This window comes from Epinephelus lanceolatus, chromosome 16 (genome assembly GCF_041903045.1).
Source record: "Epinephelus lanceolatus isolate andai-2023 chromosome 16, ASM4190304v1, whole genome shotgun sequence".
Taxonomy (NCBI): domain Eukaryota; kingdom Metazoa; phylum Chordata; class Actinopteri; order Perciformes; family Serranidae; genus Epinephelus; species Epinephelus lanceolatus.
Genome location: NC_135749.1, coordinates 33,854,804 through 33,915,289, shown reverse-complemented (window position 1 = coordinate 33,915,289; position 60,486 = coordinate 33,854,804). Strand labels below are relative to the sequence as shown.

General features: G+C 40.2%; 4 protein-coding genes across 6 annotated transcripts; all 4 read right to left on the bottom strand.

Annotated features, from left to right (window-relative positions):
- Positions 1–3,910: 3,910 nt before the first annotated feature.
- Positions 3,911–13,100, bottom strand: LOC117263549 (major histocompatibility complex class I-related protein 1-like). 2 transcript variants are annotated; one of them, XM_033637048.2, is made up of 7 exons: positions 12,977–13,100; positions 12,486–12,755; positions 9,523–9,801; positions 8,471–8,773; positions 7,192–7,293; positions 5,414–5,431; positions 3,911–5,219 (listed from the first exon to the last, which is right to left on the bottom strand). In XM_033637048.2, exons 1-7 carry the CDS (start codon positions 13,023–13,025, stop codon positions 5,170–5,172), a joined length of 1,071 nt encoding a protein of 356 aa, XP_033492939.2. In that variant the 5' UTR covers positions 13,026–13,100; the 3' UTR covers positions 3,911–5,169. The 2 variants fall into 2 exon arrangements, with proteins under 2 accessions (XP_033492939.2, XP_078032083.1); XM_078175957.1 differs by lacking the exon at positions 5,414–5,431.
- Positions 13,101–20,411: 7,311 nt separating this feature from the next.
- Positions 20,412–29,601, bottom strand: LOC117263559 (major histocompatibility complex class I-related protein 1-like). Of its 2 annotated transcripts, XM_033637062.2 has the most exons (6): positions 28,793–29,598; positions 28,319–28,588; positions 27,044–27,322; positions 25,442–25,744; positions 22,341–22,436; positions 20,412–21,883 (listed from the first exon to the last, which is right to left on the bottom strand). In XM_033637062.2, the coding sequence occupies exons 1-6, from the start codon at positions 28,839–28,841 to the stop codon at positions 21,825–21,827; spliced, it is 1,056 nt and encodes a 351-aa protein (XP_033492953.2). In that variant the 5' UTR covers positions 28,842–29,598; the 3' UTR covers positions 20,412–21,824. The 2 variants fall into 2 exon arrangements, with proteins under 2 accessions (XP_033492953.2, XP_078032084.1); XM_078175958.1 differs by lacking the exons at positions 20,412–21,883; positions 22,341–22,436 and adding an exon at positions 24,109–24,893 and having other exon boundaries at positions 28,793–29,601.
- A 3,857-nt stretch (positions 29,602–33,458) lies between these two features.
- On the bottom strand, positions 33,459–43,092 carry LOC117263550 (major histocompatibility complex class I-related protein 1-like). The gene is made up of 7 exons (XM_033637049.2): positions 42,966–43,092; positions 40,352–40,618; positions 39,631–39,909; positions 36,377–36,706; positions 35,005–35,097; positions 34,756–34,773; positions 33,459–34,607 (listed from the first exon to the last, which is right to left on the bottom strand). Exons 1-7 carry the CDS (start codon positions 43,012–43,014, stop codon positions 34,558–34,560), a joined length of 1,086 nt encoding a protein of 361 aa, XP_033492940.2. The 5' UTR covers positions 43,015–43,092; the 3' UTR covers positions 33,459–34,557.
- A 1,191-nt stretch (positions 43,093–44,283) lies between these two features.
- Positions 44,284–49,585, bottom strand: LOC117263022 (major histocompatibility complex class I-related protein 1-like). Its single transcript, XM_078176012.1, has 6 exons — positions 49,561–49,585; positions 48,826–49,104; positions 47,943–48,272; positions 45,162–45,263; positions 44,898–44,915; positions 44,284–44,749 (listed from the first exon to the last, which is right to left on the bottom strand). Exons 1-6 carry the CDS (start codon positions 49,583–49,585, stop codon positions 44,694–44,696), a joined length of 810 nt encoding a protein of 269 aa, XP_078032138.1. The 3' UTR covers positions 44,284–44,693.
- Between the last annotated feature and the right edge of the window lie 10,901 nt (positions 49,586–60,486).

Below are 60,486 nucleotides of genomic sequence, written 5' to 3'. Positions count from 1 at the left end.
GGAGCAGGAACATCAGCTGGAGGAATATATAAAAAAAGCCTCCGACATCTATTTTGGCCTCTCTCCAACTGAAGTCCGCAAACTGGCGTACAACTTTGCAGTGCACAATGATATTGCTGTCTGCACTAACTGGGCAGAAAATGGTATGGCAGGGCCAGATTGGTTCTCTGGGTTTCTGAAGAGACACCCGTCACTTTCAATCAGGACCCCCGAGGCCACCAGCCTAGCACATGCCAGTGGTTTTAATAAGCACAACGTGGACCACTTCTTTGCTAACTTGGAGAAAGTTATGGCAAGATATAAGTTTGAGCCACAGTCCATTTGGAATATGGATGAAACAGGCATTACCACGGTCCATAAGCCAAATAAGGTGGGAGCCAGGAAAGGCTTCAAACAGGTGGGATCTTTGACCTCTGCTGAGACAGGAACCCTTGTAACTCTCTCCTGTGCCATCTCTGCCACTGGGAATAGCATACCCCCATTCTTCATCTTTCCCAGGGTGAACTTCCGCAGTCACTTTTTACTGTCGGCCCCCACCGGAATCCAAGTGGTTGGATAAAGGAGGAGCATTTTGCAGAATATCTGCAGCATTTTTTGGCGCATACAAGATGCAGCAGGGAGAAGCCATGCCTCCTGCTCCTTGATAATCATAGCTCCCACCTGTCTGTGGAGGGGCTGGAGTATGCCAAGAACAATGGAGTTGTGATGTTGTCCTTCTCTCCACATTGCTCCCATCGCTTGCAGCCCCTGGATGTGTCTGTCTATGGCCCATTGAAGAGGCAAATCAACTCCGCCTCCTCCGCCTGAATGCTGAACAACCCTGGGAAAACCATGAGTATCTATGAAATCCCCCAAATTGTGGCTACAGCCTTCCCTCTCACATTTACTCCAAGCAACATCCTGGCAGGTTTCCGGGCAACAGGAATATATCCATTTAACAGAGAGGTGTTCCCAGAGACAGAATTTGCACCAGCTACCACAACAGACCGTCCCACCCCAGCTGCCGAGACTTGTGCACCCCAGCCCAACCCAGCCACCGAGCCCTGTGCACCTCATCCCACCCCAGCTGCCGAGCCCAGTGCACCCCAGCCCATCCCTGCTGCTAATTCCAGTGCACCCCAGTCCACCCCACTACTCCTCCACAACCATCCACTAGCTCTGGACAGAGAGGAGTGACTCCAGAAGAGCTGAGGCTCCAGCCAGGAAAAGAGCCCAGAAGGAAAAACTCTGTCAAGCTCCATCCTCACTGACAGCCCAATGAAGCAACAAATAGAACAGGAAAAAGCAGAGAGAGCACAAAAGAAGAAGAAATGTCTATACCCAAAGGCAACAACATCAAGAAAGCAACAGAAGACAAAGAAGAAACGTGAAAAGGATTCTTCATCAGATGAAGAGGGATCTTTCTGTGTTGTTTGTGTGGAACCATTCTCCAACAGCTGTTCAAAGGAGGTCTGGGAGCAGTGTGTGATGTGCAAGCAGTGGGCACACGAGCTCTGCATATTTGGAGAGCGCAGACCCTTCATCTGTCATCACTGACAGATGAAACCCCACGATGGGGTTGGTTGTCACACACTATGGGGTTGGTTGTCACACACTATGGGGTTGGTTGTCACACACTATGGGGTTGGTTGTCACAATGTGTCAGAGTGTCTTTGATGATTAATAAATCACTGATAAAATAAGTTAAAAGAATGAAAGGGATACCCATTGCAACACAAGACTTTAAGCTTTCCTGCAATGTAGGAATGACTATTCTAAGATGTGTTGTTGAGGATATATTCACACAAGAGTAAAAATTGTGACAGCCAATCCCGTTCTCCCCTATAAGGTTTTCTTTTAAACTGAAAAGAAATAATGGTATGTATGAATAGTTGTTTTAATATGTGTTATTACTAAAATGATCCACCATCAGTGTTCATTTTGTTGATGAAAACAATGACAACAAATATTTGCCAACAACCTTTTTCTCATGACAAAGATGATACACTGAGGAGCTAAAAGAAAGATCTTTGATCAAATCTAGGACAAACTGTATGTGTTATTTTCACTGACGAAACGAGACGGTACACTAAAATGTTAGTGTTGAGCTATTGGAAGTTCAAAATAACAAAATGATAAATTATTTCATGGAATGTTTCTGACAAATATTTAAAACTAGTAAGCCAGGTCATGCTTGAAATCATTTTCTGATTCTGTATGAGTAGAACAAGATCAGAGCACATAAAGAGGGTAACTGCCAGTAAACAGTCAGCACCAGGATGTTTTGCAAATCTGCAAAACACTCACACCAGAGCAGTGTCAGCTGTTAGCACAAGATGTGAGCTGTAATTCATCAGTAAATAAGCAGCATGTGTGTCTGACTGTGGAGGGTGGAGTTGTTGAATAGATAATTGGAGTTTGTTGTACTGTATGTAGCGTTGGCTATTAGCAGCTAGCTCTGGTTGTTAGCCGCTGAACTGCAGCAGAGCGAGCAACCGCCAGCTGCCAGACTTCACATCTGTTGATCCCCACAGGACTCCACTCAGTCTGGACTGTCTGAAGCAGGTTTATGGTTTGATTCCTGTTTGACAGGCAGCTCGGAGGTTCAATTCTGTCAGTGTAGCTATGCTGTGTAAAAACAGTGTGAACTTTGGGTGGAGGACACAAAAGTTGGGAAATGGAGCAGGTGACAAATGAGGAAATCTCTTTATTTAACTCTATAAAAAGGCAACACCGTTCAGCATTATATTTTTCTTTGGACCCTCTTATGAAAAAACTGCAACACTCTCCCCTAATTTATGACAACAATCTATTTATAACAAACCAGACAAAATGGTGAAAATACAGCCACTCTATTTTTGAATAAAGAGCTGTTTGATAAATGGTTTTGAAAGTTTTGTGGCTAATAATGAACTTGTGCACCCCAGTATTTTCAAAATGACATCCATGTCATTAACTGACTCTGCTCCCACTGACTGCCCTCCCATCAGCAGATTCACTCCACCTGCTAATCATCACTCAGCTCTTCCTCATCCTCTCATTAGCTCCCTTCTATATTTACTGGGACACTTTCACTGTCAGTCTGCCAGATTGTCTTTGTACCATGTGCCTTAGCTTTCCACTGTTTGATATCTGTTTTGTGATTCTTATCTGGATTTTGACCTTGCCTGTATTCTTTCATATTCACCCTCATCCCAACCCCTTGATACTTTGCTGACTGCCTGGATTTTTGTATCCCTGTATTTTGCCTCGTAAAGTAGGCCTACCATGCTCATCTGCCTTCTGAGTCGTGCTGTTGGGATTTTGTCTTTGAACTGTGAAACATGGAGCATTTTACCTGCCTGATTTCGTAGACTGGAAAATACCATGATTTAGTCGTTTTTCCTTTCTGTTTGTGCTTTTACCACAAGGAAGTAGGCTGTATTGTTAAACGCTGATACTGTTCAAAGTCTAGTTATGAACGACATGGATCAAAGATTTCTGGCTGTGTTTAGTTATTAAAATCATTCATAATAATAAATTATCTTACCTATAATTCACACACAGTGCCTGTTGACAGGAGAAACCAAACTGCTCTGCCAAATACGCTGCAGCTCTGTCAACAACAGATGAAGAGTGTATTTTTATTAGCTTCTGAGAGCTTCTGAAACATGCTGCAACACATCTGCTGTCTACAGTGACCACAATCAGCTCAGGTGACCACCTGGTGGATATCTCCTACTGAGTGGACTTTTTTAGTTCACAGAGCTACTGGTGAGCTGTTTCCTCCTGACTCTGTGTTCATACTAAGCTAAGCTTGTCTGGGAGCTTCCTCTGCTCAGAGCTGACAATGATATCAGTCTTTTAATCCAACTCTTCTGTAAGAACACTGAATGTTCAGGTAATATTCATGTTACTGCAGCTACAGTCACAGATGAGTAGACTCAAGACATGTGAAAATTGGGGACTTTATTGAAAAGCAAAACATCAGCACCAAAAGAAAGAGCAATACATTTGATTTTCACATTCATTTATGGTTATCAGTACACAGGAAAATGTGCCAGAGGTTGTGTGGATTCCTATTGTTGGGAATAGAATGATGTTATGTGTTTTACTATAAGTTGTGTTTCACTATATAAGTTTTAGATGTGTGAACAATGAGAATACTGAGATGATTTCAGCTGATCTGAATGTGTTTGCTTTGCAGAAGTGGAGAAGTACAGGAGAGGAAGAGACATGAAGTCTGAGGAGCACATACCGCAATGCTTAGATAATTAGTTTCATATATGGTAAAAAGAATAGAAAGTGATATACAGATAGTAAGGTACAGCACGTGTAGGGAGTTGTGTTGTTCTCTTGTCTTTCAAAACAGGAACCACGCCCCCACCGCCAGCGGGAAGGAGTCAGATTAACACGAGGCAGGGGCGTGGTGTGGTGAAGGAGGAAGTGGAACTGCCAATGAGAAGAGGACAACGCCTTGCATGCACAATGACACTCTGTTACGCTCAAATATACTGGGTCAGGGAAAGGACAGGAGGTCAGACTTTATGAACTGACACACCTTTGTTGTTCGTCAGGGACGTGAAGTTGAGACCCAGAGCTCTGTAATTTTATTCCTTTACTGCTTAATAAACTACATTAACTGAGACCGAATATCTTCTCCTATTGCTTCATTAAAGAACACGCAGGACTGAGCTCACACATAGCACATTGGAGAGTAGGATGAGACTCTCAGTCCATCACTATAGAAGCTCATTATTCATGTTAAATCATGACTGACCTTTCATTAGGTCCTAGGTTAGCTGTGGCGTTATAAATCTGAGCCCTCTGACAGGCGACACCATTCTCTGACCCTGACCTAATGTATCTTTAAGCTTAAGCTTTTATCTTCTATTATATCTGTTCTATGTTATCTATCTTTATCTAATCCACCACAAGGGGTGATTTTCAGCACTGTTTTCAGTCTCCACATGTTTATGCATTTATTCTGAAGCCATAAAATATAACACAATATTAAAGAAAACATTAATTTAGAATGCTTTGTTGCATCATAGTATATTAAGTGAGAAAACAAAAATTCATGGAAAAATATGACATTAAACATACCATAGATATTATAAACCACTTTATACCACTTACCACTAAGCCATCCATAAGCCAACTGTCAAGCTATAATGTGACACATATCAAAGTGTTTATTATTTTTGTCAGTCAGGTTTCTGGATTGAGTTCCTCAGAGAGCTCAGAGCTGCTGTCAGGAGCTGTGAGGTCAGAAACAAACTGTTAGGGTGAAACTGTGAAGTCCACTCATCCTGCTCTGAACTTTTATAAACAGTAAATACAAGAAACATTCTTGAAAAAGTTCATGTGCACGATAATGTGAAACCTGTTTTAATCTGCAGCATTAAGTGTGAATCAGATCAGTAGAAATAGAATAAGAGTAAGTTTTACTTACGAGATGGGAGACATTGGGCTGAAATCAAAACAAAAGACAAATCATTTCAGTTGCAGTTGGAAATGCCAGAATATTTTTTGTCACCTTATCCCCAATGAGTATGACCTCTCCTGCTCACTACAACTGAAAAATCAATTAATCCCACTCTTCTGTTCAGTCTTTATTGTGCTATCTCTGCCAGGCATAAACCTAGAGGGGATCATGCATTTGGTTGTGTGTGGGTGTGTCTGTCTGTCCAGAGCCAAACTCACAAACTACTGAACCCATCAGCCTAATATTTTGTGAGCACATTTCTGACAGTATACTGAAGGACCTCTCATAGCTGTAGTGATTCACAGTTGTTGGAAAACTTATGTCTGTTATTGTCTGTTTCATACCATCACTGACTGCTGACTTCTAGTCATGGGGGAGTGAAGGGTGAAGTCGAACTGTAGAAAAGGCAATCTCACCATCTCAGTGGCTAATTATTTGACGTAACTAAGTGTGTTAATGTTGGCTTAAAAGATCTGTTGAATTCCTGTTGATTATCATCACTGGAGCATCTTTACTGCCAGAAAAGACACCTGTGTGCACACACGCAAACAAAACCCGTGCTTTTCCTTTTGTAGATTGTAGACATGCTGTTAACAAAAGTTTTATTCACTATAATATTTAACAATAGAAAGAGACTTATGGGGCGTCGGTAGCGTAGTGGATAGTGCCGGCGCCCCAAGTACAGAGGCATTGCCTCGCTGCAGCGGCCGCGAGTTCAAATCCGGCTTGCAGCCCTTTACTGTATGTCAGTCCCCACTCTCTCTGTCTGCCCATTTCACCTTCTGTCCTGTCATTAAAGGCAAAAAAAGCCAACAAAAATAATCTAAAAGAAAGAGACTTATTCTTGTGAACTGTGGGCATCTTTCAGTCTGATTGCCGATTATGTGACTGGCCACCGAAGCGTGACATCTGAATGCATTTCTCCAAAAGTTGATTCTATTTAAATTTTTTGCTGCAGGCCACTGCTTTTTTTTGTTTTTGGCATCCCCTGTGACCCCACCACCGCAGCCTAGACACACCACCCACATTCAAATGAATGGGAGGGCTGGTGCTTTCACTGCAACACCTGCTTTTATATGAATGCAGCCTAAAACAAATCAAGCTTTACTGTCTATTGCAGGTCACATTTTGGCTTTCGCTGTGACTCATAAACTGACATCCATAGAGAAGGTTGGTCTCATTTTGAACTGGAGCATCTATGGAATAATTCCATACCAGGCTTTGTTCCATCCACCGCATGGTGTTGTTTCCAACGCAGAGCATTTGCCTGCACAGATTTTCAGACTTTGAGATTTTGTTGATTTGATCACTTCCCTTGTTAATTATGCTTCTACAGTAAGAAAGTAGGTAGAAAGCTAAATGGTTTCCTTTTTGAGCTATTTTAATCGTTTATTATTTATTGTTGTTATTTCCTCCTTAGTTGTGCTGTAGCCAACAAACAAAGTAAAAACTATAAATAGTCTAGTTATGCACGACATGTAAAGATTTATGCTCTACTCTGTGCAACGCACCACACCTCAGCCAACAACGGACGAGGCATGTATTTATATTAGCTTCTGAGGCACAATGCAGTGCATCTGCTGGAATTATCAAAATTATCTAGAGTGGTCACAATCCCCTTGGGCAACTGCTTGGCTGATGCATGTTTCAATTTTGCAACCTGCATAAAAAACATCAACTCAGAGACTAAAATCAAAGTACCAGAAAGCCATTAAGTAGATTATCATTCCATTTTTAACTCTCACCTGTCTTCTTTTTGTAAATGACAAATCCAGTGGCAGCGATGAGGATGAGAGCAAGAACAATCACTGCAGCAGTGATGGGGACGGTCATGTCACTGGGCTTCTCTGTTGAACAACAACAACAACAAAACTTACGATCAGTACAGACAAACCAGGTCAGAACAAAAGCAGATCCATACATCCAGTGTTTCATTCTTACATACATGTGGGCTTGTTGCTGTGAACTAACTGAATTAGAGTCCAGTTAATACAGGATAATTGGCTGTTGTCTTAAAATTGTGTGTCTGTAAAACTATATTAAAACTCTCATGTGTTTGATTTAAAACTCAACACTGTGGTGTCTTCTGTGTGCAAATGTGGTTCAATTCAGTATCTGACCAAATGTCTCCCCTTCTGTTCCTGAGATATGCCGTTGAGTAATGGCCAGAAAAATGTTTTTGAATAACTTTATGATGTCACAGTGTAGCTGACCATTGACCTTTTGGATATAAAAGGTTATAACTTAATCATTTTATCCTATTAGACATTTGTGTGAAATTTGGTAAGAATCAGCATATGAATTATTAAGTTATGACCAAAAACATGTTTTTTTAAGTCACAGTGACCTTTGACCACCAAATGCTAATCAACTCATCTTTGAGCCCAGGTGGATGTTTTTGCCAAATATAAGAAAATTCCCTCAAGGCCTTCTTGGATGACTGCAATCATGAGAATGAGACAGACGCAAGGTCAAAGTGATTCAGTGTAGAAGGATTTCTTTTTTTCAGACAATGAGTTTTTAAGGAGATGTAGTTTACCTTGACATGTTTCGACTGTCACTGCAGTCTTCTTCAGAAGCGTCATCTGACGTGCGTCATGACATGTCTTTATTAGCTGGTAGTATCCCGGAGGTGTGACACCGGGCGGCGGGGGGCGTGACCAGCCTGGCAATCCGATTTGCCAGGCTGGTCACACCTCCGGGATACTACCAGCTAATAAAGACACATCATGACGCACGTCAGATGACGCTTCTGAAGAAGACTGCAGTGACAGTCGAAACATGTCAAGCTGCTGTTCTGCTTCCTTGCTAGCTGTCCCTTTTACACAGATGCTGCTTTGATGCTGTCACTACTTCCACTGCTGGCTTGAAGGCGTGACAACTCTGTCACCCCATTCCTCCATTATACCTTTCATACAAAACAGTGAGGCAGCATAATGGTGTAAAATTCTTGCCTTGAAAAGGCAGTGTAAAAGGAGCTATAGACATACAGTCCCTTTCAGCACCCTCTGATCTCACTCTTACCCATGTTGGTCCTGATCACTGCTTTGTCCAGTTTGGTGACGATGTGGTCCTTCACACCAGAGAGATGAAACACACAGTCGTACCTCCTCCAGTCTTCAGGTGGGACTGATGACAGGTTCAGGTCAACACTCATCTGGAAGGATCCATCGTGGTTGGGGAGGATCTCTCCGAGCTCCACGTCCTCATGAATCTCCTCTCCATCTTTCCTCCAGAACATCATGGCTCTGTCAGGGTAGAAACCTGTAGCGTGGCAGCTGAGTGGAGAGGAGGGAGACTTCTGGAGGAGAGACACTGAGGGAAGGTCTGCACAGAGAGAAGCAAATAAAGACATATGTGAGTTATACCTTTTTTTGCACAGTAAACCTGGATGCTTGTTCATACCAGTGGTAGATAATTGTTGCTGGTCAATCTAAAAGTGATCTCAATCAACAACAGAAGGTGTGAAAATTCTTCCGGGCAAAATAAATGAATAAGTAAGTTATAAGTTAATATAGGTAAGTAAATAAGTTTCCTTGTAAACAAACAACAGTTATATTTCCAGTGTTTCTCACCATAATGCATTGTGTGAATCTTTGAGTTCTAACAAATGTGTTGAATGCATTATTTATTACACCCATTGTTAATCCAGCAGCATGATGTGAATCACAACACCATCATGATACAGACAAACAGGAATCCACTTATAATAAGATTGCTCTACAGCACCACTAGAGGTCAAACACTCCATACGGTTCCTTTAAGTGAACTCAAGACACAACAGATAAGTCAGGCTGATAAAATGTAAACAACTTTTCTTTCAGGTAATTGCACATCATGTACAGGCCCATACAATCTTATGATCTTTAAAATATATGACTGTGCTACAACCCATCACCTACACCTACCTTAGCTACCTCCACACTGAGCTAAATCAAACTTTACCACCACAGAAAACAGTCAAACAGAAGTTAATGTCAGACAGTTTGGAGAGAAAATACAACAGCAGTTCATTCTGGGCAGGTTGTATGAACATTGTTATGTTAATGAAACTACATCAGGTCATGTGATTCTACCTTTTCTCTGCAGATAGCTCTTTCCAAAGGTCACATAAGTCTTCAGCCACTCAGGAAAAACATAAGTTAAGTAGTTTTCATGGTCTATTAGTCTGACTTCATCAGCATTCCATCTCAGTTTGGTGACGACAGCCTGTGGTTTCGGAGCGATCCATGTCAGTGTCTTCAGGTCCAACGCTAGGAGGTCTTCCCCATCATAACCATACTGCATAAAACCATTCATCTCTCCAGTTTCATCATCCCACCCACAGCCACTGATAATCTGGAAAATGTGGATACCTGAGAAACAGAGACTGTAATTAACAGTGATGTACAGATGATACCTCCAGTGGAAAGATGATCTTAAACATATTGTACATTGTGTGATGCTCAGTCTTTTGGTGTGTTTATGATTCAAGAGCAGATCATCAGTGCACTTTTTCTTTACATAAGTGATGAAACACAATTTCTATTTCACAGTAAAAAAAAAAAAAAGTTACAATAGTAACCATAAATTTTAAGATGATGTAGTTTTGCTGTTGTTTAATGTGTTCAATCAGTAAATCAATATGTTCACTGTTTTCCATGGAGACATGCGAGAACAATGAAGTTTCCTTCACAAATTCAAGATAACAGGGTGAGACTAACTGATTTACACATGGTCATTTTGTGGGTGAAACATTCCTTTAAGATGCCAAACATGAGCTGCAGTGTTACTGGTTGGTGTCCAGCTGACGACCTCATCTCTCTCCCCCTAATTTTCTAAGAGTTTCATTAACAGTATTTATTCCTTAGTGTTGAAACTTAATTAGCTGAGAGAGGCTGATAAAATTAATCAGCATGCAAGCAGATTTTTTAGTATTTGGATGCTTGTTTTTTATTCAATTGACATAAAGCAAAACTCATGACTACTTATTTTTATTAGCTTCTGAAAGGCGCTGCAGGACATCTGCTGAAACTACTAGAATTGTCCAGACTTGAAACCCAGGCAGCTGCTTGGTCGCCTGGTGGAGATCTGTACTCTACTGCAGTGATTCCTAACCTTTATCGTTAAGTGACTTTAAAAAATTCACACCATTTTTTTAAACGTTGTTTGAAGCTAAATGTAGCAAAATGTTGCTGTGCAAGCCACTTTACAAACAGCACCCCATACTGTACTGCGGTACTGGGTATGGTTAACATTACCATGTGCATTAGCCAATGTGGAAATTACTATGTCTTCATTGCTTAAAATTGCTGCCACTATGTCTCTCGCCAACTCACTCATATTCACTGTGTTCTTGCTGCAGCATCCAATACAGAGGAATACAGAGGAAACACAAGATGGTGCTAGTTCCTTGATGACGTCAGATTTCATTCCATATATTCTGACTTTCGTTTAATATATTCAAGGTTCATTTAATATATTTGGGCTTTCATTCCATATATTCAGACATTCATTCATCCATAACTTCATATTATATAATAAATTCCTGAACGACGTAGTATATATATATATATACATTTATATATATATGTATATATCCATATATGTATATATATATATATATATATATATATATATACACATACATATAAACACACACATATATATGTATATATACTTTTTTTCTTAGCAGACAGAGAGTTGAATGTTGTTGATAAGGTCAAATATCTTGGTCACGTCATGAGGGACGACCTTTGTGATGATGATATTCAAAGGCAATATTGTAAACTGTATGCACAAGCTAATATGTTGGCATGTAAATTTTTTATGTGTACTGAAGATGTTAAAATTGCTTTGTTTAAAGCCTATTGTACTCCACTGTACACTGCCCACCTGTGGTGCAGCTACAGTAGGGCTAAATATCGTAAGCTACGGGTGGCATACAATGATGCACTTCGAATTTTACTGAAGGTCCTTCGGTGGACGAGTGCCAGTCAGCTGTTTGTGTGTAGTGGTGTTCCCACCTTAGATGCTGTCCTCAGGAATTTTATGTTTAATTTTATGGCAAGGCTGAATGACTCTAAAAATGAAATTATTATGGCTTTAACCATGCCTAAAAAGAGCATTACCAAATATTATTCTAGTTTCTGGAGACACTGGCGAGCGTGTTTGTATGTTTTCTATGTGTGTTTTTTATCCTGTCTTGTATGTTGTGTGTATGTCGTCTATTTTTTATATTTTATAGGCTATGGACCTATTTCTGAGTCTGAAATAAAGATTGATTGATTGATATTTATGTATACTTTATTTTACCAGATAAAAGCCTCATTGAGATTTTTTTCATCTTTTTACAAACATGGCCATTTAGAAGTAGCGTATAGAGTACAGTGGTGTGGGGCGTCAGTGGCTTAGTGGTAGAGCAGGCGCCCCATGTACAAGGCTGTTGCCGCAGCGGCCCGGGTTCGAGTCCAGCCTGTGGCCCTTTGCTGCATATCATCTCCTCTCTCTCTCTCTCTCCCCCTTTCACACTCACCTGTCCTGTCAATTAAAGGCTAAAATGCCCAGAAAAATATCTAAATAAAAAAAGTTAATAAAAAAAAGAGTACAGTGGTGTATACGATTTCCGCAACTAGTAATAAAGTGCAAATCACAATGGTACACAGTGTTTAACTTCTTTAGGCACTGGTCAGGGGCATTCATGAAAAGCAAATCACCATAATCCAGCAGAGATAAAAAAAAAAAAAAAAAAGTTACAGATATCAAATGTTTCCTTGCCTGAAGGGACAAATTAGATTTGTTTCTAAAAAAGAAACTCAATTTAACTTTCAGCTTGGAGACAAGGCTTTCTTACACCCCTTTAAATCAAGAAGGCCTCGCAAACCCTCGTGAAACTTTGGTGTCCCCTAATGGGGGCCCCAACCCCCAAGTTGGGAACCAGTGCTCTACTGAGTACACTTTCCTGGTTCAACTATTGATGGTTGGGAATGAGTGAGGGTCACTTTACTTTACAGCTAAGATACAGAGCACTTTAACAGTAAGAATGAAATACAAGCTGTACCTCCACTCTGGTTGAAGCGCTGCTTCAAGTTGTCCATCCTGGCTTTCAAGACATGTGGCAGGATCTCAAAACACCGTTGAGTGTACCACTCCAAATGCTGCGGATTGTTTTCTAATGCTGTTTTCATCCAGTCGTATTTTGGTTCCACTATCTTTATATCGGTGTCGCAGTGACCCACCAGAAGGTCATCAACCACTGCAGCAACCACAAGCTGTGGGAAGTTTGGGACTCCAGAAGATGCAGTGAAGAAAAACTTAAGGGAGTGTTTTACTGCAGGACAAATGAGGAACTTTCAGTTTAAATATACACATAAACATCACCTTCATTATGATATATTCAGTGTGATCCATTTTAAACTTACAGTCTTACCAAATTCTAAAGTAGCCTACTGTAGAAGTGAAAATGAACTTAAAAGTGTGTCCTGGAGCTACGCAGGAACAAAATACAGAGCCCAGCAGAAAGTGAAGCAAATATTCACAGTGTGATCTCACCTGATGATGACACGTGACACAAGAGAAGAAGCAAAAGTAAATTTTTCATCTTGTTTTGATAAAGAAGTGACCGAGCTGGATCAGCTGTTTGTTCTGCTTTTGCTTGGCACTGGGAGGAGGGAGTGTCTGCTTCTTCTTCTTCTTCTTCTTCTTCTTCTTCTTCTTCTTTTAGGTTTTATGACGGGTGGCAACCAGTGTTAAGGTGCATTACTGCCATTCACTATATTGGAGTTATTTATCCCCTCAAAAATAAATAAATAACTAAATTAGCTTAATAGAAGGGAGTGTCTCTGTTCTGATGCAACTAAATTAGGGACTGTATGAAACTTATTGGGCTGGGTAGGGGGATGAATCTCCTGTTTCATTACAATAAATAAATAAATAACATTAAGCAAAATGAAAAATAAGACCCAGTAAAACTGAGAGACTGCAACTGCAAAGACTGTAGAGATGCAAATTTACCTGAATAATCAAAGTCAACAAGGAAATAGGCAGGTATAAGGTTTTCTTTTAATTTGAAAATAAATAATGGTATGTATAAATAGTTGTTTTAATATGTGTTATTACTAAAATGATCCGCCATCAGGGATCACTTTGTAAACAAAAACAATGACAACAAATATTTGCCAACAACCTTTTTCATGATAAAGATGATACGTTGAGGAGCTAAAAGAAAGATAAAATCTAGGACAAGATGTATGTGTTATTTTCACTGACGAGACTAAAATGTTAGTGTTGAATTATCGGACATTCAAAATGAGAGAAGAGGAAAAAAGTGATAAATCATTTCATGAAATGTATTGGACAAATGTTTAAAATGTTTTAAACTTAGAAGGCCAGTCATGCTTGAAATTCTTTTCTGATACCATATAAGTGGAACAAGATCAGAGCGCCTATAGGGGGTAACCACCAATAAATAGTCAGTACCAGGATGTTCCACTAACTGGCAAGACATTAACACCAAAGCAGCGTTGAGCTGTAATTAGGCAGTAAATAAGTAGCCCTGTCTATCTGACTGTGGAGGGTAGAGTTGTTGAATAGATTTTTGGAGTTGGATGTTGCATTGGCTATTAGCAATTACTTATGTGACTGCATGATCGGGAATGGGTGAGCAAATGGGCAGCAGAGTTCGGGATGTATTGGAGTTTATTCAGGAGTTTGGATGGTGTTCCATAAAGAATGCTGTTACAGTAGTCAATTCTGGACGTGATGAAAGCATGGATGAGAGGTTCAGCAGCAGAGAGGGAGAGTGATGGCCAGAGGCGAGCTATGGCTTTTTAGGTGGAAGAAGGAAGTACTGGTGATGTGATTAACATGTTTTTCTAAAGAGAGGTTGTTGTTGAAAATGACTCCAAGGTTGCGGATGTGTGGGGACAAATGCAGAGTGGAACTGTCAATGGTGAGGCAAAAGTTGTGAGAGGTTTTGGTGAGGGATTTGGTATCAACAGGGGCGGACTGGCCATCTGGTAGTCTCGCCACCAGACAATCAGATATCTCTGCCTTCTGATAGTCTGGGGACACTCCTTTCTAAAGTGTGTTTAACACACCGGCGAAAACAGCCGGCAACAAAGCAACGCCTCTTGCATTTTTGAAAAGGACACGTCTTCTCGGAAATGTGCGCTCCCCCTTTTCTCATCCGCAAGGAAACAAACACACAGAGAGCTTGAAAATGGATGCCGAGAGATTTAACTCTGTTTTATCAAACGTGTGCTCATCCGTAAAGAAAATATTTTTTCCAGCGGATGTCTTAGTTACAACATGATTGAGCTAACTGGAGTAGTGTCATGTCGTATCCGACAACGGGAGGCTTTTAACAGATGACGTCCTGTTGTTAGCTTTGCTGCTAGTGTTAGCTGTCCCTGTCAGCTGCAGCCACTGATGCTTTCTAGACATCATGATTTCCCAAAACTGAATAAATACCACACATAGCAACACAAAACTGCTTTGCTAGCTCAATCATGTTGTAACTAAGATATCCTCTGGAAAAGATATTTTTTTCACGGACCGTTTAATGAGTTATTACCTACTACAGACACTGCTAACGGCTAACAGGGCTAACAGCTAACAGTTAGCCCAGCTAAACATGCACACAGAAATAGTAATGTTTGTTCAATCATTGTGTTTATAGACTTTACAAACATCGGATTAGTCTAAACGGTGATACAGTGATGTGAAAAATGTGATATATAGGCTATATAGCTAAAAGCTCTGCTGGTTTTCTACCCCGAAGTATTTGTAAACAACAAGGCGATTCCCTCTATAGTCCGGCTGGACGGATGAGTCATGGCCTTGTAAAAGATTATGTTTGTTTCTTTTAGTTGGTGAGAATGTGTCGCCGCAAACGCGACAAACATCCACTAACTTTGACGGCGTTTTCTGCGAGCACGGCTGAGCCATTTTGTACCACTACACGTGTTTCTAGTGGGACTATGTTTACAAGCACAAGAGTTCAGCGAGCCACTGAAGGACCGCCCTGCAGATTTACTATTGGTTCTGCAACGTAGGGAGTTTTTTTAAACTCTGAAATTGTATCCGCCCATCTAAACACAAAATCAGGGAGAAAGTCATCAGTCTTTAGTTAAGCAAAGCGTCTAAAGACTGACTTGTGAGTCTAGCCATCTGGAGGTTCTGGAGAATCACAGAACGGCCGGTACTCCAGGACAGCCGGTGGCCGCCACGCAGTCATCACCATTTTTTTTTTTTTTTGATTTTTTAATTCTTTTTCTCCCTGATAATCTACTGTTCCACATCCAGTCCGCTAGGTGGCAGCCTTTAAATTGGATGCCAGCCGGCCCATAGATATCTATGAGCCAGCCGGCCGCCAATCAAATTGAAGAAAAAGGAAGCGCATACCGTATGCGCACCAGTTATTGTGGGCTGGGTCGAGTCAAAGTCCAGGGTTGTTTTTTAGTCCCAGTCCGCCCCTGGGTATCAATGATGATCATGTCCGATTTTTCACAGTTCAGTTTGAGGAAGTTGGCTTGTGTCCAGGGGCGATATTCACAAAGCTTCCTAGTGCTAAGAGTTGCTCCTAGTAACACAATTCTAAGGAAATTCTTAGAAAATTCTTAGAATTGTGACGTTTTTCCTAGAATTTCCCCTTAAAATTAAGACTAGTAAAGATAAAAGTTATTCACAGAGCATCTTAGACCTTAAAAGAGCTCCCAAGGTGAAAAACTGTTAGGAGCAGGGAGGAGTACTTTTAAGAGGCTTAAGAGTTTCTTAAGGTTGTAAAAATATTCCCCAAACCCTAGATGACAGTGAATATGAATGAATGAATGAATGAATGAAATTTTTATTTACAGATTAGATCTTGCAAGGATGATATTTGTAGTTGATCTCGTTGGGGATACGCACACAGAAAGAAAGAAAGAAAGAAAGAAAGAAACACAAGACATAAGAGACTTAACTGTCATTGAAAAAAATACAACGAAACTTCACTGGTGACTGTCAGTCCAGCAGCAATAAGAACGATAAAGGATAAAAAAATAGAACTATGATAAAAAACTAGAACTATAGCTAAGAGTATAAAGTATAAACAAATGTAAACAAAGTAAAACAACACACAGTGTTGAAAATATAGAGGATGTCTGTAAATAAATAAGGGTGGGTATTGGGTATTGCAAACGTATATGAACTTGTGTAATGTATATAAATAAAAGTGCATATAGATGTACAAAATTAAGGCAGTTATTGCACAGGTGTCCATATTGCAGCAGATTTAAAGTGCACTGGTGCTATAGTGTATGGCCGAGCCCTTACTAAAAATGTTTCTGAGAGGATTCTCAGAATGTTTGTGAATTTGACCCCAGGACTTCAGGACTGGGTTTAAAGGACAACATTGGTATTTTTCAACCTGGGCCCTATTTCCCCATGTGTATGTGTGCGTATGATTCATAGGTACCGCTCGTTCTAAAATTGGTTCAGTATTGAGGCGCAAAATGAGCTAAAACGGTAATGAGGGCAAATGCATCCCGTATAAAGGTGCTTTTTTTCGCCACTGACCGGTTCAGATCGCCATTGCTATCTCTGTAGATAGCATATTGTAGCGGCCCTGGGGCAGTGGTGAATGTGAATGAGTGGAGTCAGCTCTCAGTCAGTGTTGGAGCGGAGAGGTCCCCGCTAGGTACTGTAAGTGAGTATGTGTGTTACGCTAGAAGAGTCAGAGGACGGAGTCTTTTACGTGCTACCCCCTGGAGTGTTACAGATTGTTTGGAGTGCTCAAATAAATGGGCCTTTTTCCCGAACGCAAGAACAGGATGTCGCGCAACACCCCGTACAGCTTTCATAGGCTGCCTTTGTCGGACGGCGAAATGCTGAAGTTGTGGCTAGTTGTGCTACAAATGGATGCTAACACTCCTCTGCAGACACTGCGCCTTGCAGACCATCGGGTCTGCATTGCTCACTTCTCCTAAGATGACTACTGCCAGCCGAAGAAGAGAAGACATCCAATCCCGAAACACCTCTTCCTCAAGAAAACGGCTGTCCCACGAGTAGTGAGAGCTACAGACACAGTGGAGCAAAGCTCGTCACATCACACAGCCCAGAGGTAAGGGAAAGGCTAAGTTAGTATGCTATTTACAGAGATAGCACTGGCGATCTGAACCAGTCAGTGGCGAAAAAAAGCACTTTTTTATACGGGACGCATTTGCCCCCATTACCGTTTTAGCTCGTTTCGCGCCTCAATACTGAACCAATTTTAGAACGAGTGGTACCCATGAATCATACGCACACATACACATGGGGAAATAGAGCCCAGGTTGAAAAATACCGAAGTTGTCCTTTAAGTGGTGATGGATTGATGGATGTAGTGGAGATGTAGTGCTAGATGTCATCAGCGTAGCAATGGAAGTGGAGTCTGTGGCTGCAAATGATGTTGCCAAGGGGGAGCATGTAAAGGATGAATAGAGGGGGACAGAGGAGCAAGGGAGGAAGTGCAGTTTTTAATACTGATGAACAGTTGTTGGTTTGTGATGTATGACCTTAGCCAGGAGAGGGCAGTACTGGTGATGCTGAGGGAAGATTCGAGGCGGGAAATAAGAACTGTGTGGTTGATTGTGTCAAAGGCTGCTGTAAGGTCAAGAAGAATACCACAGGACTCTAACGTCTTAAGTTCCACGTTGCTGGTGCTTCAGAAAATGTTTCATTTAATTTGATAATTTAAACTGAACTGCATAAGGGATTGTACAAATTCACTGGGGTGGGATGGGGGTGAATTTGTTATTTAATTTTATGACAAGAAAACACCATTCAGCATTATATTTTTCTTCGGACCCTCCTATGAAAAAACTGCAACACTCTCCCCTAATTTATGACAACAATCTATTTATAACAAACATGAAAAAATGGTGAAAATGCAGCCACTATTTTTGACTAAAGAGCTAATGGTTAATGGTTATTACAGTTTTGTGGCTAATAATGAAATGACATCCATAGAAAAGTTTGGTCTCATTTTGAACATCTGCAGATTCATTCCAAAACCCAACATGTTATGATCCACTAAAGTTAGGCATGATACTCGATGAATAAATCCTCATTTTTTACTATCTTTGCTGTCTTGACTGTAAGGGAGCCAGGAGGGACAATTCTACCAGGTGCGGCTCTCCACGGTCGGGCTGCCACCTGGTTTTGTTCCACCCTGCACATGGCGTTGTACCATGCCAGGAGCAAGGTGTCATAGTTTTGAATTACACTTTATTTATCATTCATTTATTCATTTGGGATGTTTATACATTAACTGACTCTGCTCCCACTGACTGCCCTCCCATCAGTAGATTCACTCCACCTGCTAATCATCACTCAGCTCTTCCTCATCCTCTCATTAGCTCCCTTCTATATTTACTGGGACACTTTCACTGTCAGTCTGCCAGATTGTCTTTGTACCATGTGCCTTAGCTTTCCACTGTTTGATATCTGTTTTGTGATTCTTATATAGCTTTTGACTTGCCTATATTTTTTCTTTGCTAACTGCCTCCACAGCAGAGTTTATTATTGAGTTCTACAAGAGAGCAAAAAACAACAAACTTGAGCCTGGTCCCGGGGGCAGACTGACTTACAATGAACACAGCGCACTCTTTTATACAGTTTTCAGGGGGCTGGAGGGCCCCTCCTTCCCTTTGACCACTCTTTCCCTGGCCGATTGTAATGGTGTCTTGTAAATCATGGAGACTACGTGCGCGCATAATGATTCGAACCTGGGCTCGTCCGCCACCATTATCTTTGGAAATAATGCTGAGCAAATTTTTAAAAAAAGGCTGTATTAAGTTAAAAAGGTCTCATACAGTTAGGTACATACTTGGTAGAATAGAGGTGAAAAGTAGACAGAAGTCACATTAAAAACTTCATTAAGGCTTCGGTTTGCCAGGCAATGGAGAGCTTTAATCCGGTCAGACAAAGGCTTCCATGACACCAAGATGTAATGGCTAGCGTTAGGTGGAGTGGTCAGAGGGGTGGAGAAGCACGCTCCCATCAGGAAGGGAAACAGTTGTTCTTTGTCTTTCACCCAAATACTCAGGAACCACAAGCTATTTGTCTTTTCTTATGTCAACATTCAAGGCCAAGGAGGTGCTGCAACACACACACACACACACACACACACACTGCTGTGTGACCAACAGTTCTATTGTAGGCTGAAAGGCCATTTTTGCTGAGGTAATGAACATGCACTGGGCACTGAACATATCAATATTATATAAGAGTAGTCATACGAGAAGCATTCAATTATATGGCACACATGCTCGGTACAAGACATACAAATAAATATAAATCACACACTTAATATGTTGGATATGAGGTTTATTAGGACGAGGTATATCAGAAGAATATGAGGTATATTATGGGTTAAGAATTTTAAAGCATAACTATAAGTTGATATGCTAACAACCAATAATAGTAAAATAAAACATGTTGTGGATATTTACAGACTAAAGATTAATGATGATCGATATAGTGGATATTAGGGATTACATTTCTATTCCACTGTAGGTTATGTTGTTAAAAGTTGATACTGTTCAAAGTCTAGTTATGAATGACATGGATCAAAGATTTCTGGCTGTGTTTAGTTATTAAAATCATTCATCCTAATAACTATTTAACCTATAATTCACACACAGTGCCTGTTGACAGGAGAAACCAAACTGCTCTACCAAATACGCTGCAGCTCTGTCAACAACAGATGAAGAGTGTATTTTTATTGACTTCTGAGAGCTTCTGAAACATGCTGCAGCACATCTGCTGTCTACAGTGACCACAATCAGCTCAGGTGACTGCCTGGTGGATATCTCCTACTGAGTGGACTTTTTTAGTTCACAGAGCTACTGGTGAGCTGTTTCCTCCTGACTCTGTGTCCATACTAAGCTAAGCTTGTCTGGGAGCTTCCTCTGCTCAGAGCTTCATGTTACTGCAGCTATAGTCACAGATGAGTAGACTCAAGACAAACTTTTGAAAATTGTTGACTTTATTGAAAAGCAAAACATCAGCACCAAAAGAAAGAGCAATACATTTGATTTTCACATTCATTTATGGTTATCAGTACACAGGACAATGTGCCAAAGGTTGTGTGGATTCCTATGGAAGCCCATTATTCATGTTAAATGATGTTTGACCTTTCATTAGGTCCTAGGTTAGCTGTGGCGTTATAAATCTGAGCCCTCTGACAGGCGACACCATTTTCTGACCCTGACCTAATGTATCTTTAAGCTGCCTTTAAATCCTTCACTCACCCAAGCAAAGAGCTGAAACTCTTCTCTTTATCATATCTGCTCAGGCTAAACTACAGTGGCTGGCCCAACTGACACAACAGATAATTTCATAAATGCCATGGTCCGCTCAGCGGTGCAACCACCATCACTGTCTATGTGGTTCCTCCAGTCTTAGACGTGATTTATACTTGTCCGTCAGCTCTGTGCAGACCCCACTCTGTACCCTTGGCACGTTGCCTACGCACCTGCCTTTACCATTGTGAGCATTTATTCTTGTGCTGTGTCTGTGTCATTCTGCAGTTACACCTCCAAAACACTAGTTGGCGGTGGGGTTTCTATGAAGTGCTGTTAAGTTTAGTTGATTCAAAACACACCCAAAACACACATTAAACATGGCATAATAGCAACAATTTCAAACACAAGTACACAGATCGGCTTCACTGAAGCAAACACTTTGCTGACACATTTTCCCCACAAATACAACAGGCTTTTGTTAATAGCACAAGCCTATGGCATTTTACATTGTATAAATTAGCCTACTGGCTAGCAGAGATTTTCTCTACTCATATGAAGCCAGGTTCAACAGCAACATTTAACAAAGGTAAAGTTTTGGCTCTATTGCAACTCACAAGGTTCACGGACAAAATAACTTTGTTTTCCAAACAAATACAACATGCTAACGTTATTAACACAAGCCTATGGCATTTTACATTGTATAAATTAGTCCCACAATCTTTATTGTTTTCACAATTTATTGTTTCTTGTCTGTGAAATTAAAATAAATAAAAGCTTTATTTCTACTGAGGGAAATGGTTTAAGCTTCCACGAATAGACAGGAGGTCTGCATCGCCGTGACATGCAGTGACATTTATGTGGAGGTGCATGTAGGGCTATGGTGTAGGGTACTGGGTAGGCTCCACGTCGACGCAGAGCCTACATCGTAAGTACGGCAGGCAGAAGTATAAATCCCACATTACAAATAACTACTAGTTAGCAATCCCTGTGGTAAACTTTTCATGAATCATGTCTCTTCACCTGTCCTGTCTAATCCACCACAAGAGGTGATTTTCAGCACTGCATTCAGTCTCTACATGTTGACAAAAACCTGCAATTCATTTGTTCTGAAGCCATAAAATATTCCAATATAATCAGTCAGTCAGGTTTCTAGACTGGGTTTTCACGGAGAGCTCAGAGCTGCCGTCAGGAGCTGTGAGGTCAGAAACAAACTGTTAGTGTGAAACTGTGTGAAGTCCACTCATCCTGCTCTGAACTTTTATGAACAGTAAATACAGAAAACACACTTGAAATAATCAGTCAGGAATCCCCAATCTCATAAGTTTTACTTACGAGATGGGGGACGTTTGGCTGAAATAAAAACAAGAGATGATAATTTAAGTTACAGTCGAAAATGCCAGGATATAAAAATCCATTCCATCCTTCTGATTCTTTCATTTATTTACTTATCTCTTCTCTCCTACATTATTGTGGTTTAGTCGTATTATTGTGACTGACAGGCTCTGAGCCTGACAGCACTTACTGTTGGTTGTATAAAATTGAGTTGCAGGGAACTGATGTTTGTTTCAATTCAATTCAAATGCAACCAGGAGAAAAGCATCAACTCAAAGACCAAAATCAAAGAACTAGAAAAGCCAGTTAAACAGCACCTTTCCTCTTTTTGTAAACGATGAATCCAGAGGCAGCGACGAGGACGAGAACAACCACTGCTGCAGTGATGGAGACGGTGATGTCACGGGGCTTCTCTGATAACAACAAAAAAATAAGACTGGTACAGATCAAGCAGGTTAGAGCAGAAGTCCATCCATCCATCCATCCAGTGTTTCATTCACACATACAGTACAGGCCAAAAGTTTGGACACACCTTCTCATTCAATGCGTTTTCTTTATTTTCATGACTATTTACATTGTAGATTCTCACTGAAGGCATCAAAACTATGAATGAACACATGTGGAGTTATGTACTTAACAAAAAAAGGTGAAATAACTGAAAACATGTTTTATATTCTAGTTTCTTCAAAATAGCCACCCTTTGCTCTGATTACTGCTTTGCACACTCTTGGCATTCTCTCCATGAGCTTCAAGAGGTAGTCACCTGAAATGGTTTCCACTTCACAGGTGTGCCTTATCAGGGTTAATTAGTGGAATTTCTTGCTTTATCAATGGGGTTGGGACCATCAGTTGTGTTGTGCAGAAGTCAGGTTAATACACAGCCGACAGCCCTATTGGACAACTGTTAAAATTCATATTATGGCAAGAACCAATCAGCTAACTAAAGAAAAACCAGTGGCCATCATTACTTTAAGAAATGAAGGTCAGTCAGTCCGGAAAATTGCAAAAACTTTAAATGTGTCCCCAAGTGGAGTCGCAAAAACCATCAAGCGCTACAACGAAACTGGCACACATGAGGACCGACCCAGGAAAGGAAGACCAAGAGTCACCTCTGCTTCTGAGGATAAGTTCATCCGAGTCACCAGCCTCAGAAATCGTAAGTTAACAGCAGCTCAGATCAGAGACCAGATGAATGCCACACAGAGTTCTAGCAGCAGACCCATCTCTAGAACAACTGTTAAGAGGAGACTGCGCCAATCAGGCCTTCATGGTCAAATAGCTGCTAGGAAACCACTGCTAAGGAGAGGCAACAAGCAGAAGAGATTTGTTTGGGCCAAGAAACACAAGGAATGAACATTAGACCAGTGGAAATCTGTGCTTTGGTCTGATGAGTCCAAATTTGAGATCTTTGGTTCCAACCGCCGTGTCTTTGTGAGACGCAGAAAAGGTGAACGGATGGATTCCACATGCCTGGTTCCCACTGTGAAGCATGGAGGAGCAGGTGTGATGGTGTGGGGGTGTTTTGCTGGTGACACTGTTGGGGATTTATTCAAAATTGAAGGCACACTGAACCAGCATGGCTACCACAGCATCCTGCAGCGACATGCCATCCCATCCGGTTTGTGTTTAGTTGGACGATCATTTATTTTTCAACAGGACAATGACCCCAAACACACCTCCAGGCTGTGTAAGAGCTATTTGACCAAGAAGGAGAGTGATGGAGTGCTGCGGCAGATGACCTGGCCTCCACAGTCACCGGACCTGAACCCAATCCAGATGGTTTGGGGTGAGCTGGACCGCAGAGTGAAGGCAAAGGAGCCAACAAGTGCTAAACACCTCTGGGAACTCCTTCAAGACTGTTGGAAAACCATTTCAGGTGACTACCTCTTGAAGCTCATGGAGAGAATGCCAAGAGTGTGCAAAGCAGTAATCAGAGCAAAGGGTGGCTATTTTGAAGAAACTAGAATATAAAACATGTTTTCAGTTATTTCACCTTTTTTTGTTAAGTACATAACTCCATATGTGTTCATTCATAGTTTTGATGCCTTCAGTGAGAATCTACAATGTAAATAGTCATGAAAATAAAGAAAACACATTGAATGAGAAGGTGTGTCCAAACTTTTGGCCTGTACTGTACATGTGGGTTTGTTGCTGTGAACTAAGACTGACTTGGACTTGAGTTAATACAGTAAAATGCGTTGTTATCTTAAAAGTGTGTGTCTGTAAAAAATATTTTATACATATGTGTTAGATTTAAAAAGATAGACACTGTGGCACATTTTGTTAAAAACTAGAATTACCTCTTCATGGTTGTGTGCCTCTGTGAAACAGTTTATTTGCACTCACAGTTTATATCCATGTCTGTGACAACACAGATGCTTCACACACATCCTCCCCCCGACAGCACAGAGGATCTAAACAATCAGCACAGTTTCAAGGTGGACACCCAAGATTAGTGTCACCAATTCAGTATCTGACCAAATGTCTCACCTTCTGTTCCTGAGTTATGACGCTGAATAATGGCCAGGGAAGTGTTGTATTCAGAACATTATGAAGTCACAGTGAAGTTGACCTTTGACCTTTTGAATATACAATGTCATAACTAATTTTATCCTATTAGACAAAAGTATGAAATTTTTGTCATATAAGTAGTGTATGAAATCTTGAGTTATGACCAAAAACATGCTGTGTCAGGTCACAGTGACCTTTGACCTTCAACCACCAAATTCTAATCGATTAATTCTTGAGTTCAAGTGGATGTTTGTGCCAAATTTGAGGAAACTCCTTCAAGGTGCTCTTCAGATGTCACATTCACGAGTATGGTACAGATGGACAACCTGAAAGCACAATGCCTCCTGCCACAGTTATCACTGGAGCAGAGGCATAATAATACATGAATCATAATATAAAAAAATAAATAAATCAAAACTGAAATGATCAAAGTTAAAGTTGTCTTCAGTTTAGCAAATTAGATACAATGGAAAAAAATCATGCTGTGGAGAGTTCAACATCGGCCATATTATTATGAGTTCAGTAAAGAATGGACACACAGAACAAAGCTGTTATTTGTGTGGTAAAAACAATGTGGTCTATAAAATGTTTTAAACTTTCTTTGACTTTAAAATGATCTTGTTAAGCTCACAGGACCTGACCAGAGATCAGAGGGTGAGCAATGTGCATTGGTTTATCATTATTTTTTGAAGATGACTTCCCAGCTAAACTGGAGGACAAAAGCTAAGCTACCCAATGCTGAGGTAGCTAACACGCTCACTGACAGGTTAGGCTTTTTGTCCATGTGGTAGGCCGAACACATTAACAGACCCATACAGCACCAAAAACAGTGAAAAATCAATGAATCATGAACTGCAGGACAACTAACGTAAACTAAATACATCTTTCTCACATCTGTCACTCTTACCCATGTTGGTCCTGATCACTGCTTTGTCCAGTGTGGTGACGATGTGGTCCTTCACACCAGAGAGATGAAACACACAGTCGTACCTCCTCCAGTCTTCAGGTGGGACTGATGAAAGGTTCAGGTCAACACTCATCTGGAAAGATCCATCGTGGTTGGGGAGGATCTCTCCGAGCTCCACGTCCTCATGAATCTCCTCTCCATCTTTCCTCCAGAACATCATGGCTCTGTCAGGGTAGAAACCTGTAGTGTGGCAGCTGAGTGGAGAGGAGGGAGACTTCTGGAGGAGAGACACTGAGGGAAGGTCTGCAGACAGAGAGGAGATGTAGAGGAGAAAGGGATAGAGACAATGGAGGGAGCAGGAGAGGGAGTAGAGAATGATCAGAAACAGTAAAACAAAGCAGGAGGGATGAGGAAGATGAAGAAATTAAATAGGGAAATATCAAGACAAGAAATAGAAAATGGATTACTGGGATAAAAAGAAAAGAAGAAAGATTAGAAATTGAGAAACAGGAAGAGAGAGAAGCCATCAAAGACATGTGAGTTACATCAGTTTTATGCACAGTGAATCTGAAATGAGAAAGTTTTTGACCCGGCCACCATGTTGGAAATAACGGAGCTAAAAAAGAAGAAGCACCGTCCATCGGCAGGAGCAAACTCTATCATTTTACAGCTATAGCTCACTAACATGTTTCTCAAAACATCTAGTTTGGACATTCAGAGGCTCTGTAGTGAGAATATGATTACGCTATCACATTCTGTATCATTGATTCACCAAGGAAACCAAGGTAGTTTAGTCCTCTGAGCCAAACAGCTATGGTTGTGAATGCTTAGTCTCACCCCGTGTTCTGATTGGTTCAAAATTTTGCAGTGGTGGCCCAAGGCTTCATCCACTCCACCAATCAACTTTGGTTTCGGTATTGGGTTGTTGTTTTTTCGGAAATGTTAACCAACACGGAGGGAAACTGAGACAAAGTAGGTGTGTTTGCGTGCATGAAAACATACACAAAAATAACAGAATTGCACGACTGAGCACACAGCAAAACCAAGGTGGCAAAATGTTGATGCACAGCTGAGGAAACAAAATATAGGACTACTCCTGTTTTTCACTCAAATACACATAGGATAATCTTATAATAAATGGCTGTGACTTGCTTAGGGAAGGTTAGGTGTAGACCAAAATTCATTTGGAAGTCCAAAATATCTAACTACAACTTTCAAAATAAATAAATACTAAAAAACTAAAAAAACTCTATAAGGTTCCTTGTTCATAGAAAAAAAGATGAATAAATAAATAAATAATAATAATAATAATAATAATAATAATAATAATAATAATAATAATAAAAAAAACACCAAATATTTACTGGTGCATTTTAAAAAAATCTGTTAAATTCATCCATTATCAGACAAAGCGAATGTAAAATTGTCACTTTAAATGAGCTTGACTGAAACATGAGGTTCTCCTGAGTAAAACAATGTATGGCACTTGATGCTGACAGCTTGAATCAGTAAGAAAATCAAAATAAATACAGGAAAGTCAGGCGACTCCAAAATTGCTCTAGGTCTTTTAGCCTTAACCGTTCATCGTTCATGTGATTGTACCTTTTCTCAGCAGGGAGCTCTTTCCAAAGGCCACATAAACCTTCAACCACTCGGGACACGTCTGAGTGAGGTAAATCTCATTGTATATTATTCTGTCTTTGTCAGCATCCCATAACAGTTTGGTGATGACAGCCTGTGGCTTTGGAGCGATGTATGTCAGTGTCGTCAGGTCGATTGATATGAAGTCCTCTCCATCATAACCATACTGACTAAAACCATTAACCTCCCCAGTCTCACCGTCCCACTCACAGCCATAGATTTCCTGTAATATGTGGACACCTGAGAGACAGAGACAGAAACAGACTGTTATTAACAATAATGTACAGATAGAATATCTCCAGTGGAAACATTCAAAAGCAGATATTCGGTGCACTTTTTCTTGATGTGAGTGATCAAACCAAATTTCTATTTCACAGTTTAAAAGTTACAACGGTAACTGTAATATTCTAGATAACAGCCAATGGCGATGGCAGTTTGAATGCAGTGATACAGTGATGAGACCCACTGTCATGCTATTCATGCGCAGCTCTGACCTCATCTTGCAGCATGATGATGCACAGCACCGTGTTGTTAGTTTCTTCTACCTAGTTAATAAATCACTTTATTCGTTACTTTACCCCTGTGTCTCCCTTTTTTAGTCCAGCCTAAGAGCCAGGTTGTGACACTAGTCATGTGAAATCCTTATAAACCTCTTTTTCCAAGATAAAACTTCACATTTTAGTGTGGTCTGTTATTGTGACAAACCCAAGGTAGTAGTAATGATGCTGTTTAATCAGCATCTTGATATGCCACACCTGTCAGGTGGATGGATTTTCTTGAAAAAGAAGAAGTGCTTACTGACATGAATTTAAGCAAACTGGTAACCAACATTTGAGAAAATGTTATCTATTAAAAGCCTAAAGAAGTCTTAGATCTTTAACTTAAACCTGTGAGAAAATGGCAGCAAAAATAATAGTGTTCAGTTTAAATTATGGTTCAGTGTTTATTTTACATACAGTGCCTGTGAGCAGGAGAACTCGATCTACTCTGAGTAACACACCGTGACTCTGTCAAAAACAGGAAGCGCATATTTTTATTAACTTCTGGGAGCCTCTAAAGGAGGGCTGGATCACAGGGGGTGTCACTGAAAATGGTGCCCCACAAATGTTGAATAGGTGATTACGCCCTTGCTGAACTCTTCTGAGTGTACTTTGCTAGTTTGACCATTTATGTTTTTAATTTTATAATCTCATGCTTTACAGATACACAACATGAGAGTGAAATACAAACTGTTACCTCCACTTTGGTTGAAGCGCTGCTTCAGGTTGTCCATGTCAGCTTTGAAGACGTGAGGCAGGTTCTCCAAACACTGCTGAGTGTACCACTCCTGCTGCTGAGGGTTGTGTTCAAATACTGTTTTCACCCAGTCCTGTTTTAGTTCTACTGTCTTTTTATCGGTGTCGCAGGAACCAAGTAAAAGGTCATCAACCACTGCAGCAACCACAAACTCTGACAGATTCGGGACTCCAGATGACGCAGTTAAGAAAAACGTCAGGGAGTGTTTCACTGCGGGACAGACAAGGTTTATACACATCATCATCACCCTCATTATAAATGTGATGAATGAAGTATGATCCATTGTCAACAGTCGTACAAAGTACCTACTGCAGAAGTAAAAGTGAATCTAAACTAAAAGTGTGTCCTGGAGCTACGCAGGAACAAAATACACAGCCGAGTGGAAAGTGAGGCAAAGTCAAATTGTGATCTCACCTGATGATGAAACGTGACAGATAAAAAGCAGTAAAAGTAACGTGTTCATCTCGTTTTCATGAAGACGTGTTTGTAAACCAGTGAGAAGGTTCGGCTGTTCTGTCCCGGTGGAGGGAGGTGGGGGTGCCTCTGTTCTGACGCAGCTAGGGACTGTAAGAAAGTTATTTTGGGATAAGTGACGGTGGGGTGAATCTCCTGTTTCATTAAATACATACAGCAAGTTTATTTTACTTATGATTCTCTTTGGATCTTCAAAAAAAAAAAAGAACAATAACCACCCCTAATATTTAAAAACAATACATTTATGACAGACATGACAAAGGGTAAAAAATACATCTACCCTACTTTTGAATCAAGAGCCAAGACATGTTTTTGTTTTTTTTCTATTTAAGGGTTCAAGCCTGAAGGGCTGTCATAATCAACGACAGAGATTTGTACGAAAATCGGTTTGCACTATCTCCGGTCATGTCTCAGTTGATGCATACAATTTGGAAATGATTGCTTATAGGGGGCGTGGCTTATTACAATAAATCTAAATTGCGAGATATTTCACATTCAAACTTCAAAAATCATAATTAGGCTAATCACCAGTGTGTCCAACAGAGCTGAATTTCTTTTATAGCACATAAACTGAGTGGTGACAGAAGTCGGTCACTCGATGTTTTTCGGAATATGCTAAATTAATCAACATCTACATCTCCAAAAGTCTTCATTCAAATGCAACCAAAATTGACACACTTTTTTTTTTGTACCAGATATCCCGTTTCAAATGGTTCAGATCGGTTTAACTGTTAGCTCACAGTGATATGCATTACCTTGTTGTAATTTGTACTGTCTGTGCAGCATTTTCTATTTCATCTCATTTTTAACCAACAGTCACCAAAATATTTGACAATATACCTGAAATCAGCAGAATGATGAGATTTTTTTTCAGGATTTTATCACCTGTTATTGATATCTCACTGTGTTTTGAAGACATTCACCAATGAACTTTTAAGGAGGCATGGCTTAGCACATGACTCCACAACCTTTGGGCCAACCATCACAAACCTTGCAAGCAATGTCGTATGAGGTACCAGGAACATATCCTGAAGGTTTTATTCAAATTGACCACTAGGGGGCACCACATGTACAAAAAATGGGCGTGGGATAATACAAATCAGACTAGACATCAGAAACTGTTTTTCAATCACCACAAAACTTAATTAATAATGATGAACCACGTGTGTTATTTTTTTTCAAAATTGGTCAATAGGGGGCGCCACAAGCACCAAACAAGTGCAATGGCCTTTAGCAAAATTTGACCATAAATTAACAAGGGTTTTTCCAAACATCACCAGAGTTGGACTTCTATAACTAAGCCATTGAAGCATATATTTTAGGTTTTAAATCTGGCCAATGGCATCAATTCTTAAACGTGTGGAAAATATGGCATTATTTTCTTAGTTGTTTCCTGTTATAAATAAATGATAAAAGTGTATGTGTAGTAGCTGCTACGTGTATATAGAATTTTTTTTTAAAACTCATATGTAAGGTAGGCAGACAATTCCCCTGTTCATTACTGTGCAGTAATGTGCTGTATGTACTCAGGCCTCAAGAAAAAAACATTGGGAGGAAGGATGCCCTTTTGTCCCACTTGAGCACCTGCCCTGCAAAATGTCTGTACACAGCATTGTCAAGAGCTATTAAATAAATGGTCATTCATGGGCTGGACTTGGCCCAGAAAATTAAACATGAATTAGATCCGGTGGCTGATCTTCCTATAGGCAACATAGGCGGTTGCCTAGAATGCCTCATCTGTGACCCCCAACCCTGGTGTATTTTTACTTTCTTTAGAATTATTATTTTAAAAAATATACATAAATTAAAGCTGCAAACAGCAATAAACAGGCCCTTGCACCTCTGCACAACCTGGGAGTCCTGGCAGGATGTTGGCTGAGGCAGCAGTTCATTCCTGTAAAAGTCAGACACTCTATGCAGGAGTGACATAGCATATCCTCCATGGAGTGTGGGCACTGGAACTACGTATTTTAGATTTTGTACCACCTCTTGTTTCCACTATGTGGCGCTGCAGAGGACATACCATGTAAATCGTAAGATATGTCTCTGACAAGTCTTACTTCCTGTTGCTAGTGGGTGGCGCAATCACTATGACATTCAATGTGTTTGCAGATGGCTTTAGGACTGGAGCCTCATAAAACATTTGAAGTTTAGGACGAACTGGACCATGTATGCTGGAGTTACAAACCACTTCCTGTTTGGTGGCACAACATGGAAGACTGACACCTCGCCATGGCCACACGGTTTGACGAAAACTAAAGCTTTGAGCATCTTTTAATGTCAAATGTCTTGAGATGGTACATACAAAATTTAAGGTTGATCTGATCTAATCTGCAGAAGGAGTTTGGTAAAGTACGACCCCTATAAAAGGCCAAAATGCACAATTTTTTTTTTTACATTAAATTCAAACTGGCTGACTTCCTGTTGGGTTTAGGGTATGGCTCGAAGAAACTTTTTTGTAAGTCTTGGGACGTTACATATGCCTACTAATTTCCATACATGTGGGTCAAACCAGTTTCCTGGGCTGCTTCTTAGAAATTTTGTAGGGGGCACTATTGAGCCATTTATTGGAACCCAAGCATGTTTTGCAAGATGTGATGTGTGTGCAGAGTTTCATGAGTTTTTGAGCATGTTAAGCCCCCCAAAAATGCGATTCATTTGGAGGAAGAAGACAAAGAAGAATTCCTTGGATTACAATAGGGTCCTTGCACTGTGTGGTGCTCAGGCCCGAATAATAAACAGAGCAATTTTAATAGGGCCTTGCAACCACCTGTGGTCGGTGCTTGGGCCCTAATAACAGAAAAAAATAATCCAAAGATCTAATGTGTACAGTCAGTCTGTAGTAGGGGTACCATCTCTAGTCCTGACAATGTGCTTCACCTTAATGGATTCACCAGTGATCATCAGAGTCAGAACATGCTAGAGCACTGGAGTGTATGTGGAGAGTGTTAAATGAGAGAACATGAAAAGGCAAAAGCCATCAAGGGTGCAGTGCCAAAAAACAAACAAACAAAAAAAAACAGGAAAAGAACAATGATGTTAGTTGTTTATTTGTATTGATTTCTCATTGGCTCTTGTTCTTGCTGTTATTATCATAGTTATTATTATTGTCATTGTTTATTTTATTTTATTTTTTGAGCTGGGGCAGCCAGGAGAAGCTTGCTAGGTCCAGCAATGATTAGATCAATTAATGTTTGTTTGCAGGCTGATATGTTTGAATTTAGCTGTTCATTGTAATTACACCAGTTTGTAGTTCAACAAATATAGCCTATATAAGACAAGGGGTTATTAAATTATTAAAACACAATTTTCTTTTTACTCTTTTTATATATATTGATTTTGTGCCTCTTGATGAATATCATGTGATGCCGATGCAGTTAATAAAAACCTCAGGGTGTGTTTCACTGCAGGACAAACAAGGTTTATACATTCAGTACAAATGCACAGACATTATCACCACTCTTATCAAAAATGTGATTAAGGTAAAATACAGTCTTATCAAGTTGAGGTAAAAATAAAAGTCTATCACAGGTGTGTCCTTGGAGCAAAATGTGGACCTGAGTGAAAACACAGCAACTCTACTTGTGAATCAAGAGCTTTTAAATGAATGGTTATTAATGGACTAAACTTGTGCACTATAATATTTTTGCTCCAAAAATCAAACAACCTATAGTTTATGGTTTAAGTAACCAAGAGATGACATACGTTCAAGAGCAGCATTTTAAAATCAGACAGGCTGGCAGATGAACAATGTCTCATCACAACAAATGGTACTAATATTTATATGTAATAGTGCTTTAACATTATAGTTGTAAGGATTACATCTGCACTCATGTATCATTACAGCAGTCATACATTTACACAGCTGATTTTGTCCGTCCTATAGTTCCACAGGTTGGGGTCACATTCATTTGGTGTCTATGAATAATCGTGAATATTCATGTCACTGTAACTACAGACACTGGTCGTGAACTTATGTGTCTTTACATAAAAAGCCAGGCACCGGTTGCAAAAATACCTTAAATTATCTCCTTTAGGCTTAATTTTCCTTAGCTGAGGGACAGTTGCACAGAATCCCTTAAAAGGTCTCCTTAGTTAAGGATATACGTTAACTCACCTACTGCACTGAAAGAGATTTTAAGCTGTGAAAGTTTCCATGGAGATTGTTTGCTTGGACTCACGCTTGTGTTATCGTCGCACAAAGTTGGCCAATAGATGGTGAAAAAATGGCGGAGGAAAAGAAACATATTGTTCAGAGGAGGAAAAGATTATACCACTGGAGAAATATAATCATAGAAAACACATCCTACAAAGTAAATTTGATCCCCAAACACCAGAAAATGATTGTAGGAAGAAACTGCCCTGAAAATGAATTCTGTCAAATCTATAGTGGAAAATCAAAGGCGTATCCACTGGGCGCGTGGTCGCAGAACAGTCTTCTTGGGGTGTGTTAGTTTTTTGCATTTATCATGTTGCAGATAAGATGGAGTCACTGGTACCTTAAGTTTTTGGGTTTTTTTTGCTTGCTTTAGTTGCTAAGGTCTTCAGTGCAACAGTCTAGGGATTCCATTAGTATAAGACCAAAACAAGGAGAAAACCATGAATACTTCATTGAACATTTTAATGAGAAAATTTAAAGGTGTTTTGTCCAACCAATTTTATTCTGAGGAAACCTTAACGAGGACTTAAAGTAATATTTTAACTTAAGGTGTTTTGTCCAACTGGCCTCAGACCTTTTGACTGAAGGAAAAACATAAGTACAAAATGAATGAAACAGCAGTGCAAATGAATGAGACATCCAAAGAGAGTCCATGCCTTATTCAGCTTGTTTTTTCCTCTTAAAGCTGGGGTAGGCCGTTTTATTTTGGCATCATTTAGCAGAAATACCATGCTTAACTTGGAGCATGTTGTAATTTAAGTGGACCGAGAGAAACAAGACTTTTGCACCTTCTCTTGGTTCTGGTTTTGGGCTTTAGAAAATCTAGCCTGTTACAGGAGACTTTGGACTATTGGCTGTTCTACAGATGCAGATGTGTGTGTATTGTCCCTTCTGTGAAAGCCTGATTCAACGGTGGAGAATCCTGCAGAAAAAGCTGCTATTCCAGCATTGGCTACACTGCCTACACTGCAAAGTAACCCAAAAAAAGGAGAATAAATTTAACAAAGAGAGTCTTAAAAATGAGTCTGACAGTATATGAAACAAAACATAACATTATTGGCAGTGTGTTACAGAGATGGAGAGAAAATGTTTCTAATTGCTTAGCCCTCTGATAAGTGGAGCCAGACGCTCTCAGCTGCGGCTTCATGTTCATATAGGCAGTATGTTGCCAAGTAAGCTGGAGTCTCAAATCCCTGTGTCCCCTCCTCCTCATTTTCCGCTACTACAGACCACCTCACCCCGAAGAGAGTAGGCAGCAGCTCCACAGATAGACCCCCATTCAGTGGCCGCAGCAATCCAAATCCAGCCAAAGCAAACCAAAGCTCCCTCCTGGATAAGCAAAATTTCTGTTGCTGCAGTTACACAGGTCAGACCGGCCACTGTTGCGGGCCACTAGCCTGCTGTGACAGCCACCAGCCGAATTCAAGCCACTACAGTTTTACATTAAATGGTAAAACAACTGGAGGTGTGAATACTTAATGTCACAGCACTGACTGTTCTGTAGTCCTACATGATGTCACTGTGTGCAGGATGGTGTGTTTGTCAGTCATGTTTCTGGATTCAGTCTCTCAGAGAGCTCAGAGCTGTTGACAGGAGCTGTGAGGTCAGAAACACACTGTTAGTCCTTTATCCTGCACTGAAGTACGTCAACTCACACTGAAATACTATTACAATCAAAACCCTTCTTAATCTACAGAGTGTGAGTCAGATCAGAGACAATACAATATAAATAAGTTCTACTTACGAGGTGCAGGGCGACTGGCTGAAATATGAGGAAAAGAGAAATTTCAATTGTCACAGTTTAAAATGGCAAAACATTTATTTATACATCACTGAATAAAACCTGTTTCCTTGTCTTTTTAGATCTCTTTATATTTTGTGCATTAGATACTCTGTGGCTTACAGAGCTAAGGCTGATTGCTGCACTATTAAATGTTGCTTCAGTTTAGCAGTCTGAATAAGAGCATCAGCTCAGCTGCTCTGAGTCTCTCACCTTTCTTCTTTTTGTAAACTGTAAATCCAACAGCAGCAATGAGGACAGCAGCAAGAACAACCACTGCAGCAGTGATCGGGACAGTCATGTTATCTGCTCAGACAAAAAATAGATTTCAAAAATGAAAGAAAAATTATTACAACCCCTGCATACAAAGCAGTTCAGAACAGAAGAACATCCAACCATCTGATCATCACACATACAGGTGGTGGACCTCCAGGGGTCCCCAGAAAAATGATGAGTTATTTACAGTAACTGTTATAGTCACTATAGAAGTGAGCCCAATGTGAGTAAGAATCACAAGACAGACTATTCTGATCTCATAGATTTCACTTCCTCCATGGTTTTTCCCTCAACTGTTTTTTCCCTAACTGACATCTGTCAGTCTTGATCATATTTAACAGCCAAAATCTTTTCAGATGTCAACCCAGTGTCACTCCGAAGTTGTCGAAATCTGGCACTTGGGCAGTGACTTGCGGCATCACATGCTGATGAAAAAAGCCATCCTTTAATGCTGGCATGGTACGCAGTCGGTCGCTGTTATAGTTTAACAGCGCCAGGCGGCATCAGGGTGAAACGCGGCGGGGCAAGAACGAAAGTTAAGGCAGCAAGAGTCCAAGAAGGGCAAGTGGGAGGGGTGGTGGAGGGGTCCAACAAACACCGACCTTTACCCTGGAGAGCGGTGTTCACGTCCTTTAAGATTATAAAGCCAAACCTTGTTCTTTTTTTCCTAAACCTAACCACGTATGTTGATGCCTAAACCCAACCACATGCATTAGGTGTTGGAGGGGGAAAAAAAACGTCAATTTGTGTTGTTGTAACGACGTAGTGCGTTTATTTTGAAAGAGACAGTATGTAATTCGCAAATTTCCTGTGAAAATGGAAGTGTATTTTGAAAGAAGTCCTTGAGATGAAAAAGTTAGGGAGGAAAACAAAGACTGGTCTAGCAAAAGACACTATTGACACATATGGGAAACAAAGGATCCAGTCTTTTGGAGGATTTTAAGACCAAAGAAATCAAAGAAATTATGAAATCTGTCTTTGCTGCTATTTCTCTCACAACTCAGGCAGTATGATGGGAATGCAATACTAAGTTGCTTTAAATGTTGTTAAATGTCTAAGTTTGAACTTTCTGTGAATTTATTATATATCAAGAATGAGTCATTAGGGACTGTACTGTATTTGCTATTTTTGTACATCAAAAATATGCGATGACACTGTCAGGGTCACATGGTCTGAGCAGTGACCCTGGAAAAGGACAATAAATTAGTTTAATACTGATCTTAAAATCATCAACGAATCTTTAACAGATGATAAAAGTTGAACTGACAAGAAAGTCAAACATGAGACTGCTCAACATGAAAAAACTCACCTTTGCTATTTCTCAGCGCAGTTTTGCCCCAGTTGGTCCTGATCGCTGCTTTGTCCAGTGTGGTGACGATGTGGTCCTTCACACCAGAGAGATGAAACACACAGTCGTACCTCCTCCAGTCTTCAGGTGGGACTGATGAAAGGTTCAGGTCAACACTCATCTGGAAGGATCCATCGTGGTTGGGGAGAATCTCTCCGAGCTCCACGTCCTCATGAATCTCTTCTCCATCTTTCCTCCAGAACATCATGGCTCTGTCAGGGTAGAAACCTGTAGCGTGGCAGCTGACTGGAGAGGAGGGAGACTTCTGGAGGAGAGACACTGAGGGAAGGTCTGCACAGTTTAAAAAAAGAAAGTTTATATGACAACGGGGCTGGGATGTTATGTATTAAACACTAACATTAGGTCAGGCTAAAACTAACTGGAAACAGTGCACATATCTTGTACATTGATTCAAAAGCACAGCATTCAGTTTGCAGCACCAGAGTCCTGTTCATGATAATAATTCTGCAGTTAATGAATCATGATTATTACCATGATGTATGATTACACTGCAGCCTGTTTTCATTCCAAAGCTGTCAAATACCACCGCTTTGTCAGTGATTTTGGCGGCAGATACCTGATGCCTTAAGTCACCTTTCGCGGCGATATGATATGCCATTGGATGACATCAGGTTGAAATGCTGTCAGTAATGACATAATATAAGGAGCTGGAAAGTCTTTCTGGGGGATGGGGTCCAACAAATCCTGTACTTTCACACAGGAGCCCGCTGTTTGCTTTGCACATGAATGTAGAGCCATAGACCCTTTTACTGTTACTAAAAGAGATGTGACGAGTGGTGCACTAGCAAATACACATTCCCAGTGCTGGAGCGCACTCTGGTAGCCTGGAAATCCAGAATCAAATCTAGAAAGATTTAGGGTCTGGCTATGAGTAATGCAAATGGCCCAACTGGAGGGGCAGCACCAAGCATGCATTTGAAAATATCACTGCAATTGGATAACACTACGACCAATCAGAACAATAGATTAGACTCTTGCCGTATCCGGTCATCAAACAGCAAAAACGTCCTTCTTGCAAAGGAAAGACTCGAGTGCCGTCTTCTGTTCCTCTTTTAGAGAAAAAGTCTAACTCGTTCATTGTAGCGGCCAAAGCTGTTTCAAACAACTGGTGTTCATCCGTAGCCATCTTGCAGTGTTTACTGACTGATTCCGGACTTCGTCGTCGCAGCACTGTCGTCATCTGTTTAGCTCACCTGTGGCCCGCCTATGTCAGACTGGTGTTATTGGTGCAGCTCACCTCCAAGGGCATGGGTAATGAGCATCATTACTGATTGCCAGTGTGACTCGCTGAGCAAATTCAAATTGTGCTCTCGCGAGAACTCTTGATTTCCAGAGATGGGGACTCGAGTCATTGTGACTTGGACTCAAGTCGACTCGAGTCGCTGTTTTGATGACTTGTGACTTGACTTGACAAAAAATAAAAGACTTGAGACTTGACTCGGACTTGGAAGTTAAAGACTCGGGACTTGACTTGACTTGAGACACGATGACTTGAATGACTTGAGTGTTATTCACATCATGTTTTCGGTTAGAATATAAAATTAATAAATTAATTTAAAAAATAATGTTGATTACCCGGTAGGAGCGCAGGCTGAGAATGGCGTCATGATTGGATCACTCCCCTCTCAATCAGTCATGCCCTTTCTACATACCTTACGAGTTTATTGGAGAAACAGGCCCTCTTATATCAGATAGGCATCAACATGTCAGCGGGAGGGGTACCAAGAGTCATCGTCTTCGGCTTTCGGAATTACCATTATGACGGCAAAAGACGAACAGCACAGTGCAAGACATGCGGCATAAACATCTCAGACAGCCAGGCGACAACTTCAAACTTTGTTTGTCATTTGAAGAGTCATTCTGCCCAGTAAGTGCTTGTCAATTAGCTAATATTATCTGGTTAGTCGGTAGTTAGCTAACGTTATCTTGATACGATGAGGGGGTGGGGTGGGGTGGGGGGTGGGTCGGTTTGGTGGAACTTGTTTTTAATTTATTTGTTAACATTAACCCCAGAAAACGTGAGCGAACATTCCGACCGGTTCATCACAAGACCGGCTGTACATTTTATGAACGAGCAACACAGGGTTAAATGAGCTAAATGGGTGATTTTGGCCACTGCCTTGGTTAGTGTGTGTGTGTGTGTGTGTGTGTGTGTGGGCGTGTGTGCGCGCGCATGGGGGTCGTCCCTGCAAAGTAAACATTGCAGCGATGAAGTCAATGTTTACTGACAGTTACTTATATCTTGTCTTTTCACTTTATTAAGATCAGATTCTGCAGGTAAAATTACAATAATAAGGTGACTTGACTTGGACTTGACTTGACTTGCCCAAGAAAAAATGACTTGGGACTTACTTGAGACTTGAAGGTTAAGACTTGAGACTTACTTGAGACTTGCACATGTGTGACTTGGTCCCATCTCTGTGGATTTCCAGGGTAGCACTCTGGCACAAACTGGACCATTGGTAAATTTGTCACGCATTCTGAATGTACTGTTCGGTTATCCAGAGCACCACACTCTCAGTGGCAGAGTGCACTCTGGCCAGTGAAGAGGAGGACGACATGTTCCCTCCAGTTTGTTTTGCTATCAAAGGCTGATGTTAGCTAATGTGCCAAAAAGTTAGCATTATGGTGAAATCCAATATTCCTCTTAATACCCTCCCAGTTTCTGATGAGGTGGACATGATACCCCTTAATACACATAATGTTATTCATTCCTACAACAGTATATACTTTTTCCCTAATCTGATATGAAGTGTGCACTGCACATACAAGCATTTTTGATCATCGCCTCAGTCCAGTCCTTGGGTCTTATTGCATTTAACCATAATTGTCTTCATTTTTGTTGGTGGTTGGTATGTGATAAAATTCAAGTTTTGAGTCATGACCCCTTCTACTCTTGCTCCCAGTAACACAACAAGATGACATTTTAAGACTCCTATGTCACCTGCAACCCAGTGGTGGCGAGTTATGTTTTGCCTCCAGCTAATAAACTGATGTCATTGTGATGTCAGCCCTTTATTTCTAAACCTAACCAGGTCCTTTTGTTGACATCCTGGCGTTGGTTACTGCGTCCCAGAACATCAACAGCAGACGCATGGGGATACGTAGCGGGTAATTTGTTGACGTGAAAGTCCACTGACAAAGTGGCAATAGGTGATGACTTGGGATGAGAACATGTTATCATGTGACTTCACCTGTTCTCTGCAGAAAACTCTTCTCATAGTTCAAATATGTCTTCAGCCACGCAGGACACTCGCTGGTGAGGAAGTTCTTCTTTTTTGCGATATCAAATTTATTTCCATCCCACTCTTGTTTAATCATTTCAGCTTGTGGGTTCTCAGCGATCCATGTCTCTGTCTCCATGGCAAATGTGAGAAAGTCCTCTCCATTATAACCATACTTGTTAAAACCATGTACCTTTTCAGTCTCATCATCCCAGTCACAACCCGAAATCTGCTGGTGAATGTGTACACCTAAGAGACAGAAAAGAGACTGCAGTGAAATTCTAGTACAATCAACTGTTGATATTACGTCTTTACCAGAGATTAGAGTCTTCACAGGTCCACAACAATGGACCCAAACCTGAATTAACCTGCAAAATTATTTTAGAAATCCAATTTGACCCAGCTAATTTAAAAATATTCATAAGCCAATCCCTTTGTGTCTTAGATATAACAGACCAGACGTGGTTCATGTCCAAGGCAAGAGGGACCATGCTCATTCAAATTGCTACTAAAAATGCAGTTCTCTTTGTTGTTGTTGTTGCTATGATCTGCACCAGTTTAATAAACCAGGTTGTATCAGCTGTAAAACTGTTGTTATAATTGGGTTTCCACTGAAGAGTTATTCTGATCTAATCAAATGGGAAAAAATGAATGAACTAGCAATCCAGGAAAAACATTTATTTTAACATACCTTCAGTTTGGTTTAAGTGCTGCTTGAAACTGTCAGTTTGAGCTTTAAAGAGCTCCTGATAATTCATGCACGCTTCAACGCTCCTTTGCCAGTATTGTGGTTCTTCTTTCCTTAATTTTCTCACCCAGTCTTGTCTGGGTTCGTGTGTTGCCATGTTGCTGTCAGAGTAAGCCATAATCACTTCATCAATGTCTGCCATGACCAAATAATCTGGGATGTTTGGGACTCCAGAGGACACCATGAGGTAAAACGTTAGGGAGTGTTTCACTGTGGGACAAACAGACAAACGGACAGAGAAACAAATCTTAAGTCATTTAAATGTATTGTATTTATCTTTAACATTATTTTAATAGCTGTGAATTTGGAAGTGTATCTGTGTTCCCATAGTTCTTCTTCTTTTAATTTATTGGGCTGCGATTACTTTAGGAACTGATCTTCTAATGAAAAGAGCATCTATATTTAGACAAAGAGCTGTGCCAGAACAATTTTAGACTCCTTTCCTAACACGTTAATTAAACAAACTAGTCCATAGCCATTGGTAGCTTTGTCACCTTCTACCTATGCCAATCCTCAATGCCTATGTGCAGTTTCACATACATTGACCACGTCAGTGAGTAGAAAAACGTGGGACAGACAGAATGACTGACTGACAGAATGACACACTGACAGTTTCCGTGATTATGTACAGCATACCATACCATGACTTAGTCATACCAAAAATTAGGAAAAAAAACAACAACATTGGGCCACAGTGGGAGCCACAGCGATCGGTCACATTTTAGCCATTTTTAAGCATTTTTCTGTTGTTATAGCGCCACCCAGTTGCCAATTAGAGTTAAATTTCTCCAGTCACCTCGAGGCGTCCTGTTCTACATATCTACCAAGTTTAGTAAAAATCGATATGGCGGTTAGGCCTAGATAAGAAATTAGCTCTCTAGCGCCCCCATTTTGTTTGATCGGGTCAATAATGGAGGGGTCCCCTCAGATTATGTGTAGTCATATGCCTACAAAGTTGCGTGGTGATCAGTGAAACCCTTGAGATGTTATACACCTTTATGTGATGAGCCACGCCCTCCGCAATATTCATTGCCTTATAGAAGCTCAGTTTTAGTAAGTTTTCCAACTTTTGCCAAGAGGGAACTTTAGATATTGGTCCCTAGATTACGTTCACCGAGTTTCATGCATATCGGTCAAACTTTCTAGGAAGAGATCGATTTTAAGTGTTTTTCAAAAAATTCAAAATGGCGAAAAATCTATATAACCGGAAGTTATGGGTTCTTGAGTCAAATTTGTTCCTCATGAGGAGAGGCATCTCTGTGCAAAGTTTCATGTCTCTACAACATAGAGGGCATGAGATATGCCCATTCAAAGTTTGCAATTTCAATTGGTTGCTATAGCGCCCCCCTTTGGCCAATTGATGTAATATTGCTTCATTCGCATCCTCCCATGACCCTCTACCACTGTGCCAAATTTCACATGGATTGACCAAGTCAGTGAGGAGAAAAACGTGGAACAGACACACAGATGGACACACAGACAGAATTTTTGTCATTATATAGTTATATAGTAAGATACAAAGCTAGGAAACATCTTTGTTAGGTTCCCATTATGTGCTATATAGAGCTGAGGAACATAGGACTCAGGGAAGATAGGGCCCTGGAAACACTGGGCTGAGGGAACACAGGGCTGTGGGAACATAGGACCCTAGAAACATAGAGCCCTAGGAACACGACCCTGGGAGACTTCTTTTGTAGAATTTGGGAACATAGGACATAGGGAACATAGAATCTGGGGAACATAGGACTAAGGGAACACAGAACCCTGGAAATAGAGGACTGAGTGAACATTGGACCCAGGGAAAATAGAGCCAAGTGAACATAGGACCTGCTGGGAACATTGGACCCTAATAACACAGGATCCTGAGAAAAATGGACTAGGGAACAAAGGACCCAGGAAACATAGAACCCTGGGAACATAGGACTGAGCGAACACTGGACCCAGGGAAAATAGAGCCGAGGGAACATAGGATGCTTGGAAGATAGAATCAAGGGAACATAGGACTGAGAGAACAGAGGACCTGAATATAGGACCCTGAAAACATAGAACCCTTGGAACATAGGAACCAGTGAACATAGGACCAAGAGAACCTAGGACCCTTGGAACATAGGATCCAGGCAACATAGTACCCTAGGAATGTAGGATCAAGGAAATATTGGTCCCTGGGAACATCTGACCCTGGGATCATAGAATCCTGGAAGAACACATATGAGAACTGGGGAACATAGGACCCTTGAAGTATAGGAATGACCCCATCACTTCCCTGAACACATTTTTTTCAATATGGGACAAAACAGTAAGAATGTATTATAACACTGTTCCTACTGGTTTTATAGAATTTGTGCCCAGTAATGAATACTATGTGTCGCTGATGCAGCAAAGAAAAATCTTTGGGTGTATTTCAGTGCAGGACAAACAAGATTTCAACATTATATTCATAATGTCTGTATAGTCTCATCAAGATGAGGTAAGGGGGAAACTAAATCCCAGGTGTGTCCCTGAAGCAAAATGCAAAGCTGAGTGAAAAGTGAAGTATACATTTTAAATGTGATCTTACCTGGAGATGAGACATGACAGCAGAGAAGCAACAAAAGTAACTTTATCATCTTGTTGTATTTAGGATGTGTGGGTTAGGGACCGAGCTGGTTTAGCTGTTTTGTTCTCGGTCCAGTGCTATTTCCTTGTGGGGGAGGTGGGAGTGTCTCTGTTCTGATGATACAGAAATTCGGGAACTTGTTTCACTTCTGTAATGATCACTGTTTCAACACATCTGAGCATGTTTTCAAATGAAGAAGAACATGACTGATGAAATCTGAAGCTTCACCACTGGTATTTCAGAAAATCTTCCCTTTACAGTTCTGAAGGTTTTGCAGTTAAACTTTGTGATTGACAGATAAGTTGGATAAGAAGAGAGGAAAATAATTAAACTAGAACACAAGCCCACAGAATCGCTTTGCTCTACATCAATATTTTAGCAAAAATGTTTTATATGTAGGATTTCTGGATGATGCATTCATAATATAAAAGAGGAAGAAGAAGATTTACTTTTATTAATCCCAGAGGAGAAATTCACTCTATTGTCATACACACAGGCCCAAAATACGCACACATGCACAAACAGGACCTATACATGCATTAAATGGAGAGATGTCAGGGTGAAGGGCTCCCTTGGTTGGGTGCCCCGAGCAGTTGGGGCTTCAGTGCCTTGCTCAGGGGAACCTTAGCCGTGCCCAGGAGGTGAACTGACATCTCTCCAGCTACCAGTCCACAGTCCATATTTGGTCTGGATGGGGACTTGAGCCTGCTGCCCTCCAGTTTCCAACCCAGGTCCCTATGGACTGAGCTACAGCTACCCCACTTTAATGCAGCACTTCTGAAGAAAAGCATTTATGATAATAACATGCATATATCTGAGACTTTTATTGCACATGTGGGACCAAAACTATTAAAATAAGATGGAGGTGTTTTGACTTCAGTCTTGAAGGAATGCTGTGAGTTTTGGAAGCCACCAGATGTCACTGTGCTGCTGCATTTGAGGCCCCAAAGCTTCATAAGGATTCATCCGCCCATCACAAGTTCTGACTCGACTAAATTAGGGACTGTACAAAACTTACTAGGACAGGAAGGGGGTGAATACTGTTTAATTTTATCTAAAAAAACATCTTAAATTCACATCTATGTTCATTTTGAAAGAAAAATCATACTGTGCAACCAAATTATTATTGTTTTCATTGCTGGTGATAATTTTAATCATATTGAGAAATTAAATCACTATTCCTATTTTTTATAGGAATGGGAATCTGTTTTTCTGATTTACCCAACACACATACTGTACTCAAAAAACAAAACAAAAAAAAAAACATACAATCTGAATGCATCTTTGAAACACTTTATTTGCTTTAATCATATTTACCTGACATACAAGTTTCTGTCTTAACGTACCATTTGTCTTTTTGTCCACTGGATGATAATTTAAAAACCAGCACAAGGCTAATTTCATCAGTCTAAATCTGTCTGACAGGGAGGTGGACCAGCTGTATGTGCCAGAGCAAATAAAAATAAATGAGCTCACAAATTCTTCTGGTTCCTATTAGAGTAAACATCACTTATTTTTATCTACAATTACCATCGCTGGTCTTTTTTTTTTCTTTTTCTTTTTTTAAATGTAATGTAACAGAAGTTTTACATTAAATGGTAAAACAATTTTAGAAGCTTGTAGCTTTAGGCAGCTTGTTTAACTGGAGGTGTGAATACTTAATGTCACAGCACGAACTGCTCTGTAGTCCTACATGATGTCACTGTGTGCAGTGAGCTCAGAGAGCTCAGAGCTGTTGACAGGAGCTGTGAGGTCAGAAACACACTGTTAGTCCTTTATCCTGCACTGAACTACATCAGCTCACACTGAAATACTATTACAATTAAAACCCTTTTAAATCTACAGAGTGTGAGTCAGATCAGAGACAATCCAATATAAATAAGTTCTACTTACGAGGTGCATGGCGACTGGCTGAAATATGAGGAAAAGAGAAATTTCAGTTGTCACAGTTTAAAATGCCAAAACATTTTTATTCTCACGTCTTTCATATAAATCAATGAATAAAACCTGTTTCCTTGTCTTTTTAGATCTCTTTATATTTTGTGTATTAGATACTCTGTGGCTTACAGAGCTAAGGCTGATTGCTGCACTATTAAATGTTGCTTCAGTTTAGCAGTCTGAATATGAGCATCAGCTCAGCTGCTCTGAGTCTCTCACCTTTCTTCTTTTTATAAACTGTAAATCCAACAGCAGCAATGAGGACAGCAGCAAGAACAACCACTGCAGCAGTGATCGGGACGGTCATGTTACTGGGCTCCTCTGCTCAGACCATATATAGAAAATAGAAATGAACAAAGAAAAAAGATCATAACATGTGCAGACGCATTTAAAACAGAAGTACATCCATCTATTTGTTCATCACACATACAGGTGGTGAATACAGACAGTGTAATCTATACGACAGGAGCCATCAGTGTGTGTGTGTGTGTGTGTGTGTGTGTGTGTGCAGAGATATACAGTACTTAAAGGGCACCACATACATCAGGTAAGCTAAACTGATACATGTTAGTGACTTTGTTGTTTTTAATCAGAGATATTTAAAGAGTGGACAGGCAGCATTAAAGACACCTGTCATTATGTGGTGAGAAAAAAACAACATTTAAAAACAAGCACCTCAAGCTGGACTCGAAGGTTATTATTTTATTAATATTATTAATATTTTTGCTGAAGGCCTACAATACAACCTAACCAAAGGGAGTTTATCAAAAGAAGTAACACTAAGCAGTGATGGTCTAACTAAAGACACTGTTGAGATGCATTATGGGAAATGCAGGACCCAGTCTTTTGGGGGATTTTGAAGACAGGGGGGCCTATCTTACACCCGGTGCGTAGTGGCACACATTGCAATGCAACTGTCAACCAGCACCCACGTTGTGTAAGTAGCAAATGTATAATTGATAGCGTATTGCTAATTTGCGGCATTAACTGACAAAACCTGGTGTAAAGTAAGAATGACGCAGTATTTTCCTGCTACTTAAAGGCTGTACTATTCAGATATCAAGATGCACCTACATAGGCAGATTCACAACACATGTACACTCTGCTGGTGACACACACAGGGCAGGTGGGTGAAATAATACATCATGAACAAGGAAAATATTAATGATATTCTGTACAATGTGAACAGAACAACAGAGCTGCAGAGCTGCTGTCTGACTCCACATTAAGAGAGATGATGTGTGCATTTACTCATGAGGAGCAGAGTAACTTGGCTGATTATTTCAGAAGCTAAAAGTTTAGTTCTTTTACCCTAATTAGGTTTTAGTTTTGCTGCTTTAGTGTGCTACAATATTTGCTGCAGTGACATTACTGCTCTTACTTCATCACTCTCAGCAGAAAACAGCTCGCTTCCTCAGTTTAATGTGCCGTTTAACCAGCAAAGTGAAGTTGGACACACCCTTGATGCACTTGTGCCATGCACCTTAGACACTGTAGTTTGTTTAACTAGGGCCCTAAAGGTCAGGATATACTGGACTTTACTGCTATGCCTTTCATAAGTTAGACTGCATGATGAAAATGCGTCATGTGGTATACGATGTGAGCCACCCCCGAGGATTAACCGGGTCAGATAAATAACGTATACATAGCCCCGGGTGTCTGCAAAAAATACATTTGTATTATGTTTTAGTAATGCAGAGCACTAATACACATACACATGTGGATACATAAATAGCTGTAGTGCCTCCTTCACCATGAGTCCTTTAGATCGGTAAAATATGGTTGATGTTCAGTATGTTTTCCAGAAATCAGTGTTGATTGACTTCTCCTTTTTTCAGATGCACCCCTGTATTTTGAGTGAATCAGTCTGGGGCACACAACTCTTTTACCATCCGAGTTTGGGTGTCCTCTCTGCCCCAAATTTAAAACCAAAAATGAGAACGCGATCCAGGGGCACTTGAAAAACCATATGGAAAATGCAGTTCATTTCTATGGTATACTGATGAGAAGTATCTGTTTGAGATGATATACTTCTACATTTAACAGTAATGTTTAATGATATTTGTTTGGGACAAGACAAGACATTTTAGGCTGCATCTTGGGATCCTGTGATTTGTGGAACAGTGGTTGACATTTTATACCATTTTCTTACATTTTATAGATCAAACAAATAAATTCTTTTACTCTTTTTCCATTTTTTCTGGAATAAAAACTTGTTCACAAAAAAGAGAACTCCAAGTCTACTTCTTTATTTTGCTAGTACAATAGTGTAATATTGTGTTTACATGTGCTCCTGAAATATAGAATACATCTGACAATATGACAATCTAATTATTACGTTCATTTAATAGTTAAATAGTTACCATTAACCATACTGATGTAAGAGTAAGTATGACATTTGCTGTGTCCATGGTTTTCAGTTGTTTTGAATGACCTGATTGTAATCTGCATGTTGCAACTGTAGCCCAATAAATGAAAGTGCTCACCTTATTTAATCTTTGTTAAAAATTAAACCAGATAAAATTCATTTGTTTGCTGATTTTCTGCAATTTTTGTAGGTTTAACTTGTTGGGGTCAATGTTATTCCAAACAAAACATGATTGTATTTAAAATAATTGTTGAAATAATTGTATTATTATTATTATTTATTTTATAATATATATATATTTAGAATTGTTGACTGCTTCAAATTTTGGAAATGTATTGCTAAAATAAATAATATAAAAAAGACAGACTTAAAAACCGACTTCTTGTGAAAAAAACAAAACAAAAAACTGACTTCCAGTATGTACTGTATACAACTTCCGGTATAGACTTCCAGTATGTATACACAAAGAATATTAACCTCCGGTATGGACTTGCGGTATGTATTGGATATATGACGGCGCCCTTGTCCGCCATCTTGCCTGCAGCTGGATACCCTTGAAAATGACGAGAGAGTCAAACAATGACATCATTTGTCATTAAAAAACAGCAACAACAACAACAAAAACAATTCACCTTTCCTATTTCTAAACGCAGTTTTGCCCCTGTTGGTCCTGATCACTGCTTTGTCCAGTGTGGTGACGATGTGGTCCTTCACACCAGAGAGATGAAACACACAGTCGTACCTCCTCCAGTCTTCAGGTGGGACTGATGAAAGGATCAGGTCAACACTCATCTGGAAGGATCCATCGTGGTTGGGGAGGATCTCTCCGAGCTCCACGTCCTCATGAATCTCCTCTCCATCTTTCCTCCAGAACATCATGGCTCTGTCAGGGTAGAAACCTGTAGCGTGGCAGCTGACTGGAGAGGAGGGAGACTTCTGGAGGAGAGACACTGAGGGAAGGTCTGCAGAGACAGACAGAACAGTTTATATGATCATGAGGGTGAGCTGTTATGTATTAAAAAACATGAAGTCACACTAAATCTAACTAGAAACAGTGAACATATCTTGTGCATCAATTCAATGCACAGCATGCAGTTTACCTGCATGACACTGCACTCACTGAATTATCAGAGAGGTAGTGTACTACATCAGCATTACTCAGTTACTACAATGTAAAAAATACTCCATTACATGCAAAAGTGCTGTAGTCAGAACTGATGCCTCTATTTAGTTAGGTAGTTTAGTCCAGTGGTTCCAGACCAGAGGGTTGGCCCCCGTTTACAGGGTCATAACATAAATCTGGGGGATCATGCGAGTTCTGTGACACAAATCTGTATTAAGTGAGACTCAATCAAGTCTATTGCCAGTGATTAGCACCTCACTATAATTCTTGGAGTGCATTACTTTTATATTTTAAATGAGAATGGGCTGTTCATATTTATAATACATTAAAAACAGGAGAGCTGAATGAACACTTTTGTGTCATTTAAAAAGCATCAGTGGTTGTGACTGTACCTATTCTCTGTAGAAGACTCTTCCCATAGGTCCAAAACGTCTTCAGCCAAGCAATACACTCGTTGGTGAGGAAGTTCTTCCAAAACTCATTATTAGCTTTATTTCCATCCCACTCTTGTTTAATGATTTCAGCCTGCGGGTTATCTGCAATCCATGTCTCTGTCTCCATGTCTAATGTGAGGAAGTCCTCTCCATTATAACCATACTTGTTAAAACCATGTACCTTTTCAGTCTCATCATCCCAGTCACAACCTGAAATCTGCTGGTTAACGTGAACACCTAAGAGAGGGAGAGAAAAGACTGCAGTGAGATTCCAGCTCAGTCAGCTGTATTTGATATTACATCTTTACCAGAGATATACCGTCATTGCCTAATTATTGGACTACATTTCCACTTTATTAGTGCTCCAGTTTCAGTAGAGGGAGCATTTGTTTTTGTGCTGATCAATTAATAGTGAGTGACACATTCAGCATCTCTGGCATCATTTTAAATGAAGCAGCATGACAGTCAGCAAGTTTACAGAGAAGAACAATCAGGGGTCAGGTCAGGTCAAGTTGTCTGCAGCTGGTGACTTTCGATTTAAGATCAGATGATCGCCAGGATTCATCCTCCAACAACCATAAGTGCTTGTACAAAATTTGGAAATCCATCCAGTAGTTATTGCAATATTTCAGTCTGGACCAAGAATCTTGACTGTGGCTTAATAGTAAAGGAAAGAGATGGACTTTTTCATACCTCCAATAGCTGTGGCCGGAGGCATTGTTATCAGGTTGTCCAATTCTTTTAAATGCAATGTGTCAAGAACGCCTTTAAGAGATTTCTTCAAATTTGGCACAAATGTACAGTTAAAGTCGGTAATACACTAATTAGATTTTAGTGCTCAGAGGTCAAGGTTCAAGGTCACTATGACCTAGTCTGTCTCATTCTTGTGACTGTGATATCTCAAGAAAACTTTAAGCGACTTTCTTCAAATTTGGCACAAACATTCACTTTGACTCAAGGATGAACAAATTAGATTTTGGTGGTGAAAAGTCAAGGGCATTGTGACCTTGTGTCTGTCTCATTCTCGTGAACGTGATATCTCAAGAAGGTCTTGAGGGAATTTCCTCAAATTTCACACAAACATTCACTTGGACTCAAGGATGAACTTATTAGAATTTGGTAATGAAAGGTCGAAGGTCAAGGTCACTGTAACCTCACAAAACATAGATATGCCTATAACTCAAGAATCCATACACTAATTACCAGAGATGGGACCAAGTCACACATGTGCAAGTCTCAAGTACAGTCAAGTCAAGTCCTGTAATAGGTCAAGTCAAGTCCAAGTCAAGTCACCTTATTATTGTAATTTTATCTGCAGAATCTGATCTTAATAAAGTGAAAAGACAAGATATAAGTAACTGTCAGTAAACACTGACTTCATTGCTGCAGTGTTTACTTTGCAGCGATTACCCATTTAGCTCATTTAACCCTGTGTCACTCGTTCATAAAATGTACAGCCGGTCTTGTGATGAACCGGTTGGAATGTTCGCTCACGTTTTCTGGGGTTAATGTTAGCAAATAAATTAAAAACAAGTTCCACCAAACCGACCCACCCCCCACCCCACCCCCTCATCGTATCAAGATAACGTTAGCTAACTACCGACTAACCAGATAATATTAATTGACAAGCACTTACTGGGCAGAATGGCTCTTCAAATGAAGAACAAAGCCTGAAGTTGTTGCCTGGCTGTCTGAGATGTTTATGCCGCATGTCTTGCACTGTGCTGTTCGTCTTTTGCCGTCATAATGGTAATTCCGAAAGCCGAAGACGATGACTCTCGGTACCCCTCCCGCTGACATGTTGATGCCTATCTGATATAAGAGGGCCCGTTTCTCCAATAAACACGTAAGGTATGTAGAGAGGGCATGACTGATTGACAGGGTAGTGATCCAATCATGACAATGCCATTCTCAGCCTGCGCTCCTACCGGGTAATCGACATTATTTTTTAAATTAATTTATTAATTTTATATTCTAACCGAAAACATGATGTGAATAACACTCAAGTCATTCAAGTCATCGTGTCTCAAGTCAAGTCAAGTCCCGAGTCTTTAACTTCCAAGTCCGAGTCAAGTCTCAAGTCTTTTATTTTTTGTCAAGTCAAGTCACAAGTCATCAAAACAGCGACTCGAGTCAACTCGAGTCCAAGTCACAATGACTCGAGTCCCCATCTCTGCTAATTACAACAAAGTTTGCACAAATGTCTAATAGGATAAAATGATGAAGAGGGGACTTTTTATATCCAAAAGGTCAAAAGTCAACTTCACTGTGACATCATAATGTCCTGCAAAAACACTTTTCTGGCCATTATTCAGCATCATATCTCAGGAAAAGAAGGGGAGACATTTGGTCAGACACTGAATTGGTGACACTTATCTTGGGTGCCCACCTTGAAACTGTACTGATTGTTTAGATGTATAGCTGTTGGCGCAAGATGTGTTTGGAGCATGCATGTTTTCACAGACATTGATTTAATCTGTAAGAGAAACTTGGTTCGCAGAGGCATACAACTACGAGGTGGTTATTTTAGTTTATTAGTTTTGTTATTTTTTTGTTATTTTTTCTTGCATTGATCCAGCTGATGTAAGTATCATACTAAAACAGTATTGGTAGTATCAATACTGTCTTGAGTATTGGTGATATCAATACTGAAAACTGTCTTGTCCTGTTGCTCCTGCTCTATAGTTTAAGAAACCTCAATCTCATCTAGTGTGTAGGACTTACAGGAATATATTGGCAGGCATGAAATACAATATAATAAGTATGTTGTCTTCAATGTATTGTCACCTCAAAATAAGAAATGTTGCATTTTTGTTAACCTCAGAATGAGCCATTGATATGTACATAGGGAACTTGTCCATGTATATGGGGATCGCCATGTTGCACCACCATGTTTCTACAGTATCCCAGAGTGGACAAACCAAAACATTACTCTAGAAGTTCTCTCTCTGTTCAGTCGCTACCATCTAGTGAACATTTTGGTAGTGTTGCTTTTCTTAGTTTCTTTTTCCTTAAGTTTCACTTTGCATTGTTAATGTTGTTTTCAGCTGAACAAAGAGTAGCCTACAGTGTGCATTTAAACCAGTGTCCTCCTCATGTTTAAGCCTGGGAGTGGATATGTCCATAAGTACAGATGTGAAATATTGTTTAAAACAATGCTTTTAGGATGAAATAGTTCAGTGACAGGAACATTTTTGTTCCATTGTCTGTGCAGAGTTTGCATGTTCTCCCTGTGTCAGTGTAGGTTTTCTCCTAGTTTTCTAGCTTCCACCCACAGTCCAAAGACATGTAGGTTAGATTACTTGATGACTCTAAATTGGCTGTAGGTGTGAATGTGTGCATGAATGGTTGTCTGTCCCTGTGGGTTAGCCCTGTGATAGTCTGGCAACCTATCCAGGGTGAACCCAGCCTCTTGCCCAATGTCAGCTGGGATAGGATCCAATCCAACTGTGAGGGCAGAATGGTTGGCCATTGTAATAATAATAATATACTTTAGTTGTACTATAGCACTTTTCGAAACACAGTTACAAAGTGCTGAGTTAACAGCCCCTCTGCAATGAGAGTGTTGAAAAAACACAGATTTGTTTTTAATGTGAAACTGCATTATTCAGTGTTTTTGCTGGTTTTAATCACCTGGTCCATTTGTTTTGGAGAGAAAGAGACCTCTGCGAATAATCAGGCTCCTGGTAAAAACCTCCTGAACAATGAACACTAAAGGAAATTTAACCAGGAGTTACAGATGGTTGCAATCTGCAATCCTCACTGCTAGATGCCACTAAATCCCCCTAAATCTTACACACTGTTCCTTTAACATACCTCCAGTTTGGTTTAAGTGTTGCTTGAAACTGTCGGTTTGAGCTTTGAAGAGCTGTTGATAATCCACGGTGTCCTGAGCACTCCTTCCCCAGCGTTGTGGTTCTTCTTTGATTAATTTTCATAACCAGTCTTGCCTTGGTTCTGGTGTTGTCATGCTGCTGTCGTAGCAACACATAATGACTCCCTCAACGTTTGCAACAGCCACATAGTCTGGGATGTTCGGTACTCCAGAAGATGCCATGAGGTAAACTGTCAGGGAGTGTTTCACTGTAGGACAAACAGGATGTAAGTGATTTAAATGTATTACATTTACGTGAAGACAACAATTTGATCTATTGATGGTTTATTGTGATTTTTTCTAATTATATTTGTTATATTCTCATTGTTTGCCTACTGGCCCTATAATGCAGGTTTCTATTTATGAGTGCATTGTGTACAGGGAGTTTTGCTTATATGCCTGGAGTTTGTTGATTGGCTCCACCCATGTCTGAGTAGGGCCTCATTTAGGCCACCTGTGAACCCTGCAGCTTTATGCCCTGATGAAGGCCAGTGAGCATGGCCGAAACATGTTGGTGTTTTTAATGTTCATCATGAACTATCCATTTAATAAAGGCCTTTTAACTTTTGCACCAGAGAAGAGTTGCCTTGGATTTTGTTTTTTCAAGATGTATTCCATTTACTTTTGACATTTTTTTTGGATAGTTGTCGCTTTGCTCAATGTCTAGAGAATCTTTTTTTTTTTTCCATCCAGTATTTGCCAAGACAGGAAGAAACTACAGTTGTGTGCAAAAGTTTGGGAACCCATTGTCAAAATTTTGCTTCCTGCAATTAGTTAATTAAGTGGAAGATTAACTGATTTCCAGGCATGAAATTAAAGATTTCTGCAATATTTTAAGCAAGATTACGTTTTCATTTCAATCTTTTACATTTTCAAAATAACAAAAATGAAAAAGGCCTGAAGCAAAAGTTTGAGTACCCTGCATAGTCAGTGCTTAGTCGCACAGATATCACAGCTTCTAAACCGAGTTCTTCCTGCAAAAGGCTTGTGGTTCTGTGAGATTCTGTGAGGCTGTCTTACATGCACTGCTCTTTTGAGGTCTGTCCACAGATTTTTAATGATGTTTAGGTCGGGGGACTGTGAGGGGCATGGCAAAACCTTCAGTTTTAGGATCATTGTCCTGTTGTAGGAGCCATCCTCTCTTCATCTTCAGCTTCTTTAACAGATGCTGTGATGTTTGCTTCCAGAATTTGCTGGAAGTGAATTGAATCTATTCTTCCCTCTACCTGTGAAATGTTCCCTGTGCCACTGGCTGCAACACAAGCCCAAAGCATGATCGATCCACCCCCGTGTTTAACAGCTGGACAGGTGTCTCTTTTATGAAATTCTGCACCCTTTTTTCTCCAAACATACCTTTGCTCATTGTGTCCAAAAAGTTCTATGTTAACTTCATCAGTCCACAGGACTTGTTTTGAAAAAGCATCAGGATTGTTCAGATGTGTTTTTGCAAATTCCTGCTGCTGAATTTTGTGGTGAGGACACAGGGGAGGTTTCCTTCTGATGACTCTCCGATTAAGATCAAATTTGTACAGGTGTTGTTGCACAGTAGAACAGTGCACCACCACTCCAGAGTCTGCCAAATCTTTCTGCAGGTTTTTTCAGTCAAACAGGGGTTTTTGATTTGCCTTTCCAACAATCCTACGAACTGCCCTCTGTGAAAGTTTTTTGGTTGTCTAGAACTCAACTTGACCTCCACAGTTCCTGTTAACTGCCATTTCTTTATTACATTAAGAACTGGAAACAGCTACCTGAAAACACTTTGATATTGTCTTATAGTCTTCTCCTGCTTTGTGGGCATCAGTTATTTTAGTTTTCAGAGTGCTAGGCAGCTGTTTAGAGGAGCCCATCGCTGCTGATTGTTGGGACAAGGTTTCAGGAGTCAAAGTATTTATAAAGCTTCGAAATTTGCATCACCTGGCTTTTCCTAACCATGATCGTGAGCAAGTCAGAGCCCTAACAAGCTAATTAAGAATTTGGAGATCAGCTCATCTTCTGCTCATGGAACTATTCACAGTAAACTTAATTGTGATTGGGGACGCCCAAACTTTTCCATGCCATTGTAAATTAGCCCTATACTTTTTAGTTCCACTGTAAATTTGTGCCTGTTATCTGTATTATGTTGTCACCTTCCAAGACCTTTATAAAAAGGTAGCAATACCAGTAGGCTACACACCTTAAATGGTATTCCTTAAACTTGAACTGAATTGCAAACACATAGCAGATACTCGTGCACTTCCAGCAACCCACATTCAGAGTTTTAGTGTATAAATAGCCTACAGTTATTATCAGTACAAGACACCCAAGGAAAACATTGTAAATGCTGTTTGATATAATTTTGATAAATCCATTTAATGTAACCAAATCTCAATGAACACATCATGTAGGCTATCTTTAGCTCATACATTTATTTAATTTCACCTGACAACCAACACACATCTGTGAACACATACAGTACCCTCCTGCACATATACAGTAATTATAGCCATACCAATAAAACAAATTAGAAAATATAGTTTTTGATCTTAGCATGTATCATGACCTTACCTGCAAATGCAGCATGACAGAGGAGAAGCATCATCATCATCTTCTTCATCTTGTTTAGAGAGGAGAAGAGCTGTGTGTCTGAGAAGAGTCTGTCGGTTTTATTTTTTTACTCAGTCAAAAGACATTTCCTGGTTGTGTGTTCGTTCTCTGAATATTTTAATGCGTGTTCACCTGTGAATGACTTCCTACAGGTAACACACACACACACACACACACACACACACAGATGTTATAAACAGCATGACAGCATATTTTCTCCACAGTTTATTCAACAGAGACTTGTTCCTTGTCCTGACTCTGTGTGGTAGTTTGAGCCTCTGTTATGTGTTCATGTGTCTTTAGCAGCAGACAAGCACAGACAGAGACCTTTAGAAGAAGCAGGCAGTGTATCATATAACACACAAAATTTGACCCATTGGACTTGATGCAATTCACCTGTAAAGCTTTATTTATAAAGGACTTGTCAGTGAGTACAGCATGCTTTACAAAGGGCACTGTCTGCAGCACAGCAGTAGTTTCAGTGACAACTTGTTAATATTCTCCTGATAATACCAGAACTGTGGATTATAAAGGTCTGTCAAATTACACACAAACTAAAGTTGTTTCAGTTCGATTTGTACTTCTGTGTTCTGTTTTTATCTCCCTCTCTGATTCCGTCACTGTAAAAACAAAACAAAAAAACCTGCACAACCAGCTTTTATTTTGATTCACATTTCATCTTCCTTGTAGATCGTAAGACAAAACAGTTTAAGATAACACGTTTAGCAAGAAATGAGGTCAGATGTTCCTTTCTTCCTGATGACTAGAACCAATGTTTTTTTACTGTTACAGTGATAAATAATGAAAATCTGCAGAATGTAGCTGATTTTTGGTTTGTTTTTTAGTTTTGCTTGTCACGTGATAAACAATAATCATTTAAGAAATAGGTGTATGCATTTAATTATACGTATATATTTTAAATCAAGTGGGAGAACTATGGAGTTGCCACTAGACTTCTGCAGGCGCAGGTTCCCTGTGGGCCCACTGATAACACATGTTTAACACAAGGTATCTGTCACTGCAGCTGTCTTGGCCAAAGATCCCATAATAAATAGATTACTCATCACAAGAACAAACCTGCTTGCACAGGTGGAATAAAAGAAAATCAGCTGACAAAAGAACATCTTGATGAGTACAATGGACATAATACATTATATGTTTTGCATGGACGTCGGGCTATGTATGTAAATTAAACAAGTTTAGCATGTCAGCCTGACAGGTGATACTTCACAATAAGGGACACATTTTGAGTACTTACTTAGGAACAAATTAGGAATGACTGAGGGACTAACTGCGTGAACCATTAGTTGATAAATAACCATCTGTCCCTGAGGTTGGTATTCTAACATTCATACTATTATTTCCCAATTATAAATACTTGCCTGAGTTAATCCTGATGTGTTGTTGGAGTGTATATCCTGTACCCGAAGAAGAATCCGAGAGAGCGTAGTCTGGCAGCTCATGTCGTCATGTATGCCACACTCCTTGAACTGTAAAGTTTTCTGACAGAACCTGAAATGTTGTGGACATTCCATTTCAGTTAAGATGCAACACCATTTTGGCGACGAGTCAGTTAGCAGTTGCTAAAGCTAACGCCATGCTGCGGTGTATGACTCAAAAAATCAAACCTGGAAAGAGTATTGTGAAATAATAGTGATGTTTATGGCAGCCAATGACATTGACAACAGAGACAAGCGGAGAGCCATACTGATCAGTGCCGTCGGAGCACCAATATACAGCTTGATGTGGAACCTTCTCAGCCAAGCCAAAGACAAGACCTTCTTGGAACTGGTGAGCCTGTTAAAAAAACACTTTGATCCCAAGCCAGGCAAAACTGTGCAAAGGTAGAAGTTTGATTCCAGAAATCGAAAGGCTAATGAATCCGTAATGGAGTATGCGGCAGAATTGCATTGGCTGGCACAGGACTGTAACTATGGTGACACCTTACAGCAGATGTTGAGAGACAGGATTGTCTGTGGGATTAATGATGACCGGATTCAAAGACGGCTCCTGGCAGAATTGGATTTGACTTTTGATTAAGCACTGTCAAATTGCTGCAGCAGTGGAGACAGTGAACAACAATGCCCAGGATCTGCAAAACCCGAGTGCAAAAGCAAAGTGCTTTAAGGTAAACAAAGGCTCACATGAGGCTGGAGAGTTCAAGGGAGCTACAAAGGAGTGTTACCGTTGTAAAGGACATCACACAGCATCTGAATGTGTCATGCATGTGGAAAAGTGGGGCACATTGCCAGAGCATGTTGTAAGAAGACAATGCAAAACAAAGGGAATACATAATGAGCTAATGTTAAGAGTAAAAAGGGGCGGAGCTCAAACTACCGTTCCCACAAAGTGCAAGAGAAGCAGGAGGACAGTAATACTGATAGTTCAGAAGAAGGCACATTAACACTGAAGTGCATGAAGCGCAAACTGGGTCACGTGCGTGAAGTGCTTCTGAGAAAAATAGACCCATATACTGTGAGTATGAAAATGAATGGGAAAAGCTCCTCAGGTGAGGCCAGTCAGGATTAAGCTGGAGACTTATACAGGAGACCCTGGTTAGGTGATTGGTGCAGCTCTTGTCAGAGTCAAATACAAGCAGCAAAGTGCTAAGCTGCCCATTGTTGTGGTCAAAGGGGATGGCCCTGCCTTACTGGGGCAAGGCTGGCAAGTAACTGTGGTCCAGAATTCATGTGGACTATGCAGGCCCCCTCCAAGGAGAAATGTTCCTACTGATAGTGGATGCGCACTCAAAGTGGATGGACAAATACCCCATAAAGACATCCACATCACAGGATAGAGAAGCTACCTCAGAGTTTCAGTGTTTTTGGCCTACCAAAAATGTTAGTGACTGACAACGGTACCTGTTGCACAAGTGCAGAGTTTGAGTCATTTATGAAGAAAAATGGCATTCGTTATGTGAGGTCGGCACCGTTCCACCCATCCTCTTATGGGTTGGTGGAGAGGGCGATCCAAACCTTCAAAAAGGGGATGAAAAAGATGAAAGGAGAGACTGTGCCAACAAAACTGTCTAGGTTTCTGTTCAGTTATCGCATCACCTGCAGAGCTGATGATGTCACAGAGACTCAGATCTGTTCTGGATTTTGTTGTGCTTGATGCTAAAACTTAAGAGCAGCAAAAACAACTGAAGCAGAAACAGGATCAGAATTTCTTTATTGTCATTGTACGAGTACAACGAAATTGAGGTAGCAGCTCTCAGATTCAGTGCAATAAAGGTATAAGTTAAAAACAAGGCAGCAAAACAAAAGCTATAGAAATATGATAAAAGAAACTATAAATAAGAAATATCACTAAAGGAATATTACACAGACAGCATAATATTGCACAGATGGCTGTATATTGCACAGTAGAGTATTTAGTGAATATTCAAGTGTTTTCAGGATTGTGCAGAGTTTAGTGCGATGACAGCTCTGGGGTCGAAGCTGTTTTTCAGTCTGCTTGTTTTTGCTTTGATGGTCCTAAAGTGCCTCCCTGAGGGCAACAGTTCAATAGACCTCTACACAAAAAAAGGCCACGAGATACACACAAAAACTCACATTTATATCACCTCATGGATGTTCAACTCCCAGATGAGCCCCCATTTGTTACGCCCCACCCTCAGATGGCCCTATGGGGCGAACAAAACTCCAAACACTGACCCAAAATAATCACATGAACACCTTTAAAACATTCAAATCCATGGGATTTATCAGAATTAAAACAGGCAAACAAGACAACAAACTCCCCATGCTGAGAGGCAGCAGGACCAGCAATCCCCACACCAGAGCCAAAGAGCATGGATACCAAGAGGCGAAGCTCAATAGAACGCCCCATAGCAACAGACTCGCCCATGGTTTCGTCCTACCGCTGCCATTTTGGACTGTCAGCAGACCGCAGCAGACCCGCTTGCATACAAATACACCCAGACAAACTGAAGTATATTGCTATTAATTATGCTTACAATGCTACTCACCTCGTGATAGCTTGGTCACAGCTGCTTTTTCACGTTTTTGTAAAGCAAAATATAGACTTTAAAAAAAAAAATGAAGAAAAACGGCCTAGATGGCATCTCTACATATTACATCCACTTATGAGAAGATTAACTTAATTACTCCTTCAAAATCACCCCATAAGCCAATCTACCAAAAAATTTAAAAAATAAAAAAATAAATCAATATTTTAACTAGAAACACATTAATGGCGACGTCACATAGTCAGGAATAAAGATTTATTTACAGTTTGTACAGTAAGGGGACAGTAATAATAGTAATAATAATATATAGGCTATTTTAATATGATATATTTTAATGCTAAAGCAGTAATCAGTTCTGATATAAATGGTCCAGGAGGCCATATATGTATACATATATATGTGTATATATATATATATATATATATATATATATATATATATATATATATATATATATATACATACATATATATAACAAAAGTAACAGTATAACAGGAGTTCTTACCTGAAAACAGTGGAAGGCCAGCTGCGGGGTGTTCCACTGATAGTTGTTGCAGTTAATTGCACTACACTGTTTTCTTTTACTTTTTTCCTCCTCTCTCCTTGACATCTTGCATGTTGTCTGGGCGCAACAGTCCAAGCTCAACAGTCCAAAATGGCGGCAGCGCCCCTAGTGGCTGTTGGCAAAAATTGGAAAAACCTAACTCGCTTTTTTATAACACCAAAAATAAAATCTAGGCAACTCGCTGTACAACAAAACTGCTGGAGACTATGTGGGAGTGTGGAGGCAGACCATGCACACATCTTGTGGAACTGTACAAAAATGAGGATATACTGGAAAAATGTTAATTTAGTTGTAAAAAATGTCTTGGGATATGAAATCCCAAATACTTGTCCAGTGATGTATCTTGGGAATATTGAGAAGGTTGTAATGAAAGACGATCTGTACTTGACTAAAATATTACTCGCAGCAAGTAAGAAAGCAGTCACAAGAAACTGGCTCAATGTAAATATCCCAAGACAGGAACAGTGGTTGGAAATTGTCCAGGAAATCTTCGTTATGGAAAAATTGACATACCTTTTGGGAGTCAAAGAGAATGTATTTGAAAAGAACTGGGAAAAATGGAACATTTATATGAGACGTGACACCAACTGAAAAAATGCCAAATGGAACAGTGGACTCAATAGTGGC

Excerpts from the sequence above, each read along its gene's own strand:
- LOC117263549 (XM_033637048.2), bottom strand. The coding sequence starts at position 13,025 with ATGAAAAATTTACTTTTGCTTCTTCTCTTGTGTCACGTGTCATCATCA. Across the intron at positions 12,756-12,976 it reads GTGTCACGTGTCATCATCAG|TAAAACACTCCCTTAAGTTT; the intron begins GTGAGATCACAC and ends TTTGTCCTGCAG. Across the intron at positions 8,774-9,522 it reads GAGCTATCTGCAGAGAAAAG|ACCTTCCCTCAGTGTCTCTC; the intron begins GTAGAATCACAT and ends CTCTCTGTGCAG.
- LOC117263559 (XM_033637062.2), bottom strand. The coding sequence starts at position 28,841 with ATGAACACGTTACTTTTACTGCTTTTTATCTGTCACGTTTCATCATCA. Across the intron at positions 27,323-28,318 it reads GCGCTTCAACCAAAGTGGAG|GTGTCCACATATTACAGGAA; the intron begins GTAACAGTTTGT and ends TCTGTCTCTCAG. Across the intron at positions 21,884-22,340 it reads CGTTTACAAAAAGAGGAAAG|CTCCTGACGGCAGCTCTGAG; the intron begins GTGCTGTTTAAC and ends CTGACCTCACAG.
- LOC117263550 (XM_033637049.2), bottom strand. The coding sequence starts at position 43,014 with ATGATAAAGTTACTTTTGTTGCTTCTCTGCTGTCATGTCTCATCTCCA. Across the intron at positions 40,619-42,965 it reads CTGTCATGTCTCATCTCCAG|TGAAACACTCCCTAACGTTT; the intron begins GTAAGATCACAT and ends TTTGTCCCACAG. Across the intron at positions 36,707-39,630 it reads GAGTTTTCTGCAGAGAACAG|ACCTTCCCTCAGTGTCTCTC; the intron begins GTGAAGTCACAT and ends TAAACTGTGCAG.
- LOC117263022 (XM_078176012.1), bottom strand. The coding sequence starts at position 49,585 with ATGCCTCCGGCCACAGCTATTGGAG. Across the intron at positions 49,105-49,560 it reads TCCGGCCACAGCTATTGGAG|GTGTTCACGTTAACCAGCAG; the intron begins GTATGAAAAAGT and ends TCCCTCTCTTAG. Across the intron at positions 48,273-48,825 it reads GAGTCTTCTACAGAGAATAG|ACCTTCCCTCAGTGTCTCTC; the intron begins GTACAGTCACAA and ends CTGTCTCTGCAG.